The 72,089-nt window shown below is 48.8% G+C and overlaps 1 protein-coding gene and 1 long non-coding RNA gene across 2 annotated transcripts; one reads left to right on the top strand and one right to left on the bottom strand.

The window, feature by feature from the left end:
- The first annotated feature begins 19,083 nt into the window (after nucleotides 1-19,083).
- On the top strand, nucleotides 19,084-50,680 carry LOC103629117 (uncharacterized). Its single transcript, XR_002263116.1, has 3 exons — nucleotides 19,084-19,508; nucleotides 20,580-20,626; nucleotides 50,309-50,680. It is a non-coding gene; the product is annotated as an uncharacterized lncRNA (long non-coding RNA).
- A 2,260-nt stretch (nucleotides 50,681-52,940) lies between these two features.
- Nucleotides 52,941-57,385, bottom strand: LOC109940345 (acyl transferase 5). Its single transcript, XM_020539843.1, has 2 exons — nucleotides 56,807-57,385; nucleotides 52,941-53,100 (listed from the first exon to the last, which is right to left on the bottom strand). The coding sequence occupies exons 1-2, from the start codon at nucleotides 57,269-57,271 to the stop codon at nucleotides 53,077-53,079; spliced, it is 489 nt and encodes a 162-aa protein (XP_020395432.1). The 5' UTR covers nucleotides 57,272-57,385; the 3' UTR covers nucleotides 52,941-53,076.
- Between the last annotated feature and the right edge of the window lie 14,704 nt (nucleotides 57,386-72,089).

Here is a 72,089-nt window from a genome sequence, read left to right as displayed (position 1 = left end):
TTGCTTTATTTATGTGCTAGTAGACTGGATATTATGCTTAGCGTATGCATGTGTGCTAGATTTCAATCCGATCCAAGGGAGTGTCACCTTGTGGCCGTTAAGCGAATTCATAGATATTTAGTTGCTACGCCTTGCTTCGGGATCTGGTATCCAAAGGGGTCTACCTTTGACTTGATTGGATACTCAGACTCCGATTATGCTGGATGCAAGGTTGATAGGAAGAGTACATCAGGGACGTGCCAATTCCTAGGAAGGTCCCTGGTGTCCTGGAGTTCTAAGAAACAAACCTTCGTTGCCCTATCCACCACTGAGGCCGAGTATGTTGCCGCAGGACAGTGTTGCGCGCAACTACATTGGATGAGGCAAACCCTCTGGGACTTTGGCTACAATCTGAGCAAAGTCCCACTCCTATGTGACAATGAGAGTGCAATCCGCATGGCAGATAATCCTGTTGAACACAGCCGCACTAAGCACATAGACATCCGACATCACTTTTTGAGAGACCATCAGCAAAAGGGAGATATCAAAGTGTTCTATATTAGCACCAAGATCCAGCTAGCTGATATCTTTACCAAGCCTTTAGATGAGAAAACCTTTTGCAGGCTGCGTAGTGAGCTAAATGTCTTAGATTCGTGTAACTTGGATTGATCTATAGCATACATGTGTTTTATGCCTTTGATCATGTTACTTTATGCATTTATGAGATTTGTTGTTTATTTATGGTGCTCAATTTGTGCAAGGGATCCCCGGACCTCACAAGTCCATGTGTGAGTGATGCACATATTTAGGGGGAGAAGTGCTACAAACTTGACCCTTTGAGACTAACATTTGTGTTTGAGTTTACTTAATGTAGTCTCAAAGGTGCATTGAAAGGTAAAAGGTGAACTTGGACCATGCAAAGACTTCCACTGCACTCCGGTATTAGTGTACTCACCTCCAAGTTCATTCTTATGCTCTTATTGCTTTTTTGCTCTTAATTGACATTTTTGGTGAGGCAATGGGGTTAAAGGGCCAAGAATGATCCCGTTTTGGTGCTTAATGCCAAAGGGGGAGAAATTAAGGCCAAAGCAAATGGATCAGCTACCAATTGAGAATTTTGAAAATAGTAGAGTTAGAATTTTTGATTTGTCCAAAATACTCTTATTATTGCAAAATTTGGTCTCTTGTGGGGAGAATATATGATTATGGGAAAAAGGGGGAGTTTTTTTGGCACTCGATCAATTTTTCAATTGGAATATCTCTCTTTGTGCCTAAACATGTGTGTTTGACTTAGAGATAGGAAAATTAATTTGATTTGCAAAAACAAACCAAGTGGTGGCAAAAGACAATCCAAATATGTCAAATCTTGTCAAAGACAAATTTGTTCTCAATTGCATTGATGTTACACTTCTTTTGGTTGCTTTTGGATGTGTTGGCATAAATCACCAAAAAGGGGGAGATTGAAAGGGAAATGTGCCTTTGGGCAATTTCTATTATGTTTTGGTGTTTAAGTGTCCAACACATTTAATTGAGTTCTTAAGTGCTAAATGAAGAAAGAAGTGCAAATCAAAGAGAAGGTATGTTTCTAGATTTAGTAGTTGGTTTTTGTATACTAATGAAGTTATCTAAGTGCTAGAAACAGAGAAAAGAAATAAATGAATTGGATTGCAAAAGTCTGGCTGCCTACAGCCGAAGACCAGCTCGGCTGGGCACACCGGACTATTCGGTGCGCCAGGCTGGACTCCGGTGAATAGGCCGCTCTTGGGAAAGTTTGGTGGCGTACGGCTATAATTCACCGGACTGTCCGATGGTGCACCGGACAGTCCGGTGAGCCAATGGCCGTCAGCGCAACGGTCGGCCGCGCAATCCGCGGGCGACGCGTGGCCCGCGCCAACGGTCGACATGGGGCACCGGACTGTCCGGTGTGAACCGGACAGTGTCCGATGCGCCAACTGCCACGTCTCTGCAACAGTCGACTTCTCTAGAAAAGGAAGGAGATCGTGCATCGGACATGAACAGTGGTTGTCCGGTGGTGCACCGGACTGTCCGGTGCGCCACCCGACAGAAGGCAAGAATTGCCTTCCTTGTTGGCTTCCAACGGCTCCTGGCTGCCTTGGGGCTATAAAAGGGACCCCTAGGCGCATGGAGGAGTCACCCAAGCACACTCTAAGCATTCCAAGACTTCTAGTCCTCACTTTCAAGCAATCGTTCATCGTTCTTGAGATTGGAGCACTTTTTGAGTTGTAAACTCCCCGCGCGTGTTTTGTGTGCTCATCTTCTCACTTGTGTGTGCGTGTTTGAGGTGTGGATTTAATTCTAGTGTGTGTTGCTCTTCCCAACCTTACTCCGTGCTTTCATTGTGATCTTTGTTGTTAGGGTGAGAGACTCCAACTTGTGGAGATTCCTCGCAAACGGGAAAAAGAGATAAGCAAAGAAAAGTCGTGGTATTCAAGTTGATCATTGGATCACTTGAAAGGGGTTGAGTGCAACCCTTGTCCATTGGGACGCCACAACGTGGAAGTAGGCAAGTGTTACTTGGCTGAACCACGGGATAAAATCGCGTGTCTCTTGTGTTGATCTCTTTGTGATTGTCTCGGCCACAAGAACTCGCTTCGCAACTACTTAGTCGCACTAACTTTTATATAACCAAGATTTGTGGCTATTAGTTGTTGAATTTTACAGGATCACCTATTCACCCCCCCCCCCTCTAGGTGCTCTCACAACTACTTAAAAGCAATGCTCAGCTTTAACCCCTATTGTTGATCAGCCTTACACATCACATGAAGTCCCACCTTTGGTGAGTTCATGCTACATTTCTGAAAGTCGCCTAGAGGGGGGGTGAATAGGGCGAATCTGAAATTTACAAACTTAAAGCACAACTACAAGTCGGGGTTAGCATTATAAATATAAACGAGTCCAAAAGAGAGGGCGAGAAACAAATCACAAGCAAATAAGGCGGATGACACTGTGATTTGTTTTACCGAGGTTCGGTTCTTGCAAACCTACTCCCCGTTGAGGTGGTCACAAAGACCAGGTCTCTTTCAACCCTTTCCCTCTCTCAAACGATCACTTAGACTGAGTGAGCTTCTCTTCTCAATCAAACGGGACACTAAGTCCCCACAAGGACCACCACACAATTGGTGTCTCTTGCCTTGGTTACAATTGAGTTGGAATCAATAAAGAATGAAGAAGAAAAGCAATCCAAGCGCAAGAGCTTAATTGAACACAAGTATCTCTCTCTCACTAGTCACTATTTGATTGGAATTGTCTTTGGACTTGAGAGAGGATTTGATCTCTTTGGTTGTGTCTTGTATTGAATGCTATAGCTCTTGTATGAGGTGTGAAGGCTGAAAACTTGGATTCATTAAATGGTGGGTGGTTGGGGGTATTTATAGCCCCAACCACCAAAGGAGCCGTTGGTGGAGGCTGTTGTCGCATGGCGCACCGGACAGTCCGGTGCGCCAGCCACGTCACCCAGCCGTTGGATTCAGACCATTGGAGCTTCTGACTTCTGGGTCACCGGATAGTCCGGTGGTGCACCGGACAGTCACTGTTCACTGTCCGGTGCGCCTTCTGGCTCTGCTCTAACTTCTGCGCGCACTGTAGTGCATGAACTGCCGTTGCAGACGACCGTTGGCGATGTAGTAGCCGTTACTCCGCCGGCACACCGGACAGTCTGGTGCTAAACCGGACAGTCCGGTGAATTATAGCGGAGCGGCTCCCAGAAATCCCGAAGGTGACAAGTTCAGACTGGAATCTCCTGGTGCACTGGACACTGTCCGGTGCGCCAGACCAGGGCACACTTCGGTTGTCTTTTGCTCTCTTTATTTGAACCCTTTCTTGGTCTTTTTATTGGTTTGTTGTGAACCTTTGGCACCTGTAAATCTTATAACCTAGAGCAAACTAGTTAGTTCAATTAGTTGTGTTGGGCAATTCAACCACCAAAATCATTTAGGAAAAGGTGTAAGCCTATTTCCCTTTCAATCTCCCCCTTTTTGGTGATTGATGCCAACACAAACCAAAGCAAATATAAAAGTGCAGAATTGAACTAGTTTGCATAATGTAAGTGCAAAGGTTGCTTGGAATTAAACCAATAATTATTTCTACTGGATATGCATGGAATGATTTTCTTCTTACTTAAAATTTTGGACCACGCTTGCACCACTTGTTTTGTTTTGAAATGTTTTGGAAATTCTTTTTCAAAAATCTTTTGCAAATAGTCAAAGGTATATGAGTAAGATTTTGAGGAGCATTTTCAATATTTGAAATTTTCTCCCCTGTGTCAGATGCTTTTCCTTTGACTAAACAAAACTCCCCCTTAATGAAATCCTCCTCTTAGTGTTCAAGAGGGTTTTAGATATTAATTTTGAAGAGGTTATACCAATTTGAAATTATATCAAAAATAAGATACCAATAGAAAATATCTTTTCTTAACACAAATTTGAAATACTACATTTTTGAAATTGGTGGTGGTGCGGTCCTTTTGCTTTGGGCTAATACTTTCTCCCCCTTTGGCATGAATCGCCAAAAACGGATACTTGTGAGTGAAATATAAGCCCTATCAACTACTTTCTCCCCCTATGGTAAATAATATATGAGTGAAGATTATACCAAATTGGAGAGCGGTGTGGAGCGACGGCGAAGGATGAATAATTCGATGGAGTGGAGTGGAAGCCTTGTCTTCGCCGAAGACTCCATTTCCCTTTCAATCTATGACTTAGCATGAAATGCACTCGAAACCATATTAGTCATAGCACATGAAAGAGATATGATCAAAGGTATATAAGTAAGCTATGTGTGCAAAATATCAATCAAAATTCCTAGAATCAAGAATATTTAGCTCATGCCTAAGTTTGGTAAAAGTTTGCTCATCTAATGGCTTGGTAAAGATATCAGCTAATTGTTCTTTGGTGTTAACATAAGCAATCTCGATATCCCCCTTTTGTTGGTGATCCCTTAAAAAGTGATACAGAATGGCTATGTGTTTAGTGCGGCTATGTTCGACGGGATTATCCGCCATGCGGATTGCACTCTCATTATCACATAGAAGAGGAACTTTGGTTAATTTGTAACCATAGTCCCTAAGGGTTTGCCTCATCCAAAGCAATTGCACGCAACAATGGCCTGCGGCAATATACTCGGCTTCGGCGGTAGAAAGAGCTACATAATTTTGCTTCTTTGAAGCCCAAGACACCAGAGATCTTCCCAAGAACTGGCAAGTCCCTGATGTGCTCTTTCTATTAATTTTACACCCTGCCCAATCGGCATCGGAATAACCAATTAAATCAAAAGTGGATCCCCTGGGGTACCAAAGGCCAAACTTAGGAGTATAAACTAAATATCTCAAGATTCGTTTTACGGCCCTAAGGTGAACTTCCTTAGGATCGGCTTGGAATCTTGCACACATGCATACGGAAAGCATAATATCCGGTCAAGATGCACATAAATAGAGTAAAGAACCTATCATCGACTGGTATACCTTTTGATCTATGGATTTACCTCCCGTGTCGAGGTCGAGATGCCCAATAGTTCCCATGGGTGTCTTGATGGGCTTAGCATCCTTCATCCCAAACTTTGCAAGAATGTCTTGAATGTACTTCGTTTGGCTAATGAAGGTGCCCTCTTGGAGTTGCTTTACTTGAAATCCTAAGAAATACTTCAACTCCCCCATCATAGACATCTCAAATTTTTGAGTCATGATCCTACTGAACTCTTCACATGTAGATTCGTTAGTAGACCCAAATATGATATCATCAACATAAATTTGGCATACAAACAAATCATTTTCAAGTGTTTTAGTAAAGAGAGTAGGATCGGCTTTTCCGACTTTGAAGACATTAGCGATAAGAAAATCTCTTAGGCATTCATACCATGCTCTTGGGGCTTGCTTGAGCCCATAAAGCGCCTTAGAGAGTTTATAGACATGGTTAGGGTACTCACTATCTTCAAAGCCGGGAGGTTTCTCAACATAGACCTCCTCCTTGATTGGTCCATTGATGTCCATTTTCAAAGCCGGAAGGCACTTTTCATGTCCATTTGATAAATCTTAAAGCCATGGTAAGTAGCATAGGCAAGTAATATATGAATTGACTCAAGCCTAGCTACGGGTGCATAGGTTTCACCGAAATCCAAATCTTCGACTTGTGAATATCCCTTGGCCACAAGTCGGGCTTTGTTCCTTGTCACCACACCATGCTCATCTTGTTTGTTGCGGAAGACCCACTTGGTTCCTACAACATTTTGGTTAGGACGTGGAACTAAATGCCATACCTCATTCCTTGTGAAGTTGTTGAGCTCCTCTTGCATTGCCAACACCCAATTCGAATCTTGAAGTGCTTCCTCTACCCTGTGTGGCTCAATAGAGGAAACAAAAGAGTAATGTTCACAAAAATGAGCAACACGAGATCGAGTGGTTACCCCCTTATGAATGTCGCCGAGGATGGTGTTCACGGGGCGATCTCGTTGGATTGCTTGGTGGACTCTTGGGTGTGGCGGTCTTGGACCCTCATCATCTTCCTTGTCTTGATCATTAGCATCTCCCCCTTGATCATTGTCCTCCTCTTGAGGTGGCTCCTCTTGATCTTCATCATCATCATCATCATCTTGAGCTTGATCCTCATCTTGAGTTGGTGGAGATGCTTGTATTGAGGAAGATGGTTGATCTTGTGCTTGTGGAGGCTCTTCGAATTCCTTAGGACACACATCCCCAATGGACATGTTCCTTAGCGTGACGCACAGAGCCTCTTCATCATCTAGCTCATCCAGATCAACTTGCTCTACTTGAGAGCCGTTAGTCTCATCAAACACAATGTCACAAGAAACTTCAACTAGTCCAGTGGACTTGTTAAAGACTCTATATGCCCTTGTGTTTGAATCATATCCTAGTAAAAAGCCTTCTACAGCCTTAGGAGCAAATTTAGATTTTCTACCTCTTTTGACAAGAATAAAGCATTTGCTACCAAAGACTCTAAAATATGAAACATTGGGCTTTTTACCGGTTAGGAGTTCATACGATGTCTTCTTGAGGATTCGGTGAAGATATAACCGGTTGATGGCGTAGCAAGCGGTGTTGACCGCCTCGGCCCAAAACCAATCCGAAGTCTTGTACTCATCAAGCATGGTCCTTGCCATGTCCAATAGAGTTCTATTCTTCCTCTCCACTACACCATTTTGTTGTGGCGTGTAGGGAGAAAAGAACTCATGCTTGATGCCCTTCTCCTCAAGAAAGGCTTCTATTTGTGAGTTCTTGAACTCCGTCCCGATGTTGCTTCTAATTTTCTTAATCCTTAAGCCGAACTCATTTTGAGCCCGTTTCAAGAATCCTTTTAAGGTCTCTTGGGTTTGAGATTTTTCCTGCAAAAAGAACACCCAAGTGAAGCGAGAATAATCATCCACAATAACTAGACAGTACTTACTCTCGCCGATGCTTATGTAAGCTATCGGGCCGAATAGATCCATGTGGAGTAGCTCCAGTGGCCTGTCAGTCATCATGATGTTCTTGTGTGGATGATGAACACCAATTTGCTTCCCTACTTGACATGCGCTACAAATCCTGTCGTTCTCAAGTGAACATTTGTTAGTCCCAAATGTGCTCTCCCTTTAGAAGCTTATGAAGATTCTTCATCCCACACTACCGGAATCCGAGGCTTTGCCGAGTGTCGGCCACTTTGCCGAGTGCCTTTTGTCGGGCACTCGGCAAAGAAGGCTTTGCCGAGAGCCACGCTCGGTAAAGTTAAGCTCTCGGCAACGAGCCTCTTTATCGAGTGCTGGACACTCGGCACAGGACCCCACTCGGCAAAGACACATTTGCTGAGTGTTTAACACTCGGCAAAGGCAGCGCTCGGCAAAGGGCCGTCAGCGGCCGTCCCAGAGCTGACGGCCGTTAGTCTTTGCCGAGAGCCGTGGGTTGACACTCGGCAAAGAGTCTTCTTTGCCGAGTGCCAACTTGTAGGCACTCGGCAAAGTACTCTTTGCCGAGTGTCTTCTCTAGATACTCGGCAAAGTATATTTTTGTTTTTTGATTTTGTCTCCCAAACTTTTTGTGGTATGTTCCTACACTATGTAGACCTACATGTATCATTTGTGGACAATTATAACTGTGTTTGCAATATCTAGTAGATTTAGTTCGTTTATTTGAATTTCTTCGGAAAATTCATATTTGAACTGTAGGTCACTCGAAACTTGGAAAACCGTGCATGCAAAAATGATATTCATGTTACTTACCATAAGTTACGACCGATTCCAGGAGCGTACCGGAAACTTCGAGCAACATGCTCACTAAACATGGCCGTGAACTTGCCATCCACATGTTTAAAAATTGTATAAAACACAAACAAAGTCAAAAAATCATGAAACTTGTCCACGTGTCATGATATCATATGTACAGGCTATGATAAAAATTGTAGAATGTTTGGAGAAAGTTGTGAGACACAATGTGTAGAAACCTAAGAGATCTACATTGAAACTCTATGATTTCATGTGTAGTTCTCTTAGGTTTATTATACTCCTCTCAACAAAAATTGTAGCTCTTCAACCCTTGCACTTTATTATACTCCTCTAGACTTAGAGAGGTGAGGAGTATAGTAGTTGCTTGGGAGTTGAAGTGCTCGATTTGGGCCACCTCGTCCTCATCATAATCTTCATCCCCTATGAATGGTACCTGTACTCCAAACTCAACAACATCCCATATGCTTTTGTGGAGTGAGGTTAGGTGATATCTCATCATATCACTCCACCTAGAATAATCTTCACCGTCAAACGTCGGTGGTTTGCCTAATGGGACCGAAAGTAATGGAGTATGTTTAGGGATGCAAGGATAGCGTAGGGGTATCTTACTATACTTCTTGCGCTCTTGGCGCTTAGAAGTGATGGACGCGGCATCGAATCCCGATGTAGAGGGCGATGAAGAGTCGGTCTCGTAGAAGACCACTTTCTTCATTTTCTTCTTCTTCTCGCCACTCTTGTGCGTCCTAATGCGTGAAGGGGATCCTTCCTTCTTTTTGTTGCCGGACTCCCTTGATGGAGCCTTCCCGTGGCTTGTGGTGGGCTTATCGCCGGTCATCATCTCCTTCTTGGCGTGATCTCCCGACATCACTTCGAGCGGTTAAGCTCTAATGAAGCTCTAATACCAATTGAAAGTCGCCTAGAGAGGGGGGTGAATAGGGTGAATCTGAAATTTACAAACTTAAAGCACAACTACAAGCCGGGGTTAGCGTTAGAAATATAAACGAGTCTGAAAGAGAGGGCGAGAAACAAATCACAAGCAAATAAGGAGGATGACACGATGATTTGTTTTACCGAGGTTCGATTCTTGCAAACCTACTCCCCGTTGAGGTGGTCACAAAGACCGGGTCTCTTTCAACCCTTTCCCTCTCTCAAACGGTCACTTAGACCGAGTGAGCTTCTCTTCTCAATCAAACGGGACACTAAGTCCCACAAGGACCACCACACAATTGGTGTCTCTTGCCTTGGTTACAATTGAGTTGGAATCAAGAAAGAATGAAGAAGAAAAGCAATCCAAGCGCAAGAGCTTAATTGAACACAAGTATCTCTCTCTCACTAGTCACTATTTGATTAGAATTGTCTTTGGACTTGGGAGCGGATTTGATCTCTTTGGTTGTGTCTTGTATTGAATGCTATAGCTCTTGTATGAGGTGTGAAGGCTAAAAACTTGGATTCAATGAATGGTGGGTGGTTGGGGGTATTTATAGCCCCAACCACCAAAGGAGCCGTTGGTGGAGGCTGTTGTCGCATGGCGCACCGGACAGTCCGATGCGCCACCGTACAGTGTCCGGTGCGCTAGCCACGTCACCCGGCCGTTGGATTCTGACTGTTGGAGCTTCTGACTTCTGGGTCACCGGACAGTCCGGTGGTGCACCGGACAATCACTGTTCACTGTCCGGTGCGCCTTCTGGCTCTGCTCTAACTTCTGCGCGCACTGTAGCGCATGAACTGCCGTTGCAGACGACCGTTGGCGCTGTAGTAGCCGTTACTCCGCTGGCACACCGGACAGACCGGTGCTACACCGGATAGTCCGGTGAATTATAGCGGAGCGGCTCCCAGAAATCCCGAAGGTGACAAGTTCAGACTGGAATCCCTGGTGCACCGGACACTGTCCGGTGCGCCAGACCAGGGCACACTTCGGTTGTCTTTTGCTCTCTTTATTTGAACCCTTTCTTGGTCTTTTTATTGGTTTGTTGTGAACCTTTGGCACCTGTAAAACTTATAACCTAGAGCAAACTAGTTAGTTCAATTAGTTGTGTTGGGCAATTCAACCACAAAAATCATTTAGGAAAAGGTGTAAGCCTATTTCCCTTTCAATTATTCGCCACAACATGTTGAGCGATGAACATGTGTGAGCTCACACTTGCTATCTCACACCCCCCCACAGGAGAAGAACAGGTGGTTCAAGAGGAGTCACGTATTGAGGAGTTCGATTCGATCTAGGTGGCGTCTCCTAGTTGACTTTCTGGCACCAAGAATGGATTTTAGATCCTGTGATATTAATCTTTTATTTTGTAAGACTTCCGCTATGTAATAAATACTCTAATGTTATTGTGACATTTATCTCTATACACTCTATTATTATATATGTTGTCTTCTTGGCGCATGTATGAGATGCACCCGACTTTGTTCCTTAAAGCCCAGGTGTTACAATTTTCTAGGGGTCCTTCTGCAAGAGTTGCGCGGTGAAGAGGTATGGGATGCTATCGACCGTCCGATTATAAACCAACCGCCAGGATCAAATCCTACTTATAATGAACTGGTACGCTACATGGGCCCTTGGATTTAGATCCAACGGCCGAGGTTTTGCATAGCGCGGATCGCTCAGCACCCTCTCGATGGGAAATGTGTGGCTCGGATTTAATATAGTTGCAGCCTACGTGCGTGTGTCCGATCAACATCTAACGGAGTGGAATTAACCCCCGAATCGGTACACGGCTTCTAATCGCAGTCATCCGCTAGCAAATCGATGGTGTGGTGACAAGGAACAAAGCCCGACTTGTAGCCAAAGGGTATTCACAAGTCGAAGGTTTGGATTTTGATGAAACCTATGCACCCGTAGCTAGGCTTGAGTCAATTCAGATTTTACTTGCCTATGCTACTTACCATGGCTTTAAGCTTTATCAAATGGACGTGAAAAGTGTCTTCCTCAACGGCCCTATTAAGGAAAAGGTCTATGTTGAGCAACCTCCCGGCTTTGAGGATAGTGAGGACCCTAACCATGTCTATAAACTCTCAAAGGCGCTTTATGGGCTGAAGCAAGCCCCAAGAGCATGGTATGAATGCCTGTAAGATTTTCTTTTCACTAATGGCTTCAAAGTTGGTAAAGTCGATCCTACTCTCTTCACTAAAACAATTGCAAAGGACTTGTTTATATGCCAAATTCATGTTGATGATATTATATTTGGGTCTACTAACAAGTCATCTTGTGAAGAGTTTAGTAGGATCATGATTCGAAAATTCGAGATGACTATGATGGGGGAGTTGAAGTATTTCCTAGGATTTCAAATCAAGCAACTCTACGAAGGCACATTCATCAGCCAAACTAAGTACATTCAAGGCACACTTAAGAAGTTTGGAATGAAGAATGGCAAACCCATCAAGACACCCATGGGAACAAATGGACATCTCGACCTCGACACGGGATCTAAATCCGTAGATCAAAAGGTATACAGGTCGATGATAGGATCTTTACTCTACTTATGTGCATCTCGACCGGATATTATGCTTTCTGTATGCATGTGTGCAAGGTTCCAGGCAAATCCTAAGGAAATTCACCTTAGGGCCGTGAAAAGAATCATGAGGTATTTAGTTTACACTCCTATGTTTGGGCTTTGGTACCCCAAGGTATCTACATTTGATTTAATTGGATATTCAGATGTCGATTATGCAGGGTGTAAAATTGATAGAAAGAGCACATTAGGGACTTGTCAGTTTTTGGGAAGTCCCTGGTGTCTTGAGCGTCAAAGAAACAAAACTCAGTAGCTCTTTCCACCGCCAAAGCCGAGTATATTGCCGCAGGACATTGTTGTGTGCAATTACTTTGGATGAGGCAAACCCTTAGGGACTATGGCTACAAATTGAGCAAAGTCCCTCTCCTATGTGACAATGAGAGTGCAATCCGCATGTGCGGACAATCCCGTTGAACACAGGCACACTAAGCACATAGATATTCAGTATCACTTTCTGAGAGATCACCAACAAAAGGGGATATCGAAATTGCTTACGTGAATACCCACAATCAATTAGACGATATATTTACCAAGCCATTAGATGAGAAGACCTTTAGCAAACTTAGGAATGAGCTAAATATACTTGATTCTCGGAATTTTGATTGAAACATTGCACACATAGCTATTTTATATACCTTTGATCATATCTCTTTCATTTAGTACAATTGCATTTTTTTCTTCTTGTGCCAAGGCTAAGGCTAATGTGCTTTCAAGTATATCTCTATGATTAGTCATAGATTGAAAGGGAAATGGAGTATTCGGCAACAACAAGGCTTCCACTCCAAACTATGACGGTATCATTTACTCTTGCCGTTACTCCGCAAACTCTCAATTGGTATGACCTTCACTCATATTTATTTCACCATTTGGGAGAAAGTATTAGGCCCCAAAGGGGAATAAAATGCAAAAGGGCTCTCAAGTTCTTCTTTTTGGCGATTAATGACAAAGGGGAAGAAAGTATTAAGCCCAAAGCAAAACGACCGCACCACCCACATTTTTAAAAATTCAAGTGTATTTTTCAAATTAATATAATTACTTCAATTGGTATTTGAGTAAGCCCCAAAATGAATTTTCAAGTGGTATGGATTTTTCATATGGCATGAATTTACAATTGGCCTTTCAATTGGTATCTTTAAAAGACAACTTTCAAATTGGTATCTATTTCAAAAACCCTTTTGAAAGCTAAGGGGAGAATTCATCCAGGGGGAGCTTTTAGTTAGTCAAAGGAAAAGCATTTGAAATAGGGGGAGAAATTTCAAATCTTAAAAATGCCTCTTGCAATCTTATTCCTATACCATTGACTATTTGCAAAAGATTTCGAAAGAATTTTTCCAAAAGATTTGCAAAAACAAATAAGTGGTGAAAATGTGGTCCAAAATGTTAAACAAAAGAAAACACAATCGAAATACATTTAGTGATACTTTCAATTGGTTTAACTCCAAGTAACCTATGCACATTCTTCATACAAGCTAGTTACATTTTTGCACTTTATATTTGCTTTGGTTTGTGTTGGCATCAATCACCAAAAAGGGGAGATTGAAAACGAAATTGGGTCAACCATTTCCTATAATTAATTTTGGTGGTTGACGACCAACACAAACACATGGACTAACTAGTTTGTCTAAAAATCATCTATTACATGTGCATAAGGTTCAACACAAACCAAGAAAGAATTTAGTTAGGGGACACAATTCATTTGGAGCAAAAAGGACTTGAGTGTGCTGGAATTTGGCGCACCGGACAGTGTCCGGTGCACCAGGCCGTACAGAAGGTGAACCAGCCACTCTCAGGAATTCAAGAGGCGCGCTCCACTATAATTCACCGGACTGTCCGGTGAGCCAGTGGAGCAACAGCTCCGTGCGTGCCAACGGTCGACTGTGCAGAGTGAACAGTAATGAACGGTGCCACGCAGAAGTCAGAGGGCACCGGACTCTCCGGTGCAGTAAGACGTCAAAGGTTCCAACGATCGACCAGCTCCAAACCCTAACGGTTGCGCTGACATGGCGCGCACCGGACAATGCACAATGGTTGTCCGGTGGCGCACTGGACTGTCCGATGCGCCCATCGCCAGCAGAAATCAGCCAATGGCTAGAAATGGTTGGGAGGCTATAAATACCCCCCCAACTACCTCATTCACTCCTATCCAAGTCTTCTGAAATCTTCATTCATTACAAGAACAAAAGTCCAACACTCCAAGACACAATCAAAGCAATCAATCCACTCAAAGCCCCAAAATCAACTCTAGTGCATTAGGGCTTGTGAGAGGATCACTTGTGTTCTTTTCTTGCTCTTGTCGCTTGGATTGGCCTTTTTCTTTTTTTTCATTCTTATTCTCAAGTGCTTTGTAAGTGAAGCAAGAGACACCAAGTGTGTGGTGCTCCTTGCGGGGTCTTAGTGACCCGTGAGATTAAGGAAGAAGGCTCACTCGGTCTAAGTGATCGTTTGAAATAGACCCGGTCTTTATGACCTCCTCAATGGGGACTAGGTTCTTTGGAACCGAACATCGGTAAAACAAATCACCGTGTTCACTTGTTGATCTTCACTTGATTTGTTTTTTCCTCTCTAACGTTTCCTTGCCTATATTGTTTTGAGTTTGCTCCCAAACGTCATCCGGATTATTTGAGAAACTCGTGGCAAGAGAAATAATATTTCGAACTTGAATTTAATTCTAACGCTAACCTCGACCTCTAGTGTGTGCTTAAGTTTATAAATTTCAGATTTCGCATATTCACCCCGCCCCCTCTAGGCGACTTTCACCGTGGTCGGGCTGAGGTCGTGGCCGTGGTAGATCAGACCTTGGTCCGAATATTCCTTCCTAACGGTTGCACATCTTGCCTAGAGTAACGGATGTCACTGATGGCGACCGTTACTGTCATTGATGGCAACTATTAACGGACATCACTGATGGCGACCGTTACTGTCATTGATGGCAGCTATTAACGGACATCACTGATGGCGACTGTTACTGTCTGTTGGACTCCCTCTATGTGTGTATATATACGAGGAGGGGAGGCTACTCCTGGTCACGACAACAGTACGAGAGAACACACGACATTCTCAGACGCGTTGCGTACAGCTCATCCTCGTCCCACCTTCTGCGAGCACAGACAGTGTGGGAGAGCAGGCCTCCGAAATCGCCATCCACAGAGAGACACTTGCACGGGTGTGCGGGTGATCCGGTTTTTGGGGAGCGTACTCGCAACTGCTCGCTTCGTCCGCTCGTCCAGCTTTGATCAAGTTCCTCATCGCCATCACCGTTCGAGGGACTGCACTACGTACAACTGCCTGCGTCGACTGCGTACGACTACACCGATTATACACATGAGATGTCTCGTGTGAATGGAGCCACTGATGCCTTGAGCATCGGTCCCTTCGCAGGGTACAATCTGTTTTTTGTATTTGTGCATATATTATTGTTGTTTACTGCTTATGTGAGTAGTGATACACATACGCACATACATGTCGTCATGTACATCACTGTGATTTTCTAGATTAAATTAAAACTGAAAATGCCTATTTCTCTAACAATTTGTCTACAAACATACTATTTCTGAACAGCAGCCCATTCAATCAGCTAAGTATAACAGTGAATATAATAACTAATTATAGTTGTTTGTTATAATTATAACCCTTACATGTTGTAATCTTTAATAGATATCCTCTCAAACTTTGTAGCCTCCAGCCCTCCAACAATGGCATAGAGGACAATGCAATGGAACCAATGGAAGGCGAACTAATTGTATATGTTGAGATGAGCAACCCAGAACCAACAACTGAATGGACTTTTGATCTTTCTGACATCTTGGTAGATTCGATAATTGCATCTACTGTTTCAAGTTGCTCTTGCGTGGAGATTAATTTACAGGTGAAGTACATTTGTAGTTATGTACCATGTTTGTGTTCACCTCATGATCATCTAGATAATGTTTGTAAAATATTTTGTTGTAGAACAAACAGGGGAGCATCTTATATTTATAATACAACGAAGAATTTTTTGTAAAATATTGGATTTACCTATTCCCTACTTACACTGCAACTAGAAGCTGATGTACTTACTCTCCCATGATCCTTTTATTTTGGTAGGATGAATAACTAATATTGGAGCTCCATTTATTATACTGTTACTGCCAACCGAAAAGGCCTTCATCAAATGAACATGGCCCCATGTATGGTTTTGTTTCAGAAGCAAGCAACTGATTGATGAGCACATCGTGTTAACCTCAATGGTATGATCTCTCCTCCCTTCTGGGTTGTTGTCACCAGCCTGGCTACCTCACCGTCTATATCCTTCGTGCATTATGTTTATCAACTTCTAGTTTTGATAATATATATTCGTCCATCCCTTCATGGTAGAGCTTGCCTTGACACCAACTAAAACAGTGAAATGCCTGAGTTAGACATTGTTCATGTTGTCGATTCTGTTTCGATATCCTTAGTGCATTATATGTATATGAACTTTTATATTTGAGATTTGTCTATTTGTTCATCCCTTGATGGTAGCCCCATCATAGTACTCCAATACTCTTTTTTTAAGAACAAGAAGGACCAAAGCCCTATAATACTCTAATTTGACTATCTGTAGTTGAAATTAAATCATTTTAGCACACAACTAGATACACTGCGATATTTATTTTGGACAATAACCTAATTAGATATGACGTCTAAGACTATATATTATTGCTTACTTGCATATATAGTTAACCTTTACATCTATCTGCTTCCTGAAGATAACTTGTCATTACGATTTACAACACATATTTTCCATGGTGTACAACTTGAACAGGTACCAAAATTGTATATATACCATTATATCTTTATTTTGTTTGCAAACAAAAATGAACACATCAATGTTGTGTTAGCATAATACCTTCGTATAACAGCGCGCGCAGAGCGCGCGTGAGACACTATTATACATATATTAACCGCGAGAGCAAGGAAGAGCATTCACACCATCCACATCACTCTTTTTAACCTTCACCATACGATCAACTATCAGTGGCCGACGGCCACGGCCACCTTCGTCTGACTGATGCTGTTGTGCGCTGCAGCCACGCGTGCTACTGGAAACATCGGCATCGCTCATAAAAAAGCCACCTTCCTCCACCCGATGCTGCTATCCGCTGCAGCCACGTATGCTACTGGAAACATCGACATCACACATAAAAAATTAACAGAAGAAATCTTCGACCGTTGCCACGCTGCACAGCGTCGCGCGCTTCTTTGAATGCGCGGTCCCGCTCATCCTCGTCCCTCACTGCCGCGCGCGGCACGCTCTTCCAGCCTCGCGGGCGTGCGCTTCTCCAACTGCGTCGTCGTACACCCACGCAGACACGCTGCTCAGCACCGCGTGCTTTTCGGAGTGCGTGCTCTCGCTCCCGCTTGTCTTCGTCCCCGGTTGCCGCATGCTCTTCCAGCCTCATAGTCGCGCGCTTCTCCAACTGCGTCGCCATGAAGTACGCAGCAGCATGAACACACTGCGTCACGCCATGCGCTTGTTCGCGGTCGTCGATAGCGAGGACGGCAAGCGCGACGGAGGACGTTAACAACGTGTCTGCAACATCGGATCTCAATGCCCGCATGTTCCCTTTTGGGTGGCATTGTTGTCTATTGTGCGGTCGATGCGTCGTCCTTAACATCGCTCCTCACGGCCTGCGCCAAGGCCGAGCACATGGACCAGGCACGCGCTCTGTTCGACAAAATGTCCCACATGAATGACGTCGCTTGGAGAGCCATGCTGAGCGCCTACGCGGCCGCGGACAGCTTCCGTAGTGCCATGCGAATGTTCGAGAACATGCTCAGATTATGCATATGCCTTATCGCTACTGGTCGTCAGGATTTAGTAGCTTGCAACCTTTATGATCTGAATATTATCTTGTTACGTAGACCAATACACCTCAATTCTTCGTTTTCTTATTGTGCGAAGAAATCGTAGTTCTGCTGCAGAAGTCGCCGCTGGCCTCGCAGGCTAAGGCGACGGGTGCGACAGAGCCTGCTGCTTCTACTGCCAAGGTCAGAATTTCTCCTCATCTTGTCCATGCTAATGGTTTAATTTATTTAATTGAGACAATCTATTATTCTGATTCGTTCTCTTAACCGTGCTTTTTAAATCAATAAGGTGTTGTGACAAGCCTACCGCTGAACATGGGTGGCGATCCCACTTGAGCGGTTTCACGACTTTATGGATCCCAATTGTTCTATCTACGAGTGTATTATTATGGAGGTGAGGAGCTTATGGTGATTAAGTCGTGGCTAGAAATAGTACTTAAGCCCCCTGTTTGTTGCTTTGGTCTTCATTGCTAATAATTACTTTACCATATATTATATCGGCCATGTCACTTTTTTTAACCATATGATCGTATTTGAATGGAGACGAGGCACTTTCCTAACATCTCACACAGGCTGGCCTGCAACTCCATAGGCCGCGAGTATTTTAGATGTCCTCCCCGTTCGCGAGCGCTTATAGTCCCCAGTGATCCGGCCGCTATGAACATCTTCAAGAAGGTGAAACCTAAAGATGTATGTCTCTCAATATATTTTAGCCTATAAGAGCAACTCCAATAGTTCTCTAAAAGACTTCTTAAATTAATAATTTAGGTAATTAAACTAAAAACTCATCTCCAACAGTTCTCTAAATGAACTTCATAAATTTAGCTACTTCTCATCTAACCTTATTTTCTCTCTACATTTAGCAACCATTTATCAACCCCTAAACAAAAAAAAATTGACGGTAATTTTTGTATTTCGCTGCCTTTTTCACTTTGTAGTAAAGCTATATTAACAGAGCCCACGCGTCGGACAACGATAGTCAGCTAGAGATTAAATAATTGTCAATACAATAGCTGCACGTGCACATGTCAGAAATAAATAAATAAACAATTGCAACCGTAAATCAAAAGGTCAACACAACTCACCAAGTTGAATATGTCATCGATGATGGTCCCACTCAAATGGGTGATATGTTAAATTTTAACATATTTAGAAGGTAATATATAGAGAACTGTTGGAGGAGATGAGTTTTTTTTCCTATGTTATTTAAGGACTTGCTAAATCTAAGATTTAGGTAGTATAATTATACATAACTATTGGAGTTGCTCTAATACACGCGCGCAGGGCGCGCACCCTTGACTAGTATATATATTATTATTATTATTATTATTTCTATACATGAAAGCCGGTTCAAAACCGGCTCTCTCGTTGTGTCCACGTCTGCTTTTTTTCCAACCATTCATTTTAGCATCGACGGTCAGCGGTCGTAGCTCATCTGTGTGTCTGTTCTGTCTCCATGCCGCTAGAGACTTCCAGATAGTAAGCGAAGGGGCTGGGACCGTATCGTGGTCAAAGGGGAAAAGTGGAATCCGTCTCCGTCTTCGCTATGCCATCACCGTCTCCACCAAAACATCGTTGTCGTTCCACCAGTCCATCGTCCGTCGTGCTGTTACGATCACATTTCAACTGCGGCATCCTCTCACAAGAATTCCAGAGTTCTTCCCTCCCCTTCCCTCAAACGCTTCCCAACCCACGACGGAGGCACGCGCGTTAACATCTACCTTTTGAGCGACACTCCCCATGTGCGACATCCTCTGCCTGCCGCTAAGTCCCCACACCACCGCCCCCACGCCGAGCAATCCATGCCCATCCCGGCTCTTCTTGATTTTCGTAACTACGCGCCTCTGGCTCGCTCTTCTCAATTCCTGCTGCATGTCCGTCGTGCCGCCGTTGCGCGGGCGCAGGGCCAAGCGTCACTAAAAGGCATCAACAGAGAAGAAGGCGACCGTGGCCGCAAGGGGTAAGCAGGTATGACATCCACGCTCATCCTTTCTTTTTTCTCTCAGTTTGCTGCTATTGTTCTACGAGATCCGGAATGATTATGTCTTTGAATTATCACCATCCGCTTGCATCCCCCGTAGTTTGATTCATTGTTCGTTGGACTGACCTGCGATCTATTTTTTTCCCTCTTTCTTTCTTAGTTTGCTGCTATTGTTCTGCTAGATTAGGATATGATTAGGCGTTGGAATAACCAACATACACATGCAACCCCTCGCAGTTCAGTTCGTGTTCGTTTGATGAGCCTCAGCTACCTGTTGCTTGGACTTCATTCTTCAGATTGCACAAATCAGCACCTAACCCGCTAATGTTCAGTTACATTCAGGCGTATTTTAAGCTCGACACTTTGAAGCAATACCTTAAATTTCGAGTCTGCAAATTCTCAAACTAATCCAGCATTCCTAACTAGAAGCTCCCTCCGCCCCTAGACGAGGGGAAGCAAGCTACATAAGGAACAGATCTGGCCTTCAAGTATTTATTTCAACCTCAATCAGGCCTTGAAATTTGAATGTGTAAGGATCTGTTGCTAAACTATTTTACTGCTAGCAAGACCACAAATTGTGAATTTTATTCAGAACAGGTATGTTTTTTCAAGTAAACAAAATTGTTACCTATCTATTTCCATAGTCATGAGATAATAACTTTGGATACCGTTAATCAGGACGATATTGGTTATATTCGCATAAACATCATGCACATTATCTTCCATGTATAGCTCGACATGATGTCCCTTCATACTTATGTATCAATGCACCGTTGTACACCAATGCATCATTCTTTTACTGTTATTTACATTCTTAATCGGCTTACGTACCACAAAATTTCATTTTTTTTCTCTACTCCATTTGTGCATGTTCACATTCCAATTTGAATCTTGGACAACTTATTTCAATAATTTCAGACTTTCATTCAGAACAAGTATGTTTTTCAAGTAAATAAAATTGTTACCTATCGTCGTAAACATCTCTGTTATAAATCTCATTTGTTGATTTCTGTTTTTCCGCATCATCACCTAATGACCTACTATTTTGGAATCGAAAGAAGGCGCATTGAGCATTCTAATAGTCTGCAACTTTCATTCAGAACAGGTATGGTTTTACCTCTATGTACATGTAAATACGTGCTTTAAATAGGTGCTCAAGTACATACGTTCGATACCGTGCTGTAATATATTTCAATTTAATTTGATACCTACGTATTTATTTGCCCTTAATATACTTAAATTTGCTTTCATACTTACATACTTATGTGACAAAAAAACAACTCCATGCATGTACACATGTTCATGACATAATACAAGATTATACATGTTTATTTTATAATTAAAATTCTTACAACATAGCTGAACATGCGCGCATGGGCGCGCACCAAACACTAGTAGTAGTAAAAGATGTGCACTTAGACGGAAGCAGGGAGAGCCACGTCGCGTTTTAAATTTCAGCGGTTCAATCCTTTGATCAACGGTGGCAAGTGCCAACGCAAACATCGTCGTCCATGGTGTCCACGTCGCCTCTTTAATTTCCTACAGCACGATGCTCCTCCAATGGTCAGCAAACAAAGTTCTCTGGTTCAGCTCCTCCAGGCAGCGTCCGGAGGTTTCTAGACAGAGCACAAAGGAGCGTTTTCTGAATTAGAGAAACCAAGCCGTTCCCTTGTCGCCGCGAGAAAGCTGGCGTCACCATCATAGTTGATGGGGGAGGCTACGGCGAGTACAGTCCCACCGACTCCCTCCCCGCGCGCTGTCGGGAGCAGACAGCAGCCGCAATGAGCCCAGTGTTGGAGATCTCCGCCGCCATGGAGACACTGGCTGTTAGCGCTAGGGATGGAGGATAAGGGGAGTAGACAGAAAGTGGCGGCTGCAGGAAGAAGATAGGTTAGCGACGAAGTGTTTTCTTCTGTTTGTTCTCTCATTTTCCATGCCTGTACACGGTTCCAGCGTACGCCTATATCCCATATTACAGACCGGCCCAGCCAGCCATCAATTAGCCCATTCCGGCCTAGTTACTCAGACCGGCCCAGCCAGCCAATTGGCCCATTCCGGCCTAGTTACTCGGACGCTACTGCGCTTGATACGCCGAGGCCGAGCTGAGACGTCGCCTCATTCGGTCTTCGCCGTCGGATCCTTCCCGGCCATGGTTCCCGTGACTTCCGGTACAGCAGAGCTGACACTGGCCAGCACCATACGGCGTGAAAACCGCCGATCCAATGCCCTGCCCTCCTCCTCTGCTGCCTCCACCCTCACCTCAGTTAGGGTCCCTCTCGTCATGGCCTTCTCTCTTGCCTCGCCTGATTCTACATCACTGGTCGGTATGCCCCCTTGCCCGCTCAGATCCCAGACACTTTGATCCAACACCCAGTATGGAGTTGTGAATCGTGATCTTATTCCTAGCTCTGTCTCAGTTTGTGGCAGGACACCCAGACCCGAGCAATCCTGTTCAGATTCCTCGAGAACATGACCGGCCCTGAGAATTTGGTGGCACGGTGCGAGACAAAAATTGGAGCCCATTGACCACAAATACCAAAAATTTATGTGTTGACGCTTTTTTGGAGCGCCAAATACTCAAGAAGAACCGGCGGTGGTGCTCTCTGGTCAGGCGCGGACGGTCCGCGGCCTGGGGCCGGACGGTCCGCGACCTGGCGCAGGGGCTAGGGTTTCCTGCCTGACGGTCCGCGCCCTGGGGCCGGACGGTCCGCGCGTGCGCAGGGGCGGCGGAATTCGCCGGCGGCGCCTGGATCTCGCTCCCGGGAGGGACCCCGTCGGGGAGGAGAGATCCTAGGGGTTGTCTAGGCTCGGGCCGGCCGACCTAGACTCCTCTAATCGGCGTAGAGTCGAAGAGAGGCGAAGAATTTGGGGATCGAGAGGCTAAACCTAAACTAGACTAGAACTACTCCTAGGATAAAATGCGAAATAGAAGTTGTATTGATTCGATTGATGATTACAAATCGGCCGTAGACCTCTCTTTTTATAGAGGAGGGGGGCTGGACCCTTTACACGACCGGATTCCGAGCTAATTCCGCAAATATAGCTAACAAACATAGCACAAAACTCGGAACCCTAATCTATTCTGCGCAGACGCGGACCGTCCGGCACACAGGCACGGACTGTCCGGACCGCGGACCGTCCGGCACACAGGCGCGGACTGTCCGGACCGCGGACCGTCCGGCTCCAGGGCCGGACCGTCCGCTGGCTCTTTTTGGTGCCAAACATATGCCCCCTGCCTTTTGGTGGAGCTAGGCAAACCAAAAGCATCTTAACTCGATGTGATCACATCGGTTTTCTTTAAGCATCTTGCCACATACTAGGATGGTACTGCTTGAGGAAACGCCCATTCAAAGCTTTGGGTAAATCCTTGCCTTGCAATGTTTGTAGCAAATAGGCGTTACCAGATATAACTTGTTTTACTTTATAAGGACCTTCCCAGCTTGGCGACCATTTTCCAAACTTCCGGTCTTTATTCCTTAGAGGCAGGATGGTATTCCACACCAGGTCCCCTACTTGCAATGACTTTGCTTTGACCTTTTTGTTGTAGGCCCTGGCTACCATGATCTTGTCCTTTTCTATTGCTCCCAAAGCTATCACCCTCTTGTCGGTCACCTCATCAATATTATCCATCATTGAATTGTAATAATCAGTGATGGTTAGATCATTTTGTCTGGCGAACTTGACAGCATTCAAAATTATTTCCACATGCAACACTGCTTCCTGCCCATAGACAAGCTCAAAAGGAGACACTTTAGTAGCACTATGTTTAGATATCCTGTGAGCCCATAAAGCTTCGGACAAAATCTTATGCCAATGCTTAGGATTATCCGATATCTTCTTTTTTATCAAGTTAATCAATGTCTTATTACTAGACTCGGCTTGTCCATTGGCCTGAGCATAATATGGAGATGAATTAAGCAATTTAATCTTATATAATTCAGCAAACTCACGTACCTCCTTTGACATAAAAGAAGTTCCTTGGTCTGTAGTCAAGGTCTGGGGAATGCCGAATCTGTGAATAATATGCTCAGTTATGAACTCAATTACCTCCTTGTGCGTCATGTTCTTTAGAGCAACGGCTTCAGTCCATTTGGTGAAATAGTCAGTGGCAACTAACACAAACCGATGCCCCTTTGATGATGAAGGACGAATTTCTCCAATAAAGTCTAATCCCCATCCTCTGAACGGCCAAGGCTTGATGATAGGATGTAATTCGGCTGCAGGGACCAACTGTAGGTCGCCGAATTTTTGACACACTTGGCAACCCTTGTAGTACTTGAAACAATCAGCTATCATACTAGGCCATTAAAAACCAGACCTTCGCAATAACCACTTCATATTTGGAGCTGATTGATGAGTACCACAAATTCCTTTATGTACTTCGGCCATGCCTAATATAGCATCCTCTAGGCCCAAGCACTTAAGCAGGACGTCATTGACTGTTCGGCGGTAAAGTTCATCACTCATCAAAACATACTTGAAAGCTGTTCGCCGAATGTTCTTATCTGTCCTGATATTGGGATTTCGTAAATAATTAAGTATAGGTGTCCTCCAATCACTTGCATCGGCTTCATTGTCAGCCAAATCAATTAAGAGAACATTTCTGGTAACCCCAGACGGTCCGGCGTCATCACGCGGACGGTCCGCGACCTGGGAATTTGGCTCTGCACTGGTTATCAGATTTTCAGTTTTGTGAAATTTCCCTTTCTTTATCCGATAACCTGATGCATCTTGTGCCAAATCGTTAGCTCTATGATTCTCAACTCTAGAGATATGCCGAATACTGAATTCGTCAAAAGAATGGATTATGTTCCAACATCTCTCAAGGTAACTATTTAGAGTACCATCAAAACATTGATATTCTTCTAACACTTGTTGGACAACCAGCTGAGAATCACCAAATACCTTCACATGTTTTACTCCCATACCATTTAAAAAGTTCTAAGCCGAATAGGAGGGCCTCATATTCATCTTGATTATTAGTGCAATAAGTTTTCAATCGGCTAGAGAAGTCAAAGGAGACATTACTTGGTGAAACAAGCACAATGCCAATTTCTTGCCCCTCATTGCAAACTGATCCATCAAAATATAAAGTCCAAGGAGTAATAGTGAGGTATGACATGTCTAGTTCATGAATATCATTAACCCGATGTTCTACAATGAAATCCGCTACGACTTGGCCTTTCATAGATTTCAATGGTTCATAGGCCAAGTCATATTCTATGGGTGCATAAGCCCACTTACCAATTCTACCACTCATAATTGGGTTATGCAACATGTATTTGATCACATCGGCTTGACCAGAAATAGTGCAATGACTAGACAGTAAATAACATCTACATTTGGTGCATGCATAAAACAAGCATAAGCATAACTTTTCAATAAAAGTGTACCTTGTTTCAGCATCCACCAATCTTCGGCTTAGATATGTCACCACATGCTCCTTCCCCTCAGTTTCTTGTGTCAGAACAGCCCCAATGACCTTATCCTCAGCTGCAATGTATAATCGGAATGGTACTCCTGCTCGTGGTGCTTTTAATTCGGGAGCCGAAGATAAGTATTTTTTGATGAGATCAAATGCTTCTTGCTGTTCTGCCCCCCAAGCGTATTCGGCATCATTCTTAAGCCGAAGAATAGGGGTGAACGCATCAATCTTCCCGGCTAGGTTAGAAATAAACCTTCGTAAATAATTCACCTTGCCGAGAAACCTCTGTACCTCGACCTTACAGGTCGGAGGTCCCACATTCCGAATAGACTTGATTCGGTCAGGGTCTATCTCTATACCATGTTCATGTATGACAAATCCTAAAAACTTACCAGCCGACACTCCAAAAGCACATTTACGTGGGTTCATTTTCAAACCATACTGACGCATTTTATCAAAGGCTTTGCACAAATCAGCTATATGAGAACTAAACTCAGCCGATTTGACTACAATATCATCAATGTAAACTTCCACAGTGTTTCCTAACAATTCATGGAAGATCAAATTCATAGCCCTCTGATAAGTAGCACCAGCATTTTTCAGACCAAATGTCATGACAACCCACTCAAATAAACCAATGAAGCCTGGACAAATAAAGGTCATTTTAGACGCATCTTCTTCGGCCATGAAAATCTGATTATATCCGGCATTACCATCAAGGAAGCTAATAATTTTATTTCCTGATGCATTATTGATTAATGTGTCGGCTATGGGCATGGGATATTCGTCTTTAGGAGTTGCTCTATTTAAATTGCGAAAATCAATGCATACTCTAAGTTTACCTGACTCCTTCTCCACCGGCACAATATTGGAGACCCACTCTGCGTATCTGCAAGGTCTGATAAAATCAGCTTCTAGCAGCCGGTGGATTTCGTCCTTGATGCGGGGGAGAAGATCTGGACGAAATGTTCTAGCTCTTTGCTTGAAAGGTCTGAAACCAGATTTAATAGGCAGTCGATGCTCTACGATCTCTCGGCTTAATCCAGGCATCTCAGTGTAATTCCAAGCAAAGCAATCTGAATATTCCTTCAGTAGACCGATCATCTCATTTCTAGGATCGGTCTCCAGGGTCTTGTTTACAAAAGTCAGCCTTGGAGTTTTACCATCTCCTATGTCAATCTCCTCCAAAGGATCGGCCGATGTAAACCCGTGTCCTAGTTTATCAAGATCTCTGAATTCCTCTATCATGTTCCCCACAGAGGAATTAGATGATCTTTATGTGACGACGGACTTTTCAGTCTCGGGGACCGGATCATCCATAATACTATCCTTTTGCTGTGATATATGTTCGATCTTAAAGTCCGAACCCTTTTGTGAAAGATCAGACCATCCGGCCTCGGAAGCCGAACTGTCCATGACCAGAGACTCATGAACTTTGTGTGTATTCATCATTTAAACTTTATTTAGGATTTAGCCGATTCTCCATCGGCTCTAGCATTACAGGAATGAAACCTTTCTTATCTATACTTATGAATTGATAATCAGAAAAATCTACTCCTGTGAGACATGTACCAGTCTCATAAGTCCAGAGTACAGGGGCATCGGCCACAGCGACGCAGGCCGATACATCAGCATGTACTTGTTCTATGTCATCGCCTACCCATTGTATTAGCATTTGATGTAATGTAGAAGGTATACATTGATTGGCGTGAATCCAATCTCTGCCTAGGATTAAACTATAATTTCCTTCTACATCAGCGACAAAGAATGCAGCAGCAAGGGTCTTAGTCCCGATGGTTAATTCAACGGACGTGACTCCCCTGGCTTTGATCGAACTATCAGTTCCAACACCGCTGAGGGTCATGTTGGTCTTGACAAGTTCGTCATCTTGTTTACCTAATTTTCTGTACAATGAATAAGGCATTAGATTTACAGCCGCCCCTCCATCTACCAACATCTTAGCAATCGGTATCCCATCAATGTGGCCGCGCACGAAGAGCGGCTTTAAATGATTTACCGATTCTTTTGGTTTAGTAAAGGCGGCTTCTTTAGGACCAAAATCAAACTGGGCAACAACAGGTTCATCGTCGCCGATAATAGTACAATCGGCGGAAAATGTAATAATATTTACATCCATACCTGAGCGTTCTGGAGAAGCCTTGTAGTCGACCAGGTCTTCTCCCAGCAGGTCGTCCTCCTCCATTGATGTTGTCGTGTCGTTGGAGGCTTCCTGGTGAACGGCGGATGGTCCACGCGCGGGGGCCGGACGGTCCGTGTCTGGTGCAGGTTGTCCAGACGCTTCCTAGTGCAGGCCGGACGGTCCGCGCGCAGAGGCCGGACGATCCGCGCTTGGTGCAGATTGTCCAGACGCTTCCTGGTGAAGGACGAACGGTCCGCGCGCAATGGCCGGACGGTCCGCGCCTGGTGCAGATTGTCCAGTCTTGCTGGCCGTGCTATCTGTCAAACCTGCAAGGTGCTGCGCAGGTGTTGTTTGATTTTTTATTTCTGTGGCTGTTTGTTTTTCCTCAACGGCCTTTGGTCTCCATTTGTTTTGCGGTGGCGGGTATAGTGGATGTGTGTCATTGAATATCTTTTCCGCCTCTTTCTCCTGGCTCTCTTTTACTCTTAGGCGCTGTAATTTTCTCTTTTGGGACCGTGTCAATCCCGCTGGGCACCATCGAGGCATGGAGTATTTTGGATCGGCTGTTTTGATGGTAACCGTATCCTTTTTGGTTGTGTTGGCCGATTCACCAAAAATCATCGGCCCTTTATTGTCTCCCTGTATGACAACATCTGCAGTGCCTATTTTAATGATGTCCTTTTTTGTTGTTCTTTGAGTTGCTGCGGGCATATGCCCCCCTGCCGGATTGGTCGGTCTAGGAGGCCGAGTAGTCCGGCAATCTTGTTGGGCCTGTGCCTGGTGACCGGATTCAGCAGCGCTCAATCGGTCTTGCACTGGCGGCGCCAACCTATCAAAAACGGATGTTTGGGGTGCCCCCCAGGCGGGGTACTGTGGCATCCCAAATGGATATGGTGGCATGCCCCACATTTGATTTGAGACATATGGTGGAGGTAAGTATGTGTATGGATATGGCATAGATGAATAAGGGGGTGGAGGTGTCCATGTCGGCATGTTAGGTCTCAATTGTACAATAGGACCTTTCATTTGTTCCGATTGGTGAGGTGGTCCAATCGGCCTGACCTGACGTTGCTCATGAATGGGTGAGCGGGGTCGCTTTGGTGGCCGGTCACTGGGGCCGACCTTCTTTTTCACATATTTAGACAACAATTGATCGAAAGTCAGGCCAGGCTTGATCAGCCGACCAGCTGCTTTAAATGTATTTGTTTTCCACGTACCTATCTCTGGTCGTCGTGGTTTGAAGGTACGTGGTCGCTGCGAGTCCTGAGCATGGCCGGACCGTCCGCTGGAGTCCTCCAGACCGTCCGGAGAAGCGTCGGACCGTCCACGTTTGGGTGGCGGACTGTCCGCGATGCGTAGCACGGGTTCCCGCATCTGTCTCCCTGTCTGCGCTTGTCCCCCAGTGCTAGAGGCTGTGATGGTCACCTTCAGGGTCTCCCCTCCATCGGGAGTCTTCTCGGACACCACTTTCCTGCACGAAACTTTACAATCCCCATCGGCCTTTTTAGAATTGCTGATGATTGTTTCTTTGCCTTTGCCTTTATCGGCTGTATTTGGCCGAACCAGGACTTTCTTGCCCTCGAAGTCGATCATATTCATCGGAAAGGGCTCTGTATCCACCTGCATTTCCTGAAATTTCAATCGTCCTTCGTTAATGGCAGATTGAATCTGTCGCCGAAATACATTACAATCATTAGTGGCATGAGAAAATGAGTTATGTGTCACACCCGGTTTTAGAAGGCAAACCGAATGCGAACCATGTACGTGCCAGGATCAGTTATTCACGTACACAGCAGTTACATAACATGGACATCATCACACAGTGCTCAAAATAGTATTAAGAAGGGAAATAGTCGATTACATCATACGTCTGAGACGTCCATATAGTCCTTACAATAAATCAAAGTGCGGAAAAGAAACGTAGATAAACGCGGCCTTCACAGGCAGCCGACTGGGGGTTGCCGCTAACCCACGCCTAGAACTCGTCGTAGTCTTGGAACTCCTGGAAATCTCCTTCCACAGCTTCATCTTCTCCTGAGCAGTGGTTGCAATGCTGACAACCTAGGGATGGGGGGGTTTGGTGTGTAGAGCAAGGGTGAGTACACATCAACATACTCAGCAAGTATCCTGTTTGGCTGTAGTGGACTAGCTGTATGTGGGGATAAGTCAAGCAGTTTCTTTTAGTTGGTTAGATTATTACTTACTAGTAGAAAGCCAAGTTTTAGCATTAACCCAAGTTATTAACCCGATGTACCCTTTCCAAACGGAAAGAATACCACTTACCAGCACCATAGTCATAACCAAAACCATCGATCTCATCGCCACCTGTACCAAAGTATCTCTGATCAAGTACCACTAATCACTGGAGCTCCCTTGGCCGCTCATAACCGTGAGCACGGCTGATATATCAGTTTTCAAACATCTGCAGAGGTTGTGCACTTTACCCACAAGCCGTGATCCCCATTCTGCCCGGAGATCATGACTCTCCATTGATCACTACCAAGGTGACTCAGCAGGGCATCACTACGTAGCCTTTACAAAGACTCCCCGGGGCTGTAGCCACCCGTTAGGTTTCCTAAATGCACCGCACTCCTCCCCAAGGGGCGAACCCAAACTTGGCAGAGCGAGCCGCATACACCGAGCCCCATTGACGGCACGACGGCTAAGTGAACTACACCTCGGATCCTCTAATTATTCAGCTAAGGGCATCCCATTCCACCCTCATGGTTGCACTGTTTTCCCGGGCGGTCATCCATAGAACAGGTCCTTACGGAGAGGCACTCGAGAAACCGCTCGAGCCCCCTTGAAGACCACAAGTAGAACATCATAATAAGAGAAGGGAAAACAGCGTATCATAGATAATCTCATCATGTTCATTGATTAGAGTTTGAGCAATAGCATAAAGCTAAACAATAATAATCCAACCCAAATAGGTAAACAAGGACATGGATAACAAAAGCTAGTCAATCCTTAGGCATAAATGTGTAAAGTGGGAGGTGAATTAAATAATGAATAGGACAGAGATAGGTCAAGGGACACTTGCCTCCACCAACCGACTGCTGCTCAGGGGCTTCTCCTGCGAGTTCCTTGGGCTCTTCAACCGGATCGTTCTCTATGCGAGCGCAAACATACATACATCCACATATTCAATACAAAAGAACAGTACACCATACAATAGAATGCAATAAGTAAACAGACGTTCCACGTGGGCTCGCGAGTACGGTTAAGAGAGAAAGAGGAAAGGACAGTCGGGAAACGATGACGTTACATGATTATAAATTAACCACTCGCTTAATGGAAGGAAATTTAATGTAGACACTATGTTTAGCGTAAAGTAAAGTCATGTTTCATGTCTAATTATTATAAGCAGGTGGAGATAAATAAAAGGATGGTCGCGCGGCGAGACGCGCGACAAAGCTCTCTAAAACAAATTAAGAAGTTAACGACTCGTCGCGCGACCGAGCACGCAACGAGACACTTCGCCTTAGTTATGAGGAGACGTTAAGCGTCGCGCGACGAAGCGCACGACGGCATACGTCGACTAAACTGAGTCCAAAGTGGAACGTCGCGTGAATACACACGCGGCGTTACACCTTAAACAACCTGAAACAAAAATGGATCGTCGCGCGATGAAGCGCACGACGCAACACAAGATAGAATCTGAAATTAGACAAATCCGTCGCGCGGCGAAGCGCGCGACGCAACACGCTAATTAACAAATAATCACCGCGAGCGCGGGCGAGCGGGGACACGGTCGGGCGAGGCCGGGACGGGGGCAGGGCGACCGGGCCGGGGCGGTTGAACCGGCCAGGGGCGGCTGGGTCGGCCGGGGCCGCGCCGGGGGCCGGAGGCCGCGCCGGGGGCCGCGCCGGGGGCCGCGCACCGGCGAGCAGGGGCGGGCGGGATCGCCACCGCGGGCCGGGGAGGGGCGGGGGGGCGCCGCCGCGGGCGGGCGCCGCCGCGCGCGGGGGGAGGGGCGGGGAGCACCGCCGCGGGTTGGGGGGTGGGCGGGCGAGCGCCGCCACGCGCGGGGGGAGGGGCGGGCGAGCGCCGCCGCGGGCCAGGGGAGGGCGGGCGAGCGCCGCGCGGGGCCGGGCAGGGGCGGGCGGGCGAGCGCCGCCGACGGGGGCGGGGACGGGCAGGGGCGCGCGCGAGCAGGGGAAGAAAAGGGAGGCGCGCGTGGGGGAGAGAAGAGGAGGGAGAGGGAGAGAGAGAAGAGAAGGGGAGGGGAGCTCACCTCGGGGTCCAAAATCCGGTGATCGCCGTCTCCAAATCCTAGGGCACCACGGGGAGAGAGAGGTGGAAGAGGGAGAGGAGAGGTTGTTGCGCGGGAGATCCAAATGAGAGAGAGAGAGGGGAGGGGGGGCGCATGGGGGGGGGGTTTGGGCGCCAGGAGCGCGCAGGCCGGGGCGGGCCGGGTCGGCTAGGCTGGGCTGGACTAGGTTGGGCCGGGCCACTTCGCGGATCGAAAACACACGACGTGCACGACCACTAAATGGAATTAAATCGCGAACCGAAATCCGGAACGGAACGAGACGCACACTCAACATCAGACAAAGAAATGTGCTTCGGCATGATGCAACACCCATGACACTTAGGTTTTGGTTTATACATGACACGGACACCTGCCGCTATACTGGTTTGAAATTGGGAAGAAGGAGCAAACGGGGAAAGAGAAAAGAGAGTAACGCCCGAATTTGGTGAGAGAAAAGAAGAAAAAATTCTACCCCCAAATTCAGGGCGTTACAAACCTATCCCCCTTAAAAGAATCTCGCCCTCGAGATTCAGGGTTGGCTAGCAAAGAGCTCAGGGTATTTAGCCATCAGATCATGTTCACGCTCCCAGGTTGCTTCTTCCTCAGAGTGATGATTCCATCTGACTTTGCACATTCTGATGGTCTTCCTTCGGGTGACTCTGTCTGCAACCTCAAGGATTTGCACTGGTTTCTCAACGTAGGTCAAGTCCTCCTGGACTTCAAGACCTTCCACTGGCAACTGCTCTTCTGGTACACGCAAGCACTTCTTCAACTGAGACACATGAAAGACATCATGCACAGCAGACAAATTCTCGGGCAAACTGAGCTGATAGGCCACTTCTCCACGTCTTGCAAGAATCTGATACGGACCAATGTAGCGGGGTGCTAGCTTGCCTTTCACTCCGAATCTTTTGACTCCTCTGATCGGTGACACTTTCAGATAGACAAAGTCTCCGACTTCGAAACTCAGCTCTCTTCTTCTTGTGTCTGCATAGCTTCGCTGCCTTGATTGCGCTATCTTCAGATTCTCTCGGACCATCTTGATGTTCTCTTCGGCTTCAAGCAAAATGTCTGGCCCAAGCACTTGCTTTTCTCCAGGCTGATCCCATTGCAACGGAGTTCTACAACTCCTTCCATAAAGCGCCTGAAATGGTGACATCTTCAAACTGGCCTGGTAACTGTTGTTATAGGAAAACTCTGCATAAGGCAATCTCTTATCCCATCCGGACTGATCTTGCAACGCACAGGCTCTCAACATGTCTTCAAGAATTTGGTTGGTCCTTTCGGTCTGGCCATGTGTCTGCGGATGATAAGCTGAACTGAAATTCAGATGCGTGCCCAAGGCTTCATGCAACTGCTGCCAGAAATGAGAGGTGAACTGCGTTCCTCTGTCTGACACTATCTTCTTTGGCACACCATGAAGACAGACGATCCGAGACATATACAATTCCGCCAATACTGCACTGCTGTAGTTGGTCTTGACAGGTATGAAGTGGGCTGACTTGGTTAAACGGTCCACTACTACCCAAATGGAATCGTAGCCGGCTCGAGTGCGAGGCAATCCGACTATGAAATCCATACCAATTTCATCCCATTTCCACTGAGGGATCTGCAATGGTTGCAACAATCCAGCAGGTCTCTGGTGCTCTGCCTTAATTCTTCGGCAGCTATCGCACATAGCCACATGCTCTGCGATTTCCCTCTTCATTCCGTACCACCAGAATTTCTTCTTCAGATCCTGATACATCTTCTCACTGCCAGGGTGAATCGAATAGGCTGTCTCATGAGCTTCCTTGAGAATCAACTCTCGAATGGACTGGACATTGGGAACACACAAGCGGTCTTTGAACCATATCACGCCTTCTGCATCTTCTCGAAAATCTTTGCCTTTGCCTTCTAGAATCAGTCGCCGGATCTCACTGATTTTCTCATCATTCTTCTGCGCTTCTTTGATTTCGCGCTCTAAGGTAGGTTCCAACTCAACTGTGACTCCTCGCGAATTATTCAGAAATCCGAGACTCAACCTGTCGAACTCTTTGGCCAACTCATAAGGCATCGGATGAGCGACCATCAGATTGACTTGACTCTTTCTGCTCAAAGCATCTGCCACTACGTTTGCTTTGCCTGGATGGTAATGAATCTCCAACTCATAATCTTTGATCAATTCTAACCATCTTCGTTGCCTCATGTTCAACTCTGACTGAGTGAATATGTACTTCAGACTCTTGTGGTCTGTGTAAACATCGCATTTCTGTCCATACAGGTAGTGCCTCCATGTCTTAAGTGCGTGAACCACTGCTGCCAACTCTAGATCATGGATTGGGTAATTCTTCTCATGAACCTTCAGTTGTCGGGACGAGTAAGCCACAACTCTTCCCTCTTGCATCAACACGCATCCCAAACCTGTGTAACAAGCATCACAATACACCGAGAAGGGCTTGTGCACATCAGGCAAGACTAGGACAGGCGCTGTAGTCAACTTCTCTTTCAGCGCTTCAAAGGCCTCTTGACATTTCTGGGTCCACTTGAACTCAACTTTGTTGCCTAGCAACGCTGTCATTGGTTTCGCAATCCTCGAAAACCCTTCAATGAAGCACCGATAGTATCCGGCCATTCCAATGAAGCTCTTGATTCCTCGGGCATCTGTTGGCGCTTTCCAGTTCAAAATGTCTGCCACTTTCTTCGGATCCACAGCCAATCCTTCTTTGTTGATTATGTGACCCAAGAACAGGACTTCACTGATCCAGAACTCACATTTGCTCAACTTTGCATACAACTGGTGCTCTCGCAATCTCTGCAATACCATCCTCAAATGATCTACGTGCTCTTCTTCGCTTTGAGAATAAACCAGAATATCATCAATGAATACCACCACAAACTTATCAAGGTAATCCATGAATACACTGTTCATCAAGTTCATGAAGAATGCTGGCGCATTGGTCAAACCAAAAGACATCACAGTGAACTCATACAAACCATACTTGGAAATGAATGCCGTCTTCGGAATGTCCGAAGGTCGGATCCTGAGCTGATGATAACCTGACCTCAGATCAATCTTGGAGAACACACTGGCTCCTCTCAACTGGTCGAACAGATCTTCTATTCTGGGCAAGGGATACTTGTTCTTGATCGTGACTTCATTCAGAGCTCGGTAATCAATACACATCCTCTTGGTGCCATCTTTCTTTTCCACGAACAAGACAGGGGCGGCCCAAGGCGAGGTGCTTGGCCGAATGTAACCTTTCTCTGACAGCTCATCAATTTGCTTCTTAAGCTCAACCAACTCTGGTCCGGATATTCTGTAAGCTCTCTTAAAGATAGGGGCGGTTCCGGGAAGAAGCTCTATAGCAAACTCAACTTTCCGCTCTGGTGGCATACCCGGTAAGTCCTTTGGAAACACATCTGGGAACTAGGACACAACCCTGATACTCTCAATTGGGTCTGCTTCACTGCTATCAACAGCTATCTGATAACAACTTCCTTTCTTTGGCTCAGGCGGGACTAACTCGGTCACCACTTCCTCTCCTAGTGGGGACACCAACTTGATGGTCCTTTTATCACAACTGATAACTGCCTGGTACTTATCTAGCCAATTCATCCCTAGGATGACATCTATTCCCTGAGTACCCATTACTATAAGGTTGGCGGGAAACGCTATCCCCCTTATTTCCACACTTATATTCAAACAAATGCTATCGGCTCGAATTCTACCACCGGCTGAGTCAATTTGAATGGGGGTTGACATGGTAGTAATTGGAAGATTATGTGCTTCTACCCATGATGCAGTAATGAAAGAATGTGTTGCTCCAGTATCAAATAACACTTCTGCAATATGGGAGTCGACTGGGAACATACCTACTATCATGTCGGGGGTCTCCTGCACTGCTTCAGCCTCCAAGTGGTTCAGCCTTCCATGATTATAGCGCGGCTGAGAGCGACTGCCTGCTCCAGGCTGAGACACGTTCTGCTTTGCTGGGGCATTGGGGCCTGACTTCTGCTGGGCTGCCTTCTTCGGACATTGCATCACCCAGTGGCCTTGCTCTCCACAGTGGAAACATGCTCTGTTTCCAACCTGAGCTGGTACTGCCTGATTGTTCTGCTGGGTTGCTGGGGCAGGAAGACGAGGTGCCTGCTGATTCTGCCTCTGAAACTGACCTCCTGACTGATTGCTCTGACGGTTCTGGTACTGGTGCTGAGGGTACTGCCTTTGGAACTGCTGATGCTGCTGAGGTGGACGCTGGTTCTGCCCGAACTGCTGAGGTTGATTGCCTGAGAAACGAGGACGATTGCTGCTTCCAGGCTGGGGTCCACTGATCTTGCGTTTACGATCCTCCATCTCCTTACGCTTACTCTCTGTCATGATTGCTCTGTCAATCAGGTGCTGGAATGTCGGGAAGGTGTGATTCATCAGTTGGTACTGCAGAGGGTCAACCAAGCCTCTCAGGAAACGGTACTGTCGCTTGGCGTTGGTGTTGACATCTTTAGGAGCATAGCGAGACAATTGCAGAAACCTGTCCCGGTACTCACTGACAGACGATGGCCCTTGCTTGAGGGCCAGGAACTCCTCCTTCTTCACTGTCATCAGACCTGCAGGAACATGGTACTGACGGAAGCTTCCTCTGAACTCTTCCTAGGTGATGGCGTCAGGGTGGGCATGGGTGGCAAGGTAAGACTCCCACCATGATTGGGCTGCTCCTCTCAACAGACGGGGGCCATACAGGACTTTCTCCCTGTCATCGCACTGAGCGGTATGCAACTCCCGCTCCACAGTGCGCAGCCAGTCTTCAGCATCCATGGGGTCAGAAGAGTGAGCGAACGTTGGTGGATGACCTCTCATGAATTCAGCACGCTTGTCTCTGGGCATCTGAGGCATCTGAGGCTGAGGTGGGGCCTGCTGCTGCTGCTGCTGAATGGCGGCCAAAGTCTGACCGATGGCTTGAACTTCCTGAGTCTGCATCAGAAACATCTGCTCGATGGACATCGGGGGCGGGGGCGGCAGGTGCTGCTGCTGGGGCACCTCCTCCTGTTGAGCGGCTCGCTCCTGCTGAGCACGCCTTCCTCCTCTGCGTCTGTTCTCTGACATCTGCAGAATGCAACCACACATCAGAACTGATCTGGCAAATCTTGCAGCATAAGAAAAGAGAATAGAATTCTTCAACAGCACTGAACAGATGAGCATCTTCACTGATCTACAACACAGACCACACAGCTTCTCAGATAAAGAGGAAAGTGGAATAAAAGGTTTCCCAACTATATAACTAACTCCATTAACATAATAGATAAACCAAAATGCAGGGGATACCCACACTCTGGTGACAGTCATTACAAAGATCCAAACCAAACATAGTTCATCATGACAAACATAGATGCACAGGATATAGCAAACTACCCTGTCTAACTAAGACTAACTAAGACCGAGACTAACGCTAAGACTGAAGCTTCTATGTATATAGTTCGTATTAATTACAAGATCCAACTCTAACGATCTATGGTTCTAGAGTTATCTTGGTCTTGCAGTCGGGATTGCCATAAGACTGGTGTCCACGCTGAGGTGAGCGGTACAGGTGCTGAGTCCCGACGGGAGCGGGGGAACCATCATCCAGGTGACGACGTTCCGCGCGCTCAGCCCGCAGCAGGGCGATCTCAGCACGAGCCCTACTCAGCTCGTCTAATGCATGGTCCAGCTCCGTGTTTAGCACGGCGGCTAGGTTGACTGTGCTGCTCAACCTAGGATTGCCCTCACCGACAGGTGAGACAATCACGCCTCCTGTGCTGCCAGATGGACGGCGGGGGTAATACTTCAGGTCAAGACCGTCAGCTGCCCCACCGAAAACCGAGCAGTAGTGCGAAAGCGCACGCCGTGCAGCATCTTGCATGGCTGCCTCAGCTGAGTCCCGCTCAGAGATAGAATAGTGCTCTGAGCAGGCCTCCGCACCCTGGAGACTGTTCTCCGGACAGCGCACCAAGCAGGTTGCCTCCCAGCGGTCCGGGTAGACCTCGCGACCGTGCTGATAGACCACACAGCGATACTCGATGGACCAAGTATGCCGGTTAAATGCCCGACGTAGCAGGGTGTCGAGCGCGTGGAAGTGACACCCGCGAGCAGCGTCGCAAGTGATGGGTCGAGCAACCCATCCTTCCGGCTCATGGTTAGCAGAGAAGTCGGTGTCGTGGCTCGAGCTGTCGTCGCCACCTCCGTCGTCTGGGTCCCCTCCAGCAGCTACTCCAGAAGCTGGGGCGCCCAGTGGTGGTGCAGGGGGCGCCTCCAGAGGAAGCACAGGGGAGCAGCTCCTCACAGACTCTATCTCCTGGTGGAGCGAGAAAGAAGAGCCCTGCTGCTCCTGTCGTCGACGTTCCTGCTCCTCACGCAGGCGGTGGTGTAGTCTCTCCAAGTGGCTGGACTGTCCGGCCACGGGACGGCGAAGCGGACGCTCAGCAAGGCGGGAGGGTAAGAAGGGGATGACTGACTTTCGTGCAGTGTGTCTAAGTCGAGCCATCTACAAAAGACATCGCAAGCAAAAGGGTGAGAACAGAATTAATATGACCAACAAATAATGAATCATAAGTAAATGAAGGATTAGAATAAAACATAATTTTCAGCAAGGTATATTATATAGTAGAACATAGGTTTGGTCGGTATGACCAACTTTTGAAGAGATATCAAAGTCAAGGCAGGGACAGAGGTCTATAGTCCTTAGAACGACCATTCTATTCTAGGTTAGCGGTCCTACAGTCAGCACGGCTTTGATACCACTTATGTCACACCCGTTTTAGAAGGCAAACCGAATGCGAACCATGTACGTGCCAGGATCAGTTATTCACGTACACAGCAGTTACATAACATGGACATCATCACACAGTGCTCAAAATAGTATTAAGAAGGGAAATAGTCGATTACATCATACGTCTGAGACGTCCATATAGTCCTTACAATAAATCAAAGTGCGGAAAAGAAACGTAGATAAACGCGGCCTTCACAGGCAGCCGACTGGGGGTTGCCGCTAACCCACGCCTAGAACTCGTCGTAGTCTTGGAACTCCTGGAAGTCTCCTTCCACAGCTTCATCTTCTCCTGAGCAGTGGTTGCAATGCTGACAACCTGGGGATGGGGGGGGTTTGGTGTGTAGAGCAAGGGTGAGTACACATCAACATACTCAGCAAGTATCCTGTTTGGCTGTAGTGGACTAGCTGTATGTGGGGATAAGTCAAGCAGTTGCTTTTAGTTGGTCAGATTATTACTTACTAGTAGAAAGCCAAGTTTTAGCATTAACCCAAGTTATTAACCCGATGTACCCTTTCCAAACGGAAAGAATACCACTTACCAGCACCATAGTCATAACCAAAACCATCGATCTCATCGCCACCAGTACCAAAGTATCTCTGATCAAGTACCACTAATCACTGGAGCTCCCTTGGCCGCTCATAACCGTGAGCACGGCTGATATATCAGTTTTCAAACACTCTGCAGAGGTTGTGCACTTTACCCACAAGCCGTGATCCCCATTCTGCCTGGAGATCATGACTCTCCATTGATCACTACCAAGGTGACTCAGCAGGGCATCACTACGTAGCCTTTACAAAGACTCCCCGGGGCTGTAGCCACCCGTTAGGTTTCCTAAATGCACCGCACTCCTCCCCAAGGGGCGAACCCAAACTTGGCAGAGCGAGCCGCATACACCGAGCCCCATTGACGGCACGACGGCTAAGTGAACTACACCCCGGATCCTCTAATTATTCAGCTAAGGGCATCCCATTCCACCCTCATGGTTGCACTGTTTTCCCGGGCGGTCATCCATAGAACAGGTCCTTACGGAGAGGCACTCGAGAAACCGCTCGAGCCCCCTTGAAGACCACAAGTATAACATCATAATAAGAGAAGGGAAAACAGCGTATCATAGATAATCTCATCATGTTCATTGATTAGAGTTTGAGCAATAGCATAAAGCTAAACAATAATAATCCAACCCAAATAGGTAAACAAGGACATGGATAACAAAAGCTAGTCAATCCTTAGGCATAAATGTGTAAAGTGGGAGGTGAATTAAATAATGAATAGGACAGAGATAGGTCAAGGGACACTTGCCTCCACCAACCGACTGCTGCTCAGGGGCTTCTCCTGCGAGTTCCTTGGGCTCTTCAACCGGATCATTCTCTATGCGAGCGCAAACATACATACATCCACATATTCAATACAAAAGAACAGTACACCATACAATAGAATGCAATAAGTAAACAGACGTTCCACGCGGGCTCGCGAGTACGGTTAAGAGAGAAAGAGGAAAGGACAGTCGGGAAACGATCATGTTACATGATTATAAATTAACCACTCGCTTAATGGAAGGAAATTTAATGTAGACACTATGTTTAGCGTAAAGTAAAGTCATGTTTCATGTCTAATTATTATAAGCAGGTGGAGATAAATAAAAGGATGGTCGCGCGGCGAGACGCGCGACAAAGCTCTCTAAAACAAATTAAGAAGTTAACGACTCGTCGCGCGACCGAGCACGCAACGAGACACTTCGCCTTAGTTATGAGGAGACGTTAAGCGTCGCGCGACGAAGCGCACGACGGCATACGTCGACTAAACTGAGTCCAAAGTGGAACGTCGCGTGAATACACACGCGACGTTACACCTTAAACAACCTGAAACAAAAATGGATCGTCGCGCGACGAAGCGCACGACGCAACACAAGATAGAATCTGAAATTAGACAAATCCGTCGCGCGGCGAAGCGCGCGACGCAACACGCTAATTAACAAATAATCACCGCGAGCGCGGGCGAGCGGGGGCACGGTCGGGCGAGGCCGGGACGGGGGCAGGGCGACCGGGCCGGGGCCGGGGCGGTTGAACCGGCCAGGGGGGCGGTTGAACCGGCCAGGGGCGGCTGGGTCGGCCTGGGGCCGGAGGCCGCGCCAGGGGCCACGCTGGGGCCAGAGGCCGCGCCGGGGGCCGCGCACCGGCGAGCAGGGGCGGGCGGGATCGCCACCGCGGGCCGGGGAGGGGCGGGGGGGGGGGGGCGCCGCCGCGGGCGGGCAGGGGGCGGGCGAGCGCCGTCGCGCGCGGGGGGGAGGGGCGGGGAGCGCCGCCGCGGGCGAGCAGGGGCGGGGAGCGCCGCCGCGGGTTGGGTGGAGGGCGGGCGAGCGCCGCGCGGTGCCGGGCAGGGGCGGGCGGGCGCCGCCGCACGCGGGGGGAGGGGCGGGCGAGCGCCGCCGCGGGCCAGGGGAGGGCGGGCGAGCGCCGCGCTGGGCCGGGCAGGGGCGGGCGGGCGAGCGCCGCCGACGGGGGCGGGGACGGGCAGGGGCGCGCGCGAGCAGGGGAAGAAAAGGGAGGCGCGCGTGGGGGAGAGAAGAGGAGGGAGAGGGAGAGAGAGAAGAGAAGGGGAGGGGAGCTCACCTCGGGGTCCAAAATCCGGTGATCGCCGTCTCCAAATCCTAGGGCACCACGGGGAGAGAGAGGTGGAAGAGGGAGAGGAGAGGTTGTTGCGCGGGAGATCCAAATGAGAGAGAGAGAGGGGAGGGGGCGCATTGGGGGGTTTGGGCGCCAGGGGCGCGCAGGCCGGGGCGGGCCGGGCCGGCTGGGCTGGGCTGGACTAGGTTGGGCCGGGCCACTTCGCGGATCGAAAACACACGACGTGCACGACCACTAAACGGAATTAAATCGCGAACCGAAATCCGGAACAAAACGAGACGCACACTCAACATCAGACAAAGAAATGTGCTTCGGCATGATGCAACACCCATGACACTTAGGTTTTGGTTTATACATGACACGGACACCTGCCGCTATACTGGTTTGAAATTGGGAAGAAGGAGCAAACGGGGAAAGAGAAAAGAGAGTAACGCCCGAATTTGGTGAGAGAAAAGAAGAAAAAATTCTACCCCCAAATTCAGGGCGTTACATTATGCCACTTGCAGTACGCACGACGTTTTAGCTCGTCGGCGGATGGAACAATGTGATTTATTTTAATATTGCCATTTTTTAGTAATTCATCAAATATTTTATCACACTTACCAACATTAAACGTAAACTTAACCTCCTCTTGCCGTTTCTTTTGAACCGGTTGTAGGGAGGAACAAGCCGAAGATTTGGACTGTTTTGGCCAAACCATTTCAGCAGCATACACTTCTGCTAATTCGTCATCTGAGCTACTTTGGTCGCATTATACTATATGTACGTTGTGACGCATTGTTTTAGCAGTCTCTTTGCTCCGGCTTTCGCAAGCCAAAGCTCTATGGTGTAACTGTGCTAGTGTAAAAAATTGAATGCCTTCTAATCTTTCTTTTAAATAATATCGTAGACCATTAAAGGCTAATCCTACTAGCTGTTTTTCTGCTAAATGAATTTGAAAGCATCGGTTTCTTGTATCTCGGAATCTCCGGATGTAATCATTAACCGATTCATCTTTTGTCTGTCGCAATGACACTAAATCTACCAAATCCAACTCATAGTCACCGGAGAAAAAATGATCATGAAATTTTTGTTCTAGATCCCCCCATGATGAAATGGAATTAGGAGGTAAAGTGGCATACCATTCAAACGCGGTTCCTGTTAGAGATAATGAAAACAAACGCACACGAAGTGCCACTGTGTCGGCCAATTCTCCCAATTGTGCTAAAAACTGGCCTATATGTTCGCGCGTGTTTTTTCCTTGATCACCCGAAAATTTCGCGAATTCGGGTATTCTAGTTCCCTGTGGGTACGGGTGGTGATCAAATCGGCTGTCATAAGGTTTCCGATATGATTGCCCCCCAGGGACCATGCTTACTCCAAGCTTATCTCGGAACGCCCCAGCTATTTCTTCCCTCACTATATCAATGGCAGCCGGTTCAAGACCACCGGCTCTCTGGTCAAACATAGGTGGGGTTGGTTGTATGTTAGTATGTTGTCTTTCCCCCCATTGGTTTGAGCTACGTGGTGCATTTCCATTTGCCCTATATGGCTCATAGATTTGATCGTTTCTTTCCGGCCTTCTAGGTGGGGCCGGAAAGCTTTCCTGGGCTCTAGATCCTGAATTAATGGGCTGGTTCATTGCATAGTGTGATGGGAAGTGTTGCTGGGACGGGCGAGGATTCAGGTAATAATCCTCCTCAAAAGACTCATGCGCGGACTGTCAGGATACGTACCCGGACCGTCCGTGGTTATATGCGGACCGTCCGTCGTTGTATGTGGACCGTCCGACTGGGTAGTTTGGGTTCTGTGTCATATGTGGTGGCTCGGGTGCATGTCTAGGTTACTCATTAAAAATGGGCCCGGCCGTGGATGGCCCGGACGGTCCGCGCTCACGTGCGGACGGTCTGGGCATGTGCAGATCGGTTGTTTTGCTGCCGATTTGCGGTTGCTCAGGGTACGTGTCCATCGGCATCCCATAAAGGGGTTGTGACTGGTCGTGACAACCTATAGCCGATGTATTACGCGTGTTACCCCCTAATTCTACCTCGTGTGATGGAAAATTTGCTATGCTAGATTTGTCAAATGCACGCGCTAATCTCCTATAGTCGTTTTTGCATATCCCCTATGATATTTTGCATTTGTTCACGCTGTTCATCTACATAATTCTTAAGAGATTGCAGCTCGTTTGTATTACTTACATTGGGGATGTCTGGCGTGGGTCGCAGTGAAGCCGGATCTGTCGCCCGATGTCGGACGACTTTGTTGTTCCTGTCCACTTTGAAGTTGGCCAAGAACCTCGCTTTCGCCTCCTGGATCATCTGCTCCTTGTGCTCCTCAAACTGGAGCTGTTCGTCAGCCGGCAATGTATCCCACGTCGGCTCTATGATGTTGCTTGGGGAAATATCAGAGCTATCCCTTGAACCGGCCATTGAGGGCCGATTTGATAGGTCTAAATATGTTGTCCCCAGCGGAGTCGCCAAAAAGTATGTTGACGCTTTTTTGGAGCGCCAAATACTCAAGAAGAACCGGCGGCGGTGCTCTCTGGTCAGGCGCGGACGGTTCGCGGCCTGGGGCCAGACGGTCCGCGACCTGGCGCAGGGGCTAGGGTTTCCTGCCTGACGGCCGGACGGTCCGCGCGTGCGCAGGGGCGGCGGAATTCGCCGGCGGCGCCTGGATCTCGCTCCCGGGAGGGACCCCGTCGGGGAGGAGAGATCCTAGGGGTTGTCTAGGCTCGGGCCGGCCGACCTAGACTCCTCTAATCGGCGTAGAGTCGAAGAGAGGCGAAGAATTTGGGGATCGAGAGGCTAAACCTAAACTAGACTAGAACTACTGCTAGGATAAAATGCGAAATAGAAGTTGTATTGATTCGATTGATGATTATAAATCGGTCGTAGACCTCTCTTTTTATAGAGGAGGGGGGCTGGACCCTTTACACGACCGGATTCCGAGCTAATTCCGCGAATATGGCTAACAAACATAGCACAAAACTCGGAACCCTAATCTATTCTGCGCAGGCGAGGACCGTCCGGCACACAGGCGCGAACTGTCCGGACCGCGGACCGTCCGGCTCCAGGGCCGGACCGTCCGCTGGCTCTTTTTGGTGCCAAACATTATGAATACTGTGATGCATTGAACTCCTATATATTTCTTTTTTGCCTTTTTCACTACTAGATGCATGCTTTCTAGTGGACGACATGTGGAATGTGGTGACCAGAACACAATAACCTACACTCAAAAATAAAAGAACATTTAACTAGTAAAGATTGGTTTGAGGCCAAAACTGATCAGCGGAAGTAGAGTAGCAGACCTGGACGAAGTTACGGAGGGCCGAGACAGGGCACGCTCAGCGTTCCCTGTCGCTGCCGCTAGGCACAACACGCGGCAAGCCTGGTCTGGGCGGACGACAGTGCAGCAGACTGGCGATTCTTCCTGTCTATCGCTGCTAGCTGCTGCTTATGCCGGGCGATTGCTGTAGCCTGGACAACGTGAGCGGAGGCTTCCACGAGAAGGCAAGAGGATTGCAGCTCAAGCAACCACGAGAAGCCAAGTAATCGAGCTTAAACAGGCCTGCATACTGCACGTTGATGGGCTTTGGCCTTTATCGATCTTTGTGTTGTAATCTACATAAATATTTCCTATGTATATACACGTATATACGGAGAGGGCCTCCTAGTTCTTGGAGGCAGGGCCAGCCCTGAGAATTTGGTTGCCCGGTGCGAGACAAAAATTAAGGCCCCATTGATCACAAATACCAAAAAATTATGAATACTACGATGCATTGAACTCATCTTTATGTTTTTTTTCCTTTTTCACTACTAGATGGTTGTGGAATGTGGTGATCATGACACAAAATAACATATACTCAGAAATAAAAGAACATTTAACTAGTAAAGATTGGTTTGAGGCGAAAATTGATTAACGGAAGTAGAGTAGCAGACCTGACAAAGTTACGGAGGGCCGAGGCAGGGCATGCTACCCTATCGCTACCGCTAGGCACGACGCGCGACAAGCCTGGTCTGGGCAGATGACAGAGCAGCAGACAAGGTGATCCCTCCCGTCTGTCGCTGCTAGCTGCTACTGCTGGTGCTAGACAATTGTTGTAGCCTGGACAACGTGAGTGGAGGCTTCCATGAGAAGGCAAAGAGGATTGCAGCTCAAGCGTCCACGAGAAGCCAAGTAATCGAGCTTAAACAAGCATGCATACTGTAAGTTGATGGGCTTTGGCCTTTTATCAATCTTTGTGTTGTAATCTACATAAACATTTTCTATATATATACACATACACGTATAGGGGGCCCCTGGTTCTCGGAGGCCCGTTGCGGCCGCACCGCCGGCACCTGTCCAGGGCCGGCCCCTTCTTGAGAAGATCCCCAACAACGCGCGAATCTCTCATCCCCTCCTCACTCCTACTCGCATTTTTAAATCTTCTCTTGATTCGGCCTGATGGCAACACAGGTCCTAAAGGTGTTCTCAGTGAAGGACAAGCTTAGGAACCTTGCGTGCAAGTGAGTTTTCAGTTCTTTGTAAGAGAATTTGAGTTGTGTTAATTTCTGCTTTGCTGACTCCAAATGACGTGGTGGCAGGGTGATTGGAAGGAAATTTGTTGAGGTGGAGATGGACCTGACCAAAGCCAATAGTGAGGGGTACCTATGGGGGAATAGGATTGCATCTGTGGACTCCGACAAGAAGAAGCAAATTCTTGCCGTCATTGGAGTTTACACTGGGTTTGGACCCGTATAAAGAGAAACCTTTGCTTCAGCAAGCTGATGGCCGGCTGCCCAAAGCACTACCAGACACAATGCTTTGCCGTCAGCCTGAAAAAAACTCGACAAACTCTTTACCGAGTACTTTAGGACCGATTATCTATTTTTTCTATTAATGTTAATATATGAAAATCTGGTTAGAGTAAACATATATGCCTTTGTGAGACATAAAAATGTGTCATGTTTCAACTTTGATGAGAGTTTTTCCTCAACCACTCGCATACTAATGATAATAACAAATTATTTAAAATAATAACCATTATACACAACTTATATAAATTATTATGTTAGATGTGTTTTATACTTTAACTAAAATATTTGACATACAATATAACTAAGTTCATAAGTGCTGATATAATTCGTTGATATAAAAAAATATTGATACATGGGGGCAATTAGTACCGATTGCAGATGGCTACATCTTTCTAGAATTTCAGATTTGTTTGTAGCAGACAGTCATTATAAGATCCTCTCTAGGTTAGCAGTACTAACCATTATAGATCTCTGTTTATTTGTATTGTCCCTTTATACATATTATGCATATACACATCGTTACTTTTCTGTTATTCCAGTCCCTCATTGATATAGATACAACAAATTTGATTTGTTTCTTACTAATATTACACGTTCATTAATCGTTTGGGAGCATTGCAAACTCCTTTGCACACCCACAAAAAAATTAGCTTCTACCAGCTGTATTCACTTGCAGCAGCTATGACGAGAGAAACCATGCTCCTATTTTATTTCAGGCTGTTCGCAGCAAGATCCCCGGTTACGAAGTGTGACTCTTCCATCAGGGTATTGTAAAAATATTATATCATATATTGGTAAAGTCAATTAGCATTTGCACTGGTTTAGCCCATGACCATACATTTGTCTATTCCCGAGAAAAACTCTTCTTAGTTTGCTGGCTTCATCTCAGATTTACCAATACAGGTAAGTTTTCTTGCGTTTGAATATTGGAGATCTTGGCGATGAGTAGGTAACCTTTCTCTAATACATTTTTTTCTGAAAATTTCTATGTTACTATCATTTATGAAAGTGATGCCCAAAATAAGGTGAACATCTATATTTTGTCACCTAGACATCATAACTCACCATCTAATCATTTGACTGCATTTTTTGTAGCCAGTGTCTCTGAGATAACCATGTTACAACTTTCTTAAATATCAGCTTAGTTTTCTGTTAGGTAACACAATATAACTTTCCTAATTATTAGCTTAGGTTCATGTTAACTCGGTCAGGAAAATCGATGCAAGTGAGACAAAGTTGATTCCATTGCATCCAGTAGTTATAGAAATCAGCTTTAGAATTATTCATTTGTGAAGAAACATAGAAGCATGCTTCATGATCGACCACAATCAATTTTTATTTAGAGAATACAAAGGGAGGGAGGGAGGGAAACTAATCTTCTTAGCTTATAGATATCCATATTTAAAAAGAAAGAAAATTGTTTGGTCAACTTGAATTTTAGCTTTTTCCTTTTTGACATAATATGACGTGAGTCATGAATACAGAATAAAAGGCATCATGCTGCTACTAGTCTCATTCCTCCTCAACATGCATATATGCGTGACAATGGACTCTAAATTTTACTCTATAAAATTTAAACTATAAGATTTAAGGATCGGATCAGATTAGGATCGGTCATATTTCTATTCATTTTTGAACTAACATTTATTTAGAGCCTTACCATTTTGTAAAGAATCATTTGGATCACGGTCCATTATCACTCCTACATACATACAACAAATCCAATTTCATTTCTTCTTGATTACCGCATGATCACTGACTGTTTACAGTCGTCAACAGCTGATTCATTTCACACAGACTAAATCACTTCCTTTATGGGCTATCACCACTTCCATTTTAACATTTATAGCCACCATGTTCTTCCATAATCAATCGTACTTCTCCATTGTAACTTTCAGGTTAACTTAAAATCCATTTAACAACGACAGCAAAGATGTGAGGAATTGCTCAGTAAAACACTCAGCTTTAGTTTTTTTATGGGTCATTAGTTGCTAATGTTCTCACTTCTCAAACTACATACAACAAATCTCTCTTTTTTTGTTTCTTACTCTTTAAAACATGGTCACTAACTATTCTGAAACATCAACAATTCATTTTGACACCCTGCAAATTCTATCCATAATAGGTATGCCTTCCAAAAAAAAAGAAACAAACATGTGCAACAGCATTCATGTCTTATTGAACTTACCAACTATGCATACCTGTTTCTTTTACATTTACGTAACCACTTCCTCTATAAACGTCACTACTTCAATTATTTTTTTTCGAAAGCACAGTAGAACTGCGCATCATTTTAATTAGAGAAGAAAAAAGGTCCAAAATGGACCAAGGTACAAAGCCCTAAGCAGGCTTACTCAAAACAAAAACACACACCACTCCCTAGACCCTGTGAAGGTTACGCACAAGCTCTAAGCCAAAGCTCTGAAGATGCTTGGCTCCAGCCGTAATCCAACACCCAATCTCATCAAGAAAGACGCATCTGATAAAGCTTAGCGAAGGGGTCTCCCCATCAAAGACAGCTTTGTTGCGGTGGATCCATAAACACCAGGCCCCCAAAATGATGATGCTCTTCATGCCCTTTCTCTTGCTTTTATGTATCTTCTTACTTGTTTTTCGTCACCAATCAGCAAAGGAGATCTCATCTCCTGATGGAGAGAGATTACCTACATCCAATCCAAACAGAATGGAATGCCAGAACTGTCTTGCAAAGACATATGCACACAAAATATGTTGTATGGTTTCCTGCTCTTGATCGCAGAGTAGGCAAGACACTGGGTGGTCCAGACCTCTCTTCTCCAATCTATCTGAAGTCCAACATTTATTCCGAATGGCCAGCCATAAGAAAAATTTGCACTTAGGGGGATCCCAAGATTTCCAAAGCCTCTTCCAAGGTTCAAACGTAATAGCTCCCATAAAAAAAGCCCTGTAACAAGACCTAGAAGAAAACTGACCAGAGGAAGTATGCAGCCAGGTGTGAATATCCGCCTCCTGAGTTAACACAATATTGCTAACAGCATCCCAAATCAGCAAAAATTGTTGGATCCCCATCCAGGAAAGAGGTGTCAAGATGTCACTGATCCATTGCTGTCCTCCAAGAGCCTGGGCCACTACTTCAATTATAGCAGTTATAATTATCCTTTTCTTTAAAATTCTCACCCCAACCTGCATTATTTCTGTACATGTGGGCCGGCCTGGCCCGGCACGGCACAGACTCACAAAAGCACGGCCCACAAAGGCACGGTACACAAAAGTATACATATTTAATTATGGGGCGTGCCTTGCTAGCACGTGTGCCCTGTCATCGGCCACGGCACGGCCCACAATTAGTTATGTGTGCCAGGCCGGCCTAAATAGCCCAAAATGCCTTAATGTGCCAGACCGGTCCATATACATACAACAGTAATAAAAAACAAAAAGTATAGAATATATATGACCAAAATAAAACTAAATGTTTTGTGGATGCATATTAAAAACTTTTGGTCAGAAAGAAAAAATATTACAACTAGCTTAGAAATAATATTCAGTTCTCTGTTCAGTGTTTAACTGAGTACTATACAACCATACAGAATACATATACAATGATCATCATCACTATTTACTATTCTAATCTAGTTATTGGTTCTCTGAAGGCCTATTGAAGCTCTAGATTCTTGAAATTGTACAGGTCATGTAGGCTTTGACGAGCCTTAGTTAAATACTAAGTCTATATTTTGTGGGCTTTCATGGGTCTTAGTTAAATGAGCCGTGCCAGGCCGACCCATGAGCTTGACTTGAGGGCTAGGCACGGCCCACATATTGGGCCGTGCGAGATATATGCCGTGCCAAAAATTGTATGCTTTAGGCCGGTCTATTAGGCGCAGCACAAATGTACATTTAGAACCTGCATAGAGTAAATCTTATTTTTGTTTCTTATAGTATTATCAAATGGTCACTTATTGTAGCTGCAATTAAACTGTTTTAGCACACATGAACTAGAACAGTAACATAGGTTTAGCAACCTGGAAGATTATAAGTTCATATAGATCAAAAGGAAGTTTGTGGGCATATCGGTTGAATTGAATGAATGATTGAAAAAAGTTTCATATGCTTCGTTGTGTAGCCATTGGTAACTTCTAAATTCAGCACTGATGCTACCCTTTAAGGGTACCAGATGAAGGCTAATGTGTTTTTGTTAGCTCCTCAAATTGTTCCTGTGAGTGTTTACTTTATACTAGCAAGTTAAATGAACTAAAATTTTGCACCTCCTTTTGCCGAAGTCGTATCGTAGACTTGGTGTTGTGACACCCAAGTTGCCAGGTTCTCACGAGCTCGCCTATATATTATAAGAACTGAATCCATTTTCTCCTTAATTAAAAGAAGTGCAGTTCTCCTACACTTTTTTGAGGAAAAAAAGATGTCTCAAGTTTGTCCTTAATCCACTTAGATTTTTTTTTCATGCTTCCATATGTCGTTGTGCTTTGGAGGAAAAATTTAGGTGTTCTTAAAACCAACCAAGCTCTCTTCAGCTAATGTTTTTCTTTCTTTTTGGTTGTTTAAGGTGACACTGACAATATCAAATGCTCTAACCAAGTTAAGTGTTCATGACAAAATATCTCATGAATGTAGCCTAAGCACTCCATAATGTTACCTTGCTGCCCTTCACGTCCAAAAAGAAAAAAAATGTTTGCTTGCTAATTGATGCCTTGGCGCTGGTTAGAAAAGTGGAATGTCTGTGTTAGGCATTGTCCAGTTTGTCGATTTGATTTCAATATTATTAATACATTATTTATTATCAAGTTTCAGGTTTGACCCTATCTATATGGATGATGACGTACATGTTGCCAGGGACATAAGAGATTTAATAGTTGAGCATATGCTCCATATTCTTGGAATGGGTAGTTTCTGAAGTCCAAAGCTGACCAAAAGAACGTTTGGAGAACCTTATGCATTCCCAGCCAAATATTCATGTCTTACTATTATGGTTCAGTAAGTCTGATTCGTGTTGTACGTGTACTTGTTTCGTAGTAGCTAATTGCCACTAACATTTTCAAATCCATTTGTGTTGTAGTTGAAGGACATTTCTAGTACTTTTTTTTTCGAAAAACGCAGGAGAGCTGCGCATCATTGTATTAATAAGAAGAGGAAATTAAGGTCCAAGAGGACCAGTACAAAAAACCACACTATGGTGGCCAGCAACAAGCATAAATAAAACTATCCATAGGACTAGGATACAAAAAGGCGACCAAGGAAAAATATTAGGTCGGGTCTGCTGCGCCTAGAGCAGCAGCAAGCCCAAGGCTTCCGAGGTGTTTGGCACCAGCCAGCACCCATAAGGATAGCTCGTCGATGAAGCTTCTATGCACCTTGCCAATGGTTGGTAAATCTCCATCGAAAATAACTCTGTTTCTATGCAACCAAAGGCACCATGCTCCCAAAATAATGGCACTGTTGACTCCCTTTCTCTTGCTTCTGTGCACCTGAATGGTCACAAGTACTACAACGACGTTTCTAGTACTACAACGACGTTTTAAAGAGAAATGGATTTTAAAATATGTAATTTTCTAATATTTCATTTTCCCTTTCCAAACGATCTGCCACTTGCATGTGTTTTTTACTGCAAGATATATACATTTCGATCTTACTTTTACAATTGTTCCCTTTTTACATGATTGTTTCAAGTCTTTTTTCTTGAAATCACCTTTATTTTTTGTATCACTACAGTAAAAGGGCAAAAGTCTGATGGCCACTCTATGTCCAACGGCCTCTAGAAGACCATCGGACATAAGGTTATGTCCGACGGCCACGGGCCACCGTCAGAAATAATAATGAACAGACGACGGCTGTCAGACGGGCCTGTCGGAAATAAGAAATTTTAACAGACACCCGAGCCCACATCGTTTCATTCTAGCGTGCGCCTCTCTGTCTCTCTCCCGGCCGATGCCAAGCCGCCGCCGTCGCCGCAAGGTTTCTCCACCGCCGCTCAAGCATAGCCCGCGCCAGGCGACCTCTCGTCCTGTCCCGACGCGTAGTCCGCGCCCGAGCACGAGCCCATGGCTGCCTCCGTGACCATCCCGACGCCACCGGAGAAGCCCCGACGCCGCCCGTGGCCGCCGGAGCCTCTGCCCTCGTCCCCGACGCCACCGGTGCCCGCCCCGACCCCGCCGGCGCTCGCTTCACCGGCTCATCGTCCGTCAAAGTGAGCAATTTTATAATTTTAGTATACATTTGTATATGCATATATATTGTTTGCTAGTAGGAATGTTTAGTTTTGTTATGTCCGATGGCTTGATTTAATTATGCAATTAAGTTAGCTTGTTTTAATTTATTTATTAGTGGCTATATAATTTAAACTTTTAATTTCCGAGGGTAATTATTAAGCCATCGGAAATAAGATTGTTTTATTTGATTTAGGGTCCCGTGAAATGATTTTTCTGTAGTGATATTGTATTAGTGTGATTAATTAGTAATCATAACTAATTAAGTGAACGTCTTGTACCTAGTATGGAGGAGGATCGTCGATGGATGTATGAAGGTTGGAAGAAAAGAGGTGCTCTATCAAGTGAGTGGGTTGCCAAGACTGATGCTTTTCTTCCGTGCTTTTGCTCAGTCAGAGACTGGAACCGATGTTAGGTGCCCTTGTAGCAAGTGTCGGAACATTAATTTCCTTGACAGCAGGACTATGTCGATAGATATTTGTAAGAATGGTTATATGCCAAGCTATGAGGTGTGGGTGCACCACGGTGAGGACCCACCTCCTCGTATTGTATCGGAATTTCAGTCACATGAAGAGGGGGACTACGATAGGATGGAAGAGATGCTTGATGATGTACGCCATGAGATTCTAACCGTCGATTCGGAGAACCCCGGTCAACCCACCGATTATGAGGATCCAGCTACACCTGAGGTTCAGAAGTTCTTCGAGCTCCTTAAAGCTGCCGAAGAGCCGTTGCATGAGCACACGAAAGTGACCGTCCTTGTATTTGTGACTCGACTTATGGCTATTAAGTCTAAGTTTGCATTCTCAAACAACTGCTACAAGGAGCTTTTGAACTTGATCAGTGATGTACTTCCGGAGAATCACAAGATGCCAAAGGACATGTATCAGTCCAAAAATTTGCTCTCTGGGCTCGGTATGGACTACGAAAAAATTGATGTCTGTGACAATAACTGTATGCTTTTCTAGAAGGAGACCGCGAGTGAGAAGAAGTGTACTATATGTGGTGAGCGTAGATTCGTTGAGGTTGAAAACGATGATGGTTTGACCGTGACGACGAAGATTGCACGTAAGCAGCTTCGTTACATGCCTCTTATACCTCGGTTGAAACATTTGTTCATCTCCAAGAATACAGCCAGACACATGAGGTGGCACAAAGAAGGGGTACGTGAGAATCCAAATGTCATGGCGCACCCAGCTGATACAGATGCATGGAAGGCACTAGATGCTTTTGATTCCAGCTTTGCTGATGAAGTGCGGAATGTCCGCTTCAATCTAACTGCAACGTCCTACTCATGTTGGCCCATCTTTGTTGTTCCATACAAGCTTCCTCTAGCTCTTTGCATGAAATATGAATTTATTTTCTTGTGTCTTGTAATACCTGGTCCGGATCATCCAGGAACAAAGATCGATGTGATGATGAGACCCCTGACTGAAGAATTGAAAATTTTGTGGGAAGGAGTCGAGGCGTACGATTGTTACAAGAAACAGAAGTTCAACCTGAGAGCCGCGTTTTTGTGGTCTATTCACGATTTTATGGCTTATGGTATCTTTGCTGGATGGAGTTGTCATGGGATTTTGACATGTCCGATATGCGTTGAAGACACTTTATGCTTTCGACTAAAGTTTGGTGGAAAGATATGATACTTCGATTGACAAATACAGTGTAATCTACCTTTACCGCCCATGACGATGGTTAGGACGCGAATACGGGGCACTGTTCCCCCACTCCTACCACTATTTCAACCCCCTATAGCATGTCTAAATGTAACGTCCAATCCTAGTCTCGGCCCTGCGAGAAATCTTTGCCTCGCTAGAGCCCAGCCTCGACCAACTCCCCCGACAAGGGAGCACGCACATTAAATATTGCCTACTCTCCCACGAACCTCGCAAAAGACCATGTCAAGCATTCTTTCAACCATTCCGACTCGACACACGTGGAAAACATCTCATCCGCACCCTATACAGGCTAGGGCTCAGACATCTGCCCATGCTCCCGAACCCAGCCTCGGTTCTCTACCCAGTCAAATTTGATATCCTGGCCCCTAGGATGGTGATTTCCTGGCCCAAGGCTTAATAGAATTAATAGAGTATCCATACCAACAAGGTGCATCTTCTTTTCGGAAGCCTATCTCGAAACAACCTCCAAGTTAAGCGTGCTTAGCTTGGAGCAATTTGGGATGGGTGACCGACCGGGAAGTTTTCTCGGGTGCACATGAGTGAGGACAAAGTGCTCACAAAAGACTCGTGTTGGTCTGTGGGGACGATATATGATCCTAGAGAGCTGCCAGGAGTAAGTCCCGCCGGTCCAGGGATTGGACGGGGTGTTACAAGTGGTATCAGAGCCGACCCTCGAGGTTTCACGGGCGTGTGTGGTCTAGGGGGTTCGGGTATATGGCGCATGGCGCATGTGGGCCTGGAGTGGTCACATGGCAAGGCATATGATGACACTAGACACACAGATGTGGCTAAGAGGGAAGGTTCCTGGATTGGGGTTGACCGACAAGGACGTCGGTCTTCTAAGGGGTGTGGATTGTGATATCCTGGCCCCTGGGATGGTGATTTCCTGGCCCAAGGCTTAATAGAATTAATAGAGTATCCATACCAACAAGGTGCATCTTCTTTTTGGAAGCCTATCTCGAAAGAACCTCCAAGTTAAGCATGCTTGGCTTGGAGCAATTTGGGATGGGTGACTGACCGGGAAGTTTTCTTGGGTGCGCATGAGTGAGGACAAAGTGCGCACAAAAGACTCGTGTTGGTTTGTGGGGACGATATATGATCCTAAAGAGCTACTAGGAGTAAGTACCGCTGGTCCAGGGATTGGATAGGGTGTTACATCACAGGAACATGATATAGGGATCGGCCATCATTCTCCTGACCAAAGGACGACACAAAGACGAGGGCCATGTCGCTACATGGCTCGGACACATCTCCTCTGAGCACAAAAACAGCATAACAACCCTTGTACTCCTGGGCCTCCTCCTTGTGACTATAAAAGGAGGAGTCCGAGGCCTACTATGTGGGGACTTCACAGCTCACGACTCACCTCACTCCTGATAATGGCACTCGCCTCAATCATACTCAGAGACTTGGGACTCACTCTCTCTCTCTCTCAACTTGTTTGTATCCCCTATTACGAGCACTTAAGTGCAAGATAATACAAGTCTTTCTCTACCGCTGGATGTAGGGCCTTCTCTTGTCCGAACCAGGATAAATCTTATATGTCTTCTTGCATCAACCATCCGGGAAATAGGCACGCAACATAAATTTAATAGTTGGTTAGTACCCTAGGGTCAAACACCTACAACCCCCTTCTCTGCAGTAAACTTGACTTTGGTTTGGAGGTATGCATTATATTTAAACTCCACTCTGTAAACAGTAAAGTCCGGCAGACACCGTGTTATACCTGATTTAGTTAAACTGCCACCTAATTTAGGTCAATAGTGTCTAGATTTTTAGGCTATCTCTAGCAGTTTACCCATCTCCATACTCATATTCAAACTCCACTCCACGAACAGTGCAGTCTACAGTGCAGAACATTGTAAAACAGTGTTTTTGGGTAAACTTTGGGTAGGCTACTGCAAACGACCTTAGAGGCTTAGGATATTTATTAAACTGTCTAATGGGAAATTAATAACAAATATTATGGATTTGATAACTTTTTGTTTACTCGAAAGATGCTAAAACAAGTTTTGCTCGATGCACAATGAGAAAGGTTGAGTCGTGAATATATAGCAAAATATTATGTTCGTGTGCCATGTATATGTTGGAATACATGGTGCATATTAAGAAGAATATCTTTTCATGTGGGTAGAGAAAACTCTCGAACCCTGTCTCACCGTAGCGCATATGGAAACGGCTAGAAACGGACCCAAGGAATTCGAACTTATGACCTAAGATGTGCTATTTAGACCACCTAACCAATTTAACTAGAGACTCTTTCGCGTGCGTTTCTAGAAAATATCTTAGTGTGAACAGTTGTTATGTCCATGATTTCCTTATTCGATTTAAGACACCATGCATTTATTAGGAACTACTTAAGATAATCGGTCCCAATTAAAAATCAAGTCTCTTTACAAATTCTGTTAGTTTAATCGAAAATAATAGAGGGAAATATGAAATGCATATTATGCTACTATTAATTTCTTCAATATTAACTTTATAAAACTACAGTATAGTGCATTTGGTAAAATTAATGATGAAAACAATGAATGGCATAATTACATGCATGGAAAAGGATCTCGATTCCCTGAACTAGTAGAAACTTAATCCGTCCGCTTTCTTTAAGTCACGAAATTTTATCTTAAGTTAAAGTTTTGAAACTCTGACCAACAATATCTGTAAAAATAATTATTTTTAAAATTAAAAAAATATAAATTATAGTAGATATTTTATTGATAAATTTAATAGTTACATTTTTATTTAGTTGATATTTATAAATATTTTGTTACTAACATTTTTTATGAACAGTTAAAGTTTTAAAACATTGACTTAAGAAAAATCTTCGTGACTTTAAGATAGAAAACAGATGGAGTAGTTAGTTCCTGTTTGGGGAGCTCCACTTCAAGAATTTTATATCTACTTTAGCTTCTTCTATCAAACGGGTCAAGCTCCACGATCTCTAGTTTCAAAAAAACTAAAACTAGATGTCAGTTTCATAAAATTTTTTAAGTTCATCAAAAAGTGCTTCAAAAATATTGGTTTCATACCTCCTCATAAAGTTCCACAAAAATTACTTATCATACCATTTGTTACATGACCTACCAATTCATGTCTCTTTCTCTACCCGCTAATTGTAAAATATAATTAAGGAAACTCGCATAAATTAATTGTATTATAGAAGCTGGAGTTTATATGCAAACCAAACACTTTGAATCCTACCTTACCAATCTATTAAAATCGTTTTATGATAAAGCTAAAAAATTGAAGCTGTAATTTTTAAATTGAAGTCCTCCAAGACAGAGCCTTTACATCCATGTGGATTGATAGAAACAACTGTGTCATATACATGCTGCAGGTCTCCTAGTTTCATATATATATATATATATATACGTACGTACGATGTTACTAGGAAAGCGTGTATATACCTGCATCATCATCGGAATACTGGTTGGGTCAACACCTTCCTCTGCAGCCGGCAGCAGCTCTTCCTTGGAGATCATGAGCGGGTAGTCGAGGCCGTTCACGTCGTCGAGGCTGCAGTCCGTGACAGCGTCCACGAACCACGCACCGTCGTCGGTGCACTCGACACTCGCCTCCCCGGTGCACAGTGAGCCAACGAAACGGCCGGCGAACGGGCGGTAGTCCACCAGTGCGCGGGACAGCGCCGCGCGGATCACATCGGCCGGCCTGCTGCTGGCAGCAGCAGCAGCATCGCTGCGGGCGGTGGCGTCCTTGCCGCGGAACACGTGCAGGGACCGCACCATGTGGAGCAGGCCCGGAACGCGGTCGATGGCCGACAGCTCGAGCGTATCGGTAGTCGGAGTCGTCGTTGCCGTGGACGATGGCACAACGAAGGACTGGGATTTCTTTGTCACAGTGATGCTCGCCATGCTGCTGGGTGGTGGGTGGTGGGCTGGTGGCTAGCTGCTACGACAGGCTAGCTAAATAAGGTGACACTGTGACAGTGCTGGATGTAGTGTGTCGGTGTAGGTGTGGTGCACAACAAGATGTCTATTTATAGACGATATGGATGATTGAAGTACTTTCCAGAATCACTGTAAGTGAAGGTGTCGGTGTGGTGCACGACAAGGTGTGGTGCACGACAATGCAACAGCTTTAGCTAGTCATAAGCTTAAAAAGTCCAAACAAACAGAACCTTAAGTATTTTTACGGGCACTTGAATTACCTTCTACAGCATCACTTTCACTTATCCGAGTCTCCAATAAGTTAATATCAAGTTGTCGGACTGAGCCTGCAACGACCTCGTACCCTAATTGAAAGTCATAAGCCCTATGCAAAAGCTAGTTTGGAAGTCATAAAACCGGAGTAGACTAGGGATCCTAATCCCTCCAATCACTTCCGAACTAGCCCTAAATGTGGTAGGGGTCGGCATAGAAGCCAATGTTTTTGTAATTTCATTAATCCTAGCTGCCACATACATATAGGATTTGATCTTATATCCAGCGTCCATGTGGCTCGAATTCGTCCAAGCTATACATGGTGACTTTCGGTGTTTCGAATTTCGCTCGACAAGTAAACAAACAGAACCTAAGTATTTTTACGAGCAGTTGGATTACCTTGTACAACATCACTTTCACTTGTCTGTGTCTCCAATAATAAGTTAATATCAAGTTGTCAGACCGAGCCTGCAAAGACCTCGTGCCCTAATTGGGGCACAAACTTCTTATGGCTGTGGTTGTGGCCCTGGTCATAGGCATTATATAAAGGCTAGTTTGGGAGCCAAAAAATCAGAGAGGATTGGAGGGGCTAGAATCACGTGACACAATCGAGTTATATAGTTTGTGAGCTACAAAATCGGAGGGGATTGGAGGGGCTAGAATCACGTGACCCGTGTGGCTGACATGTGACCAACCGAGTTATATAGTTTGGCGGGCACAGAAGTTGAGGAATCACGTCGTTGTTGGGGACTTGTTCTCAACTGCTATGAATTAAGAATAAGGCAACATAAAATGTTAAATATCAATGACCTTCGTCCGCTGAAGCATTATTTCCCCAAGGATACTGTCGGCGTCTCGAGACCGGGGGGTCCCTCAGGCCGACGAGTGAGTGTGCCGCGTGCCCCAGCCCAGATGGGTCGAGCGCGTGGGCGAGCGCGAAGGGGGGAAGCGAGGTGGCCGGAGACGGGCGTGAGAGAGGTGGAAATCCCGCGGCCTTCGTGTTCGTCCCGCGCCCAGGTCGGGTGCGCTTGCAGTAGGGGGTTACAAGCGTCCACGCGGGTGAGGGAAGCGAGCGGCCCCAAGAGAGCGCCTGTCCCGTCCTCGTCCCCGCGCGGCCAACCTTCTCTAAGAAGGCCCTGGTCCTTCCTTTTATAGGCGTAAGGAGAGGATCCAGGTGTACAATGGGGGTGTAGCAGAGTGCTACGTGTCTAGCGGGGGAGAGCTAGCGCCCTAAGTACATGCCAATGTGGCAGCCGGAGAGATCTTGGCACCCAGCTGGTGGGATGTCGTGGCTGTCGGAGGAGCAACGGAGCCTGGCGGAGGGACAGCTGTCGGAGCGGTTGAGTCCTTGCTGACGTCCCCCTGCTTCCGTAAGGGAGCTGAGAGCCGCCGTCGTCACAGGGCTAGCGGGGCGCCATCATTGCCTATCTGGTGGAGACAGCTAGATGGGACTCCGGTCTTGTTCTCTGCGGCCCGAGTCGGCTCGGGGTAGGGTGATGATGGCGCTTCCTGTTGACGTGGCGGGCCTGTGCCCTAGGTCGGGCAACGTGGAGGCTCCTCCGAAGCCGGGGTCGAATCTGTCTTCCATGGCCGAGGCCGAGCCCGAGCTCCTGGGTCGGGCGAGGCGGAGGTCGTTCGGCAGAGGCTAGGGCGGAGTCCGAGCCCTGGGGTCGGGCGAAGCGGAGTTCGTCGTCTTCTAGGGCTGAGCCCGAGTCCGAGCCCTGGGTCTGGCGGAGCGGAGTTCGCCGTCTTCCGGGGCCTTAGCCTGAGTCTGAGCCCTGGGTCGGGCGGAGCGGAGTTCGCCGTTTTCTGGGGCCTTAGCCCGTGTCCGAGCCCTGGGTCGGGCGGAGCGGAGTTCGCCGTCTTCAGGGGCCTTAGCCCGAGTCCGAGCCCTGGGTCGGGCGGAGCGGAGTTCGCCGTCTTCCGGGGCCTTAGCCCGAGTCCGAGCCCTGGGTCGGGCGGAGCGGAGTTCGCCGTCTTCCGGGGCCTTAGCCCGAGTCCGAGCCCTGGGTCGGGCGGAGCGGAGTTCGCCGTCTTCCGGGGCTTAGCCCGAGTCCGAGCCCTGGGTCGGGCGGAGCGGAGTTTCCTATGGCGCCTTTGGCAAGGCCTGACTACCTGTCAGTCTCACTCTGTCAAGTGGCACTGCAGTCGGAGTGGCGCAGGCGGCGCTGTCCTTCTGTCAGACCAGTTAGTGGAGCGGCGAAGTGACGGCGGTCACTTCGGCTCTGCCGGAGGGCGCGTGTCAGGATAAAGGTGTCAGGCCACCTTTGCGTTAAATGCCCCTGCGACTCGGTCGGTCGTCGTGGCGATTTAGTCAGGGTTGCTTCTTAGCGAAGGCAAGGCCTCGGGCGAGCCGGAGATGTGTCCGCCGTTAAAAAGGGGGGCCTCGGGCGAGACAGAAACCCCTCAGGGTCGGCTGCCCTTGCCCGAGGCTAGGCTCGGGCGAGGCGTGATCGAGTCGCTCGTATGGACTGATCCCTGACTTAATCGCACCCATCAGGCCTCTGCATCTTTATGCTGATGGGGGTTACCAGCTGAGAATTAGGCGTCTTGAGGGTACCCCTAATTATGGTCCCCGACAGTAGCCCCCGAGCCTCGAAGGGAGTGTTAGCACTCGCTTGGAGGCTTTCGTCGCACTTTTTTGCAAGGGGACCAGCCTTTCTCGGTTGCATTTTGTTCCGGTGGGTGCGCGCGAGCGCACCCGCCGGGTGTAGCCCCCGAGGCCTCGGAGGAGTGGTTTCACTCCTTCGAGGTCTTGATGCCTTGCGTAATGCTTCGGCTGGTCTGGTTGTTCCCTCATGCGAGCAGGCCGTAGCCCGGGTGCACGGTCGGGGCCCAAGTTCTCGGGCTGGTATGTTGACGCTGTCAACGGTTCGGCCGGAGCCGGGTTTGCGAGAGCAGCCCCCGAGACTCCGCACAGGGCGAGTGGGCGATCAGGGACAGACTCGGCTTTTTTACATACGCCCCTACGTCGCCTTTCCGCAAGGAGGAGGGGGGGAGAGCGCCATGTTACCCTCGATGGGCGCCGAACATGGTGTCTCCGGTGAGCTGCAAGCGGGTAATCCGAGTGGACGTCCGTGCCCCGTTCGTTAGGGGTCGGCTAGGGGCCCAGAGGCACGCCCAAAAGTACCTGCGGGTGATCTGCCGGACCCGGTCCCCTGGCGACGGGGTCCGAGGGCTCGATGCCTCCCTCCGATGGGATTCCGTTACAAGATCGCTCCCGCTGGTCTCGGAAACGTCCTAGGGTACCTCGAAAGCGCAGCCCGAGCCTTGGTTATGTATCGAACGTACCCCTGGTCATCCCTCGCTCGGCGTCTGAGGCGACTGTGAACCCTTCGGGGGCCAGCCTTCGAACCCCTGATCAGTAATGGGCGCGGAGCCCGAGTAGCCTAAGGCGGCCGTGGAACCCTTCGGGGGGCCGGCCTTCGAACCTCTGACCAGTAGTGGGTGTAGGGCCCACGCGATCTGAGGCGGCTGTTGAACCCTTCGGGGGGCCAGCCTTCGAACCCCTGATCAGTAAGGAGGCTCGGAGCCTGGTTCCTTCACGGGGAAGGATCCCTTTCGGGGTATCCCCCTTTCCCGGTCCCTGTCGCAAGAGATAGAGAAAGAGGAAAAAAGGAAAAAGGATACGAAACCGAACGACGTGGCGTACCTTCTTTTGGCGCGGTTGTTTCGGCGAAGGTGAAGCGTCGCCCGCCGCTCCTGCCAGAAGCGCCGCCTGTCCAGCCGCGGAGTTAATGCGACGGGGCGAGTAGTTGGCGGGGCAGCCGTTGTGTGTGCGCGAGCCGTTCGAGGAACGGATCACGGGCGCGTTGTCTTCACGCCGTGAGAGGGGGTTCTCTTGCTGCCCCCGGATGGGACGTGAGCTTGGCTGACGACGTGACCGCTGCTCCCGCGCGCCTGCCACCGTCATTACTGCCGGCCCACTTTTGGCCGTGTTGGCCGCCGCGTCAGGCTGGCGCTGCTGGGTCGCGCGCTGGGTCGCCTCGAGTCGCGGTATTGGTTCCGCAATCGAGGAGGCGCGGTGGTGGCGCAAGCGGTGCAATTGCTTGCATGCAGCATCCGGCGCGCCGGTTGCGCGACGCGTGGGCCTGGGCCTCCATGCTGGTGTGTCGGGAGTTGGAGAAGTGCGTCCACTTGGCGCGGTTGCATGCCGCCTGCATGGCTGCCCGCCCCTTTCGCCTGTTGGTCTGGGCAAAAGTGGAGGGTCACTTGTAACCGCTCGGCGGTTGCGTGCACCACGCGCGGCGGTTTGGCTTCTTCTGCTCGGAGCCGGTCTGCATGACATGCGGAACCTAGCCCCCGCGCCGCAGGGGAGGGCTTTGGAGCGTGTTGGAGAAGACTCAGCCCGTGACGGTTGGGGGCGCACGTAGGGAGAGTTGCCTTTAAAAGGAGGGCGACCTCTTTCGGAAGGCGACCATGTCTTCTTCCTCCCTTATGTGTCGCGTCTTTCCACCTTCCAAGCCCCCGGATGGGGGATACCCGCCGTCTTTTTGCCTCGTCGTTGGAGGGACGCGACTCCGTGGGAGTTGGTCAGCCGAGGCCTCGGACCGGGCTGGCGCCCTTGGAAGATGGTTGGCCGAGGCCCCAGGGGTAACTAGCCGAGCCGCCTGCTCGGGCCGGATTCCCGGAGGAGTCCCTAGGAGCGATTGCCCGGGCGTGGTGATGACGTCGTCCTTCGGAGCGGGGAACCTCGGACCGCGTCGCCATCCGAGGCTAGGTCGGGCCTCGCCGAAGGTGTCGTCGATGCCGAGGGTGTTGCTGCCCCCTTCTAGCGTCAAGACCCGAGCCTGCAGGGTCAAAGTGTCTTGTAGCGTGTGCCTTCTGCAGCCGCCGAGGCCAGAACACACACCCTCGCTGCGTTGTAAAGCTGCGTCTCTTTTCCTCTTGTTTCGAGTATCTGGACTTTTTGTCGGTAACAGGGATGTTTGTGCGAGCGGGATGTATCCGTATCCCGGAGGCGTGGGAGTCCCTCGGCTCGGTCGGCCTTGCCGCTTACGCGTACTTTCACCCGTCCATGAGGCCCTGTCATCGACTCGGTCGAGAAGGCTCGAAGGATCGCTTCGGCAGAAGGGCTTCCGAACGTAAAGACTTGTTCGATCCGCGGAGCCACTTTATCCGAACGCGAGTTACTTATCGCAGAAGGTGATGAGTGAGTTATCCGTATCCCGGAGGCGTAGGAGTCCCTCGGCTCGGTCAGCCTTGGCTGCTTACGTGTACTCCGTCGTTTCCAGGACCCACTTTTCGAAGTAGTCAAAAAGCACGAAAGATATTCTGGTAAAAGAGATCTTTTTTCGAGGAAAATTTTGACGCAGAGGGGGTTTCCCCCCTTTTAGCCCCCGAGGGAGGGTCGGGCTTTGCCGAGGCGAGGCCGACCCTTCCTTGTTGACTAAACTTTGCGTGGGTGCGAGGTATATGAACAACTTGGAAACATCTTAAGGGTAGAAGCGACGTAGCTGTTGGATGTTCCAAGCGTTGCCGTAGACCTCGCCTTGACTGTTGGCCAGCTTGTACGTTCCGGGCTTCAGAACTTTGGCGATGACGAATGGCCCCTCCCAGGGGGGCGTGAGCTTGTGCCTCCCTCGGGTGTCTTGCCGCAGCCGAAGCACCAGGTCGCCCACCTGGAGGTCTCGGGGTCGGACCCCTCGGGCGTGGTAGCGTCGTAGGGATTGCTGATACCGCGCCGAGTGTAGTAAGGCCCTGTCCCGAGCCTCTTCCAGCTGGTCCAGCGAGTCTTCTCGGCTAGCTTGGTTGCTTTGATCGTCGTAGGCCCTCGTCCTCGGGGAGCCATATTCCAGGTCAGTGGGCAAGACGGCCTCGGCCCCGTAGACCAGGAAGAACGGCGTGAAACCCGTGGCTCGGCTCGGCGTTGTCCTCAGGCTCCAGACCACCGAGGGGAGTTCCTTCATCCATCGCTTGCCGAACTTGTTGAGGTCGTTGTAAATCCGAGGCTTGAGCCCTTGTAGAATCATGCCGTTGGCACGCTCTACTTGCCCATTCGACATGGGATGAGCCATGGCGGCCCAGTCCACCCGGATGTGGTGATCCTCGCAAAAATCCAAGAATTTTCTGCCGGTGAACTGGGTGCCGTTGTTGGTGATGATGGAGTTTGGGACCCCGAAGCGATGGATGATGTTGGTGAAGAACGCCACCGCCTGCTCGGACCTAATGCTGTTCAGGGGTCGGACCTCGATCCACTTGGAGAATTTGTCGATGGCGACCAGCAGGTGCGTGTAGCCCCCGGGCGCCTTCTGCAAGGGACCGACGAGGTCCAGACCCCACACAGCAAAGGGCCAGGTGATGGGTATCGTCTGCAGAGCCTGAGCGGGCAGGTGGGTCTGCTTCGCATAGAATTGACACCCTTCGCAGGTGCGGACAATTCTAGTAGCGTCGGCCACCGCCGTTGGCCAGTAGAAGCCTTGCCGGAAAGCATTCCCGACGAGGGCTCGGGGCGCTGCGTGATGGCCGCAAGCCCCCGAGTGTATCCCTTGCAGGAGTTCCTGACCTTCGGCGATGGAGATGCGTCGCTGGAGGATGCCCGAGGGACTGCGGTGGTAGAGCTCCTTCCCATCGCCCAGCAGGACGAACGACTTGGCTCGTCGCGCTATCCGCCGAGCCTCGGCTCGGTCGAGGGGCAGCTCTCCTTGGCGGAGATATTGCAGGTACGGGGTCTGCCAATCTCGATCAGGCGTGGCCCCGCTCCGCTCCTCCTCGATGCGCAGCGCCTCGCCCTCGGGGGCCGAGGGTACCTCGGGCTGAACCGAGGACGCCTCGGGCTGGACCGAGGGTGCCTCAGGCTCGGGCGTGTCGTTGATCTTGACGGAGGGCTGATGCAGATCCCGGGAGAAGACGTCCGGGGGAACCGTTGTTCGCCCCGAGGCTATTTTTGCCAGCTCGTCCGCAATCTCGTTGTAGCGCCGAGCGATGTGGTTAAGCTCGAGCCCGTAGAACTTGTCTTCCAGGCGCCGAACCTCATCGCAGTAGGCCTCCATCTTCGGGTCGCGGTAGTGGGAGTTCTTCATGACTTGGTCGATGACGAGCTACGAGTCGCCGCGAGCGTCGAGGCGTCGGACCCCTAGCTCGATGGCGATTCACAATCCGTTGATCAGAGCTTCGTACTCAGCCACATTGTTGGACGCCGGGAAATGGAGGCGTATCACGTAGCGTAGGTGTTTCCCGAGGGGCGAGATGAAGAGCAGGCCCGCGCCGGCTCCCGTCTTCATCAGCGACCCGTCGAAAAACATGGTCCAGAGCTCCGGTTGGATCGGAGCCGTCGGCAGCTGGGTGTCGACCCATTCGGCTACGAAGTCCGCCAATACCTAGGACTTGATGGCCTTCCGAGGCGCGAACGAGATGGTCTCGCCCATGATTTCCACCGCCCACTTTGCGATCCTGCCCGAGGCCTCTCGGCACTGGATGATCTCCCCCAGGGGGAAGGATGACACCACAGTTACCGGGTGAGACTCGAAGTAGTGTCGCAACTTCCGCCTCGTCAGGATCACTGCGTACAGCAGCTTCTGTACTTGTGGGTAGCGGATCTTGGTTTCGGACAGTACCTCGCTGACGAAGTAAACTGGCCTCTGAACGGGCAATGCATGCCCCTCTTCTTGCCTCTCAACCACAATCGCGGCGCTAACCACCTGAGTGGTCGCGGCGACGTAGACCAAGAGGGCTTCTCCATCGGCTGGGGGCACCAAGATAGGCGCCTTGGTGAGGAGCGCCTTCAGGTCCCCGAGAGCTTCCTCGGCCTCAGGGGTCCACGCGAAACACTCGGCCTTCCTTAACAGGCGGTACAGAGGCAGGCCTCTTTCGCCGAGGCGTGAGATGAAGCGGCTCAGGGCCGCGAGACATCCCATGACCCTCTGTATGCCTTTTAAGTCCTTGATGGGCCCCATGCTGGTGATAGCTGCGATCTTCTCCGGGTTGGCTTCGATGCCTCGCTCGGAGACGATGAACCCCAAGAGCATGCCCCGGGGCACCCCGAAGACACACTTCTCGGGATTGAGCTTGACGCCTTTTGCCTTGAGACACCGGAATGTCACTTCAAGGTCGGAGATGAGGTTGGAAGCCTTCCTTGTCTTGACTACGATGTCATCGACGTAGGCCTCGACTGTGCGACCGATGTGTTCGCTGAACACATGGTTCATGCACCGCTGGTACGTCGCGCCCGCATTCCTCAAACCGAACGGCATGGTGACATAGCAGTACATGCCAAAGGGCGTGATGAAAGAAGTCGCGAGCTGGTCGGACTCTTTCATCCGGATTTGGTGATACCCTGAGTAGGCATCGAGGAAGGACAGGGTTTTGCACCCAGCAGTGGAATCCACGATTTGATCGATGCGAGGTAGAGGGTAGGGAACCTTCAGACATGCTTTGTTGAGACCAGTGTAGTCTACACACATCCGCCATTTCCCCCCTTTCTTTCTCACGAGCACAGGGTTGGCAAGCCATTCGGGATGGAATACCTCTTTGATGAACCCTGCTGCCATTAGCTTGTGGATCTCCTCGCCTATCACTCTGCGCTTCTCCTCGTCGAATCGGCGCAGAGGCTGCCTGACGGGTCGGGCTCCGGCCCGAATATCCAGCGAGTGCTCGGCGACATCCCTCGGTATGCCGGGCATGTCCGAGGGACTCCACGCAAAGACGTCGGCGTTTGCGCGGAGAAAGTCGATGAGCACTGCTTCTTATTTGGGGTCGAGCCCGAAACTGATCCGGATCTGCTTGGAGGTGTCGCCACTGGGGTCGAGAGGGACGGCCTTAACCGTCTCCGCTGGCTCGAAGTTGCCGGCATGTCGCTTCACGTCCGGCACCTCTTTGGAGAGGTTCTCCAGGTCGGCGATGAGGGCCTCGGACTCGGCGAGGGCCTCGGCGTACTCCACGTACTCCACGTCGCATTCGAACACGTGTTTGTACGTGGGGCCGACGGTGATGACCCCGTTGGGGCCCGACATCTTGAGCTTCAGGTAGGTGTAGTTGGGAACGGCCATGAACTTCGCGTAGCATGGCCTCCCCAGCACCGCGTGGTAGGTTCCTCGGAACCCGACCACCTCGAACGTCAAAATCTCCCTTCGGAAGTTGGAGGGCGTTCCGAAGCAGACGGGAAGGTCGAGCCGTCCGAGGGGCTGGACGCTCTTCCCAGGAATGATCCCGTGGAAGGGCGCAGCGCCTGCTCGGACGGAGGACAGATCGACGCGCAGGAGCCTGAGGGTCTCGGCGTAGATGATGTTGAGGCAGCTGCCTCCATCCATCAGGACCTTGGTGAGCCTGACGTCGCCGACGATGGGGTCGACGACGAGCGGGTATTTCCCCGGGCTCGGCACGTGGTCGGGGTGGTCAGCTTGGTCGAAGGTGATGGGCTTGTCGGACCAGTCTAGGTAGACTGGCGCCGCCACCTTCACCGAGCAGACCTCCCGGCGCTCTTGCTTGCGATGCCGAGCCGAGGCATTCGCCGCGTGCCCTCCGTAGATCATGAAGCAGTCGCGGACCTCGGGGAACTCTCCTGCTTGGTGATCTTCCTTTTTGCCGTCGTCGCGGGCCCTGCCACCCTCTGCAGGTGGCCTGGCCTTGTGGAAGTGGCGCCGAAGCATGACGCACTCCTCGAGGGTGTGCTTGACGGGCCCCTGATGGTAGGGGCACGGCTCCTTGAGCATCTTGTCGAAGAGGTTAGCACCTCCGGGGGGCTTCCGAGGGTTCTTGTACTCGGCGGCGGCGACAAGGTCCGCGTCGGCGGCGTCGCGTTTCGCTTGCGACTTCTTCTTGCCTTTCTTCTTGGCGCCGCGCGGAGTAGATGCCTCGGGGGCCTCTTCCGACGGGCGGCCCTGGGGCTGCTTGTCCTTTCGGAAGATGGCCTCAACCGCCTCCTGGCCAGAGGCGAACTTGGTGGCGATGTCCATCAGCTCGCTCGCCCTGGTGGGGGTCTTGCGACCCAACTTGCTCACCAGGTCGCGGCAGGTGGTGCCGGCAAGGAACGCGCCGATGACATCTGAGTCGGTGATGTTGGGCAGCTCGGTGCGCTGCTTCGAGAATCGCCGGATGTAGTCCCGAAGAGACTCTCCCGGCTGTTGCCGGCAGCTTCGGAGGTCCCAGGAATTCCCGGGGCGCACGTACGTGCCCTGGAAATTGCCGGCGAAGGCTTGGACCAAATCATCCCAGTTGGAGATCTGCCCCGAAGGCAGGTGCTCCAACCAGGCGCGAGCAGTGTCGGAGAGAAACAGGGGGAGGTTGCGGATGATGAGGTTGTCGTCGTCCGTTCCACCCAGTTGGCAGGCCAGGCGGTAGTCTGCGAGCCACAGTTCTAGTCTCGTTTCCCCCGAGTACTTTGTGATAGTAGTCGGGGGTCGGAACCGGGCCGGGAACGGCGCCCGTCGGATGGCCCGACTGAAGGCCTGCGGACCGGGTGGTTCGGGCGAGGGACTCCGATCCTCCCCGCTGTCGTAGCGTCCCCCACGCCTGGGGTGGTAGCCTTGGCGCACCCTTTCGTCGAGGTGGGCCCGACGGTCGCGACGATGGTGCTCGTTGCCGAGGTGGCCCGGGGCCGCAGGCGCGGTGTTGCGCGTGCGCCCGGTGTAGACCGAGGCTTCCCGCATGAATCGAGAAGTCGCGGCATGAGGTTCCGAGGGGTATCCCTGCCTTCGGGAGGCAGAGCTCTCGGCCCGTCGGGCCGCAGCGCCTTCCAGAAGATTCTTGAGCTCTCCCTGGATTCGCCGACCCTCGGTGGTTGATGGCTCCGGCATCGCGCGGAGGAGCATCGTCGCGGCTGCCAGGTTCTGACCGACCTCGCTGGATGCGGGTGGTGGCCTGACCCTGACGTCGTTGGCGACGCGGTGCTGGAAACCCTGGGGCAGGTGACGTATTTCTCCGACCGGGGGCTGGCCCGCCCATACCTGCCCGACGTCCCGGCGGATCGACTCGAGCGCTCCTGCTCCCTCGTCGAGCCTGGCCTGCGCCCTGCGGACTTGCTCGAGCTGTGGGTCGTGACCCCCCAGCGAAACGGGGACCACAGCTAGCTCAAGCGGGATGTCGGCGCGAGGCACCGGCCTAGGGAGATCACCGTCCTTCGGCATGCCGAGATGGTTGCCTTCGGAGGGATCCCCTAGTTCGACGTGGAAACATTCGCGGCTTAGGCCGCAGTCCTCGTCGTCAAGGCCGCGGCTACCGTCGGAACAGTCGGAGAGGCAGTAGTCACATGCGGTCACAAAGTCCCGCATGGCACTGGGGTTGCCAAATCCAGAGAAATCCCAGCGGATGCTGGGATCGTCATCTTCCTCGGACCCGGAGGGCCCGTAGGTCGAGACGTCCGTCAATCGGTCCCAAGGCGACCGCATACGAAACCCCAGAGGGGTTGCACTCGCCTCAACGAGAGCGCCCGCCAAAGCGAGGTCGCTAGGCGGGTTGAGGCCAAGTCGAAATGACGTAGGATGGGAATCAGTCAGTACCTTTTGGTCGACGAGGAGAGACATAGTCACGTCGGGGACTGCTTGCGCCGTCGTCTTAGGTACGAGGGCGACGTCCTGCAGGCCCTCCGCGAGCGCGCTGGCGTCGTCCACTTGCTCGGGATTGGTGTGTCACGGGGGGACGGCTCTCGCCTTCGTCTCAGACGCGAAGTCGACGCCAGACGCGCCCCCCGTTGGGGCGCTGGGGACGTCGATTCGCTCGACAGCCGACGAAGCGCGGCCTCCCGCTTGGCCTTGGTTGCCCCGCCTCCTCCTCCGTTGGCGGGGGAGAGGACGGGGCGAGCTCGAATGTCGTTCTTCCACCATGCGGGGAAGATGTCGTCGATTCCGCCGCCGGCGGGCGGGTTGTCGGCCTCCATTGTCGTCGTCGCGCGGCGGTGGAAGGAGTATCATGTCGTAGCTGCCGTCGAGGGACATGAACTCAAGACTCCCGAAACGGAGCACCGTCCCGGGTTGGAGAGGTTGTTGGAGACTGCCCATCTGGAGCTTGACGGGAAACTGCTCGTCAACACGCAGCAGGCCCCTACCTGGCGCGCCAAATGTCGGCGTCTCGAGACCGGGGGGTCCCTCAGGCCGATGAGTGAGTGTGCCGCGTGCCCCAGCCCAGATGGGTCGAGCGCGTGGGCGAGCGCGAAGGGGGGAAGCGAGGTGGCCGGAGACGGGCGTGAGAGAGGTGGAAATCCCGCGGCCTTCGTGTTCGTCCCGCGCCCAGGTCGGGTGCGCTTGCAGTAGGGGGTTACAAGCGTCCACGCGGGTGAGGGAAGCGAGCGGCCCCAAGAGAGCGCCTGTCCCGTCCTCGTCCCCGCGCGGCCAACCTTCTCTAAGAAGGCCCTGGTCCTTCCTTTTATAGGCGTAAGGAGAGGATCCAGGTGTACAATGGGGGTGTAGCAGAGTGCTACGTGTCTAGCGGGGGAGAGCTAGCGCCCTAAGTACATGCCAATGTGGCAGCCGGAGAGATCTTGGCACCCAGCTGGTGGGATGTCGTGGCTGTCGGAGGAGCAACGGAGCCTGGCGGAGGGACAGCTGTCGGAGCGGTTGAGTCCTTGCTGACGTCCCCCTGCTTTCGTAAGGGAGCTGAGAGCCGCCGTCGTCACAGGGCTAGCGAGGCGCCATCATTGCCTATCTGGTGGAGACAGCTAGATGGGACTCCGGTCTTGTTCTCTGCGGCCCGAGTCGGCTCGGGGTAGGGTGATGATGGCGCTTCCTGTTGACGTGGCGGGCCTGTGCCCTAGGTCGGGCGACGTGGAGGCTCCTCCGAAGCCGGGGTCGAATCTGTCTTCCATGGCCGAGGCCGAGCCCGAGCTCCTGGGTCGGGCGAGGCGGAGGTCGTTCGGCAGAGGCCAGGGCGGAGTTCGAGCCCTGGGGTCGGGCGAAGCAGAGTTCGTCGTCTTCTGGGGCTGAGCCCGAGTCCGAGCCCTGGGTCGGGCGGAGCGGAGTTCGCCGTCTTCCGGGGCCTTAGCCTGAGTCTGAGCCCTGGGTCGGGCGGAGCGGAGTTCGCCGTTTTCCGGGGCCTTAGCCCGTGTCCGAGCCCTGGGTCGGGCGGAGCGGAGTTCACCGTCTTCCGGGGCCTTAGCCCGAGTCCGAGCCCTGGGTCGGGCGGAGCGGAGTTCGCCGTCTTCCAGGGCCTTAGCCCGAGTCCGAGCCCTAGGTCGGGCGGAGCGGAGTTCGCCGTCTTCCGAGGCCTTAGCCCGAGTCCGAGCCCTGGGTCGGGCGGAGCGGAGTTCGCCGTCTTCCGGGGCTTAGCCCAAGTCCGAGCCCTAGGTCGGGCGGAGCGGAGTTTCCTATGGCGCCTTTGGCAAGGTCTGACTGCCTGTCAGTCTCACTCTGTCAAGTGGCACTGAAGTCTGAGTGGCGCAGGCGGCGCTGTCCTTCTATCAGACCAGTCAGTGGAGCGGCGAAGTGACGGCGGTCACTTCGGCTCTGCCGGAGGGCGCGTGTCAGGATAAAGGTGTCAGGCCACCTTTGCATTAAATGCCCCTGCGACTCGGTCGGTCGGCGCGGCGATTTAGTCAGGGTTGCTTCTTAGCGAAGGCAAGGCCTCGGGCGAGCCGGAGATGTGTCCGTCGTTAAAAAGGGGGGCCTCGGGCGAGACGGAAACCCCTCGGGGTCGGCTGCCCTTGCCCGAGGCTAGGCTCGGGCGAGGCGTGATCGAGTCGCTCGTATGGACTGATCCCTGACTTAATTGCACCCATCAGGCCTCTACAGCTTTATGCTGATGGGGGTTACCAGCTGAGAATTAGGCGTCTTGAGGGTACCCCTAATTATGGTCCCCGACAGATATACTTCGGACGAAGGTTATAATGGCAGAACTACGAAGGTTATACCTTCGTAATTGAACTCACAAGGATAATATAAAATAACGTAAGACATAAAGCATTAAAGACAAGTAAATTGGAAATAAATAACATCATTTATATACTATATAAATTTAAGATGTTCAAACATAATATTTAGACACATTTATACCTCTGCCTTGACAAAGGATAATTTCCGAGTGATGCGATTGCAATTGCAGGAATGCGTGAACAGTAAAGGAATATTGTTCACTATTTATAGGCACAGGACACAGCCCGTGAGGAATTACAATCGTACCCCTCTTAAAAGTTTACAACAATGACTCGAACTCTTATGGACTAAAAGGTCATTCTATCTTTAAGTCGGTTTGTAATTCCGAAGCTTCACGAAATGGCACCTTCGGCATCACGTACGGGCAGCTTCAGCCGAAGCTGTTTGTTTCTGCATGACCTTCGGCGACGAAGCATGGTCCCAACAGTAGCCCTTCGCGGTGCTAGATCGTTTTTCGTAACGAGCTTGATCCGTGAAAAAAGTCTCTTAGGCTTCAGGAAGCCGAAGGTCCGAAAAACATCTTCCCTGAGCTCGTTGTCGAGAAACGATACAGTTTCTGAGCGCAGAGCGGTCCCACAGTGCAGGTTCACTATTTGGTTTTTGCGGCCCACCGCGCAGCGGGTGCGAGCAACTGTTTGCCTGGTGTAAAAATCCTGACGATTCACCTTCTTACCTGCAGCACTATATAAACAGACAGGTAGGTGTGAAGTTACCACAACCACTACAGGAAA

Source organism: Zea mays, chromosome 6, assembly GCF_902167145.1.
Source record: "Zea mays cultivar B73 chromosome 6, Zm-B73-REFERENCE-NAM-5.0, whole genome shotgun sequence".
Classification (NCBI taxonomy): Eukaryota; Viridiplantae; Streptophyta; class Magnoliopsida; order Poales; family Poaceae; genus Zea; species Zea mays.
This window is presented reverse-complemented; position numbering and strand designations above follow the sequence as displayed.

What these genes read in the sequence shown, in the direction of transcription:
- LOC109940345 (XM_020539843.1), bottom strand. Translation starts at nt 57,271, where the DNA reads ATGGCGAGCATCACTGTGACAAAGAAATCCCAGTCCTTCGTTGTGCCA. An exon ending in GTATTCCGATGATGATGCAG is followed by an intron (nt 53,101 to 56,806) that starts GTATATACACGC and finishes GATCCGGACCAG; the next exon opens with GTATTACAAGACACAAGAAA.